Source organism: Triturus cristatus, chromosome 3_2 (genome assembly GCF_964204655.1).
Source record: "Triturus cristatus chromosome 3_2, aTriCri1.1, whole genome shotgun sequence".
NCBI lineage: Eukaryota > Metazoa > Chordata > Amphibia > Caudata > Salamandridae > Triturus > Triturus cristatus.
In genome coordinates, this window is record NC_140584.1 from 115,021,058 (window position 1) to 115,093,146 (window position 72,089).

Consider the following 72,089-nt stretch of genomic DNA (forward strand, 5'->3'; position numbering starts at 1 on the left):
AGCATTGGACAAGCCGCATCTATGGCGGTCGTGCCGGTACCCCACAGAGGCAGCAGGGAGGCCGGGATGTGCGCAGCGCACAAGATTGACGCGGTACCTTGCCTCCCCTGCTAATTGGCAGATCGGTGAGTGACCCGGAAGTTTGTATCGCTTCAGGGTCGTCCATCGCATCTACTCCGGAAAAGTCGATTAGAACCGGCTCACTGCCAGAAAGAGAATAAAAGACTGAGGAGCGGCAGGGATGTCCTCTTTCCTCGCCGCCCCCCACAGCTTGAGTCAGGACCTCGCACGGACGTCATATCGGATTCACCCACCCACCATCCCCTAAAGCAGTAGTTGTTGAGCATTGTTTTGTTGTCTTGTTTTTCTTTTCTCAGATAATAATTTTAATTTGCAGGTTCTTCATTGTATTCATTGTGTATGTTAAATTTGTCGTATTTATAGATGCGGATCCTTGGTCAGCGGTAAGGTCATGATTGGTGAGCTTAAATTTAAGGTCTGTAGTGGGCGGCGCCATTGTAAAATGGGGACGCCCGAGGGGGAGGGTCAGATGTTTTCTCACGGAACTCCTGGGGCAGTTACAGCCGGTATGCTGGAAGGGTGCGGGGGGAGGGGAGTTACGCTTTCCGGTAGGTTGGTTTGCCACACCGCACGTACACAAGGGCGCAAGTAAGCTGCACATAACTGCATGGGCCCCTTTATGGAGCTAATCTTCTGGGCGTACGGGGTGCTGGGGTGGAGGTGTCCTCCCGGTGAAGCCCCCCCTACGTAAGGGCACTCTGGTAGGAGTTTTTGGCATAGCTTGATCAGGATGGGGGCCAGTCATTGACCTTGCTGTAGGCTCAAACAGGGATACCTAAAAGTAATCTTATTGTTGTTGAATGTTTAGTCTAGGATAGGAATGTCTATGGGGCACAGAAAGCCCACTAGAAACCATGGATTTTTTGGTTTGTTAGTGTAGGGGTAGGGGCTGTCCAAAATGGGCATGACAATACCCCCACCCCACCCCAGAGAAATTCCAGTCTTTCTGCTCCCTGGGAGGGAAGATGGTGGCAGTGGCCCCTGATCTGCCCCCTGGGGGGGGGGGGTAGAAAGCCCACTAGGCACCAGCGAGTACGCAGGCTTTTTGTATGCGTGGGGGCTGCCCAAAATGGTCATACCAATGCCCCCACCCCCACAAAAAATAGCCACAGTCTTTACGCCCCCCTTGGGGGCCTATTGGGACAAACCCCCCTCCCCCGATAACCCCCAGGGCGGCAAAAAGCCCACTAGGCTCCAACTTTTTTTTAGCAATGTGCCTACCTGTGGATTTTGGGCCCTAGCGCAGCTGGCACGTAGGGAAACCTAGCAAACCTGTGCATTTTTTAAAACTAGATACCCAGGGGAATCCAGGATAGGGTGACCTGACTGGCTCTCACCAGGTTCTGTTACCCCTTGCAAACCTAAAATTTTGTAAAAAAAAAACATTTTCCTCACATTTCTGTGGTGGAAAGTTCTGGAATCTGCGTGGATCCACAAAGTTCCACAAACCCCGCATTCTCCAAAGTCTTCCAAGAAAAACGATACCTCACTTGCATGGTTAGGCCTAGTGCCCGCGACAGAAAACGGCCCAAAATGCAATGTGGACACACCACATTTTCACAGTGAAAACTGACCCTTTTTTTGCAACGTGCCTAGCTATAGACCCTAGCTCTACCGGCACCTAGGGAAACCTAGCAAACCTATACATGTTTGAGAACTAGACACCCAGGGGAATCCAGGATAGGGTGACTTGACTGGCTCTCACCAGGCTCTGTTACCCAGAATCCCTTGCATACCTAAAAATGTGTCCAAAAAAACACATTTTCCTCACATTTCTGTGATGGAAAGTTCTGGAATCGGCGTGGGTCCACAAAATTCCAGCCACCCCACGTTCCCCAAAGTCTTCAGAGAAAAATGGTACCTCACTTGCGTGGGTAGGCCTAGTGCCCGCGACAGGCAAGGGCCCAAAACCTATTTAGGAGACCTCAAAATTACCTATCACAAAACAACCTGGTTTTGCAAGGGGGGTCCCATGACTTTTTGGCCCCGGGCTTGGCGACCATCTAGGGAAACCTGCCAAACCCACACATTTCTGAAAACTAGACACCCGGGGGCTTCCAGGGAGGTATGGCTTGCGTGGATCCCCCAACGTTTCCTTACCCAGAATCCCCTGCAAACCTCAATGTTAGCTGAAAAAAATCACTTTTTTCACACATTTTTGTGTGGGAAAGTTGTGGCATCACGGGGCTGCCACAAAATTCCTAGCACCCAGCATTCCCCCAGGTCTCCTGATGAAAACTGTGCCTCACTCGTGTGAGAGGTCCAAGTACCCGCGACAGGCAAGGGCCCAAAATGTTTTAAGGTGACATCATTTTGATGTATAGGTTTGCTAGGTTTCCCTAGCAACCGGCAGAGCCATGGTTCATAAACTACAGCTAGGCACTTTGCCAAAAAAGGGTCATTTTTCACTGCGAAACTGAGGTGTGTCCACGTTGCGTTTTGCGCCATTTCCTGTCACGGGAACTAGGCCGACCCACACGTGAAGTACCATTTTTCTCGGAAGACTTTGGGAAACGCGGGCTGGGTGGAAATTTGTGGATCCACGCAGATTCCAGAACTTTCCACCACAGAAATGTGGGGCAAATGTGTTTTTTTTTTTTTACAATGTTTTTCATTTGCAAGGGATTCTGGGTAACAGAATCTGGTGGGAGGAAGTCAAGTCACCCCATCCTGGATTTCCCTGGGTGTCTAGTTTTAAAAAATGTATAGGTTTGCTAGGTTTCCCTAGGTGCCAGCAGAGCTATGGTTAAAAAACTACAGCTAGGCACTTTGCCAAAAAAGTGTCATTTTCCACTGTGGAATTGAGGTGTGACCACACTGGATCATGCCTCATGTTGAATAATCACTTTTTAAAGCCTCACAGTCACCAAAATTGACATTTTTACAGACTTTTTCCTCCTACTCAGAAGCTTCTATTTTGACCAATTTCGGGCAGGAAAACGATTCAAAACACTTATTTTAGGTAAAAAGTGATAATTCACATCCAACGAGATAAAAGAGTAAACATTCAAAAATCGGGGGCGTGGCCAGCCGGTACGCAAGATGGGTGCACTTGTCCTCCCTCTATCTGCCCCCTAGGCTCAATTCCACATCCTTGGTCGATCTCGGCTCATGCTTAATGAATATGCCTGAAGGTGACCTACTACTGGGTGGGGACTGTAACGCAGCCCTGGATGGTGACCTGGATCAACGACCGCCTAGAAAGGGGGAGACATCCGGGAAATTGCTTACCAACTTCCTTGAAGCCCTTGGTTTGATTGATGTCCGAAGGATGTGCAACCCAGGGACTAGGCAATACACTTTCCTCTCCGGGGTCCATGGTAGTATGTCCCGCATTGACTATATCTTTTCCAGGGCCACCCAGCTCCCCCAGTTCGGTGCGATCTCCTTTCTTCCCAGGGGCCTCTCAGACCATTCTCCATTACTGGTATACTATGGAGACACCCCTCCCCTCCACATGACGTAAAATGGTATTCAACCCCTGGTCTCAAGGTGCCAGCTATTAGAGTCAAACTGATAGAGACTACAAACCACTATTTTACTGAGAATGATGGGTCAGTTACCTCTGACGTGGTGCTCTGGGAAGCATACAAGATGGTGGTGTGGGGTAGTGGGGTGGCAGCAGTTGTGGGTCATAAGAAAGAGCAGCGGAGGCGACTTGAGGAGGGAGAGATTGCCCTTCTTGAACGCAGCCTCACGATATCAGATACTCCTGTTGACGCACATAAATTGCGCATCAAGCAAACCGAGTATAGGAACATCGCTGAGGACGCAGCTAAAGTACACTACCGGGCCACGCAACATCTGATTTACAATATTGGCGACAAGGCTAGTAAGCTGCTGGCCTGGTTAGATAAACGCGACATAGCAAACAGGTGGGTGGTGGAGATCGTCTGTCCAGATGGCCCGAAACGACAGGACAGGTTGGGGATTGCCGACGCATTCGCGGGCCACTTTGGGCGGGTGTATACCTCCTCCACGTCCTCCTCCCACACTGACCCAGCAGAATTATTGTCCACTCTGGGACTACCCACCCTGGAACCACAGAATGTACAGGACCTAGATGCTGGCCTGACAACTGAAGAGGTATCCAAGGCAATTAGTACCTTGCAATCCGGTAAGGCCCTAGAAACCTCCCAATCGAACTCTATAAATCGAATGCCTCTACTATGGCCCCTTATTTTATACGGATGTACAAGGAAAGTGCAATTCAGGGTGGTGCTGCCTGAAACGCAGGGAGTTGCCAATATAGTCGTGATATATAAAAAGGGCAAATCTCCTGAGCGGTGCAGCAATTGCAGGGCAATCTCCCTTTCAGAACCTGAAGTGAAAATACTATCAAAATCCTCGCCCAACGTCTCACACCTTTCCTTCATAAATTGATCCACTCGGACCAATTCTAAAATATGCCTGCTAGAAACACCGCCCTCAACCTTCGGCGCCTCTATGGGGTACTAGGTCGGGCGTCCACAATTCAGGAAGACACAGTGATTATGTCACTAGATGCCAAAATGGCTTTCGACATGATTGAATTGCCCTTTTTATTTTCAACACATGAAAAGTACGTATTTGGTCCTAAGTTTTTATCTTGGGTGAGACTCCTTTACTCGGCACCGCAGGCACGCATTATAGTAAATGGGGGACGCTCCGAAGTATTTGTATTACAGAAGGGGACGAAACAGGGGTGCCCCCTTTCTCCCTTGCTTTTTGCCCTGGCCTTGGAGCCTCTGGCCATTTGGATCAGGGGAGAACCCCCCATTAGAGGCCTTAACTGGACGGCGGATTGGAATGACAAAATTTTCCTCTAAGCTGATGATATTTTGCTCTATTTAGCTAGGCCTGGATTTTCCATTCTTCGCGTTTTGCATATATTTGCCCATTCCAGAAATACTCGGGTTATATTATTAACTGGGATAAATCCCTTGTTTATGTTCAGTGGAGGGTGCCCAGTCCTACCGACTGGTTGTGAGGCCAGAATAGTTACCAAGGGTTTTCTATACTTGGGTATATATGTTACAATCAATCCTACGATATTCCATGACCGTAATCTCGCACCTCCTCTGCGTCGCTTTCGTGCTGACGGGCAACATTGGAAAACACTGCCCCTAACTCAGCTGGGCAGGGCCGCTCTCTACAAAATGATGGCCCTCACCCGCTTTTTGTATGTGTTACAAAACATGCCTTACCTGGTTCCTCCACATTACTTTAACGCCATCGAGTCGGAGGCACGCGGCTTGCTGTGGAATAACGGTACCCCCGTATAGCTTTGGCTAATCTCACAAAAAGCTGGTACGAGGGAGGTATTGCCTTGCCCGCAATTAAACTATTACTGGGCCTCACAGCTAGTGGTCCTCAACCACTGGGTCCATTGCCCTGGCACGGACCCCGCATATCGAATGGATAGGCACAACATGCTCCCCGGTAGCTATAATAGGGCCCTTTATGGAGGGAAGAAACATACACCATCACACACTCCAACCTCTACCACAATTGCTACATGGCACACCGCAACGTCCGCCCTGGGATGGAAAAATAAGATAACACAAGCTACCCTATTGCTTGATGTACACCAGCTGGGCCGGGATTTGCTCAATAGGAATTAATAGGCTTCTCAAAGGTGGGCGATCTGTAGGCATGAGGAAGGGTGTCCCCGTTTAGCGACCTCCAGCCCGATTATCAATTGCACAGCGGGGAAACGCTTTGTTACCTTCAGGCCCGAAGTGTATTACAAAAAGCAATACCCCAAGGGAACCGACCTGCCAGTCTCTTCCCCGTTGGAAGACAGACTCCTAGACGACTACCTCCAAGACAAAGCCATTTCACTGACATACCGCAAAATACTTAACAATAGGCCTAATCCTCTAGAAAAGCTTCGTACCAAATGGGTGGATGATGTGGGAGATATCGATGATGAAGAATGGCAGGAGGCCCTGGCCTCTCTTCGCGAGGTGGCTATACCATCCTGCTTTAAACTCATCCAACATAAACTACTACACAGAGCCTACTATACTAGCTCAGTTCTGGTTAAATGGGGGTACAAAGCTCCCTCTTTTGTCCCAGAGGTTGTATTCTAAATGGCACTCACATCCACCTGTGGTGGGAATGCCCAGTTCTTCAGACGTACTGGGGGGAGGTCATGTCAGCGCTGTCTTTAATTTGTCATAAGTCTATCGAAGTCTCACCCCACCGCACAAGTTACTTATTTGTGTAACAATATATCTGTAAGAGACATTAGTTAGTGATAAATTCCTTACCTTAAAATATCCCCAGGCGTCAGCAGTACCCCTGTGCGTCCGTAGGCGTTGTCGGGCGGCTCCGTGTACGTCGTTGGCGTTGTAGTCACTGAGATGATGTCATCTGAGCTACTTAGACATGCCCACGCGTGCTGACGTCAGTTCTGTACACGACTTTCCGCGCCAGAAACGCAGAGCCATGCCAGAGACCGACTACTGGTGCATTAAAAGTAGGGCCCTGAAAGAGATGACCTGAACCCTAGAGACCAGTTCGCAGAATGGGGAGGGCGGGCGGTAAGGAATCTATCACTAACTAATGTCTCTTACAGATATATCGTTACACGAATAAGTAACTTGTGCATCTGAAAGAGACACGTTAGTGATAGATTCCTTACCTTACAATACATACCCAAGCAATACCCACCCCGGTGGTGGGTCTGCGAAGTGAGATTACACCAGAAAGTCACGGAGAACCGAACGGCCAAAGAAGCCGTCTCTCCGGACTTGACTGTCAAAGCAATAGAGCTTAGTGAAAGTGTGCAGTGAGGCCCACGTGGTCGCCTGACAGATGTCACGCAGTGGGACACCGCGTCCCAATGCTGTAGTAGCCACCGTCGCCCTGGTCGAATGGGCGCGCAACCCTACTGGAGGCTCCTTTGTAACCAAATAGTAACAGGTTTGAATACACAAGACAACCCAGCGGGAGATAGTGCTCTTGTGCACAGCCCGGCCTTTCTTGGTGCCCACGTAGCCAACAAGAGCTGGTCATCCACCCGGAATGGTTGTGTGCGGTCGAGGTAGAATGAAAGCGCACGTTTGGTCCAGACGGTGGAGCCTCACTTCCTCTCTGGAAGGGCGTGGAGGCGGTAGGAAAGTGGGCAGAGAGACAGTTTGCCCCAGAGGAAAGGCAGTGACTACTTTTGGTAGAAAGGAGGGACGTGGCTGAAGCACAACCTTGTCCAGATGGACCGTCAGGAAAGGAGGTTAACACGAAAGTGCCTGGAGCTCACTCACACGCCTAGCGGAGGTAATAGCCACCAGGAATACAGTATTCAAAGTTAAGAACCGTAAAGAACAGTTATGAAGAGGCTCAAAGGGAGCACACAGTAAGTATGTGAGAACCAGGTTTAAGTCCCACTGAGGCATCACAAAAGGAATAGGAGGGAAAAGGTGAGTAATGCCTTTGAGAAATCTATTGAAAACAGGGGACTTGAAAAGAGAGGGCTGAACAGGCAGCCTGAGAAAGGCTGAAAGAGCAGAAAGATAGCTCTTGATAGTGCCCAGAGCAGAGCTCTGCTGGGCCAAAGAGAGAAAGAACAATAGGACCTCAGAAAGAGGGACAAAAAGGGGATCTACAGCTTTCGCTGTGCACCATGCCACAAACTTGTTCCACTGACAGGCGTATACAGTTTTATTTGAGGGACGCCTGGCTGCTAGAATCACATTACAGACTTCAGGAGGTAAGTCAAATGGAATCAACTGTCACCGCTTAATCTCCACGCAAGGAGGTGGAGGCTGGACAGGTTCGGGTGGAGGACCGTCCCCTGGTGCTGCGACAGGAGATCCTCCCGAAGAGGCAGTCGGATTGTGGGATCCACGCTCATAAGGAGTAGCTTGGGATACCAACCCCTTAAAGCCCAGTCCGGTGCCACTAGAATGGCTTGGGCCTTCTCACGCCTGAACCTCTTCAGCACTTTGGGTAGAAGTGGTATAGGCGGAAAGGCGCAACTCCACTTGCGACCAAAAGCGTCACCGAGCAAGGGCCGCCTTGGAAACTCCAACGTGCAGAACTGCGGACATTGCGCTGTCTCCTCGGCGGCGAATAGATCTAACCAAGGTTCTCCCCACAGGTGAAGAGACCTTGCGCCACCTCCGAGTGAAGACGCCATTCATGATCCATTATGCACAGACGGCTGAGTGCGTCCGCCCTGGCGTTCAAAGGACCTGCCAGGTGGTGAACCACCATGAAAATGCCCTGATGTTCCAGCCATGTCCAGAGACGCAGAGCCTCTTGACATAGGGTCCATGACCCCACCCCGCCTTCCTTGTTGTAGTACCACATGGCGGTGGTTTTGTCTGTGAACACCTGCACTACTCTCCCCTTGACAGAGGGAAGGAATGCTTTCAGTGCAAGTAGGATCGCCCTGAGCTCCAAAAGATTGATATGGAGCTTGAACTCCGCCGGAGACCAGAGACCCCTGATCTCTGCCTCCCCCATGTGGCTGCTCCAGCCCAGGAGGGAAGCGTCCGTCACCACTGTGTGCTCCAGTTGGGGAAGGGAGAGGGACCTGCCGCTGACCCAACGCTGGTCAGGAAACCACTACTGCGAGTTTCGTGCAGTGCCCTCCAAGATCTGGACGTTGCCGGACAGGCGTACCTGATGCTGTGCCCACTGGAACTTCAGGTTCCACTGCAGAGCCCGCATATGCCATCTGGCACGATTGGTCAGCAGAATGTAGGAGGCCATGAGGCCCAGCAGCCTCAGAGTCTTCCTGACTGAAACCCAGGACAAGGGCTGAAAGATCGGAATCATAGCCTGAGCGTCCCGGACACGCTGTTCGGGAGGACAACCCGAAAGTGTGCCGAGTCCAGAACTGCTCCGATGAAGAGGAGCTTCCGAGAGGGAATCAGATGCGACTTCGGCACGTAGATGGAGAACTCCAGCAAATGCAGGAGGTCGGCCGTAGGCTGGAGGTGGGAGCCGACCGCCTGCGGCGAGCCCCCCTTCAACAACCAGTCGTCGAGATAGGGAAGGACTGAAACACCTGATCTGCGCAGACGAGCTGCAACCACCACCATCACTTTTGTGAACACCCGAGGGGCGCTGGTAAGGCCCAAAGGGGAGCCTGGTGAACTGAAAGTGCTCGTGGCAAGCCATTCTTGCGGATCTAGTAAATGATTGACGTTCCGAAGGTCTAAAACACACTCGATGGCCCTCTATGCCAAGGGTGTCGCAACTTCCTTTTTTGCAAAGTGTCAAGTGATCCCCCTGACATGTGGTGGCACTGACGTGGCAGAACAGGTGGAGTGGTCTCGAAGGGGAGGAGTAGCCCACTCAGACCGTTTACAGAACCCCCCTGTGTAAAGTGATGGTGCGCCAGTGGGGGAGGTGATGGCGAATCCAGCTGCCCCCTGGCGGGCAGTGGGCCTGAAACAGTGGACTGAAACAGCAGACTAGGAAAGTTTTGAGGCAGCGGTGGTAGGGGTGGTGGTTGACTGATCTGCCAGCTAGCCCTGGGACCCACCCTGCTGTTATATAAATTGCTCTGCCCATGGAGGATGTGGGGTCAAGAGCATAATGGTTGGTGAATCCCGCCACATCTTTGCCCCCAGCAATTGCATGAGAGAGCACCTTCCAAGCCTCCGCTAGACACTGTGGGAGCACCTGCACCACCGTGTCCCACACAGAGTCGGAATAGAGGGCCAAAAGGCCCTTGTGGAAGCAGAGCCCTGGACCACTAGATACTCTGGCGGTAGGTGCTGTGCGATAAAACTGGGGTTGCCTTGCATGCAAAGGCTCCCCTGTGTGACTTTTAAAGTGTGTTATTGAAGGGTTGTAGCAGCTCCGTAGAGGAGGCCGCTGCTGAAGCACTGCAGTGAGGAGATTTGCCCTGATAGGCACTGTAGGGAATCTCAGGTTAGGAGCCTCCCTTAGGCCATATCACAGAATGAACCCACTACAGAGGAGGGGGACAGTGTGTCAGTGTGTGGAGACAATTCCAGCTTGATGGGATCCTCCATATCGTCAATCTAGTGTAGATCATCCTCACAGCGAGCTGCGAGAAGGTCCTCAGACCGCTCTGAATATCCCCCTTTGGTCAGGAATAGTAATCGGAGGCAGGACAAGGCAGGCTCGATATAATCCATCCCTGGAGGCAACGACGCCGTGACCGGTGCCGATGCTGGATCCGAAGGTGGCGCCGAGTCCGAAGCCGATGCCGGAGCCAACAGCGGCGCCGAGGCCGGAGCCAACAGCTGCGCCAAGGCTGGAGCCGACAGCTGTGCTGAGGCTGGAGCCGACAGCTGCGCCGAGGCCGGAACCGACGGCAGCGCCGAGGCCGGAGACAATGGCTGTGCAGAGGCTGGAACTAACGGCGGTGCTGAGGCCGGAGCCAACGGCGGTGCCGAGGCCGGAGCTAACAGCAGCTCCGAGGCCGTAGCCAACGGCAGCTCCGAGGCCGGAGCCAACGGCGATAGCGACGAGGCCAGAGCCAACGGCGGTAGCGACTAGGCCGGAGCCAATCAGCCACAGGGTATCTTGCCGGCGTAGCTGGGGCTAAAGCCGGCGGCACGGGGCAGAACTACCCAAGGGGTCCGCGGGGCCCAAAGGTGCTCCGGAGGGACCCGATGGGACAATGAAACGCCCATGGCCGACAGAAGTACCTGTACTTCTTCCGGAGGCACGTATGGTCCCCAACAATGTGGGGAAGTCGCAGGCAACAACAGAGGCCCCAAAGGAGCCGCGGTGGAGTGACCACCCGCCCCCTCCACCGAGTCCCACGACCGGTGAGAGGTAGGCGAAGAGTTCCTTCGACCTTTAATGGCCCTTGTGACTTACCTGTCCCCGATTCCGATGAACGATTGTGTTGGCTGCGCCTGCGATCCCTCGACCTCCCACGGGAGTGGGACCTTGAGTGGCATGGTACAGAGTGCCGGGCCTCCAACAACGACCAGGATCGCTACCGCAAGTCGTCTGCGCCATGGCCCGACAATCAGGGCACGTCTCGGGGAGATGGCGTGCCCCAAGCAGAAGAGACACACGTTGAACGGGTCCATCACGACATGGTCCGACGGCAGTCCCAACAGGTCTTAAACCTTGGCATCCCCACTCCACCAAAAGTCGAATTGTCGACACAAACAAGATACAAGTCTCCTAAACAAGTCAATTTTATTGACTAGGAGTACCACTCTCTCTCGGATCTGCGATTGCTGGCGCAGAAAAAGAAAGAACTGACGTCAGCGCGCATGGGCACGTCTAAGTAGCTCCGATGACGTCATCTCGGCGACTACGACGCCAACGACGTACACGGAGCCGCAGGACGACGCCCACCGACACGCAGGGGTACTGCTGACAAAAACGTTCCAGATTCAGTCTGACGCCTGGGGATATTCTAAGGTAAGGAATCTATCACTAACGTGTCTCTTTCAGATTCTGTTTGCTTAACATCTGGGAGGCTACCGATTTGTCCAGAACTGAGAGGGTGTGGGTATCCCTTGGATGTATGGTCGCTAGATTATGGAAAGGATTGACAAAACTAAAGTTATCTGATTCGAAATGTAAACTGGATCATGCTTCATGTCGAATAACGTTTTAAAGCTTCACATCGACCAAAATTGCCATTTTTGCAGGTGTTTTCTCCTACTCTGAAGCTTTGATTTTGACCGATTTTGGGCAGGAGAATTACTCTATACATACTTATTTTAGTTCCAAAATTGATAATTTACATGCAATAGTCATTTATAGTCAAAAGATTAACCATTAAAAAATCACCATTACTAACCATCTGGAGAAAGTTCGACAGGTCCATGGTCATCGTTTTTCATCAGAAACTTTTTTGGACTATACAAAAAATGATTCAAAATATCAATTGGATCATGCATCATGTTGAATAACCCCGGGTGGAGAAATTCACTCCGCTCACAGAGTTTGCGGAATTCGGGAACTCCGCATTTTTGTCTGCAACAGGGAGTTTCCGATAAAACTCCACTTCCTCTGCGGAGCGGAGTTTCAGATAAGCTGCTGATGGTGGGTTTAGCACACTGTTGAGGCCTCTGGGTAAATTATAAGCCACAGTTTCGCATCACGGTGGAAGGAGGATTCAGAAATTTTGCTCTCAGCTGAACTCCCTTTGATTCTGGACAAATCACCTAATCTTTGCGTGCCTATGAAAAGTGAAAAGCGTGGTTCTCTAAGGGCCTGATTCTCATGTAAAGTGCTATAGTACCAATGGGCCAAGCCTGCGCTATTCAAAACTGCTGTAAAGAGGCTCGGCCGTTTATCCTTTTAAAGTCGATCAATAGCTACTGTAATTTATATCAATAAAACCACACAGCACATAGTTGGCACTTTACAAATTATCTTACTTTGGCCTTCCTACAGGGAAACCTCCAGGGCTCAGTTAGAACTTCATTAGTCAAAATATCGCTGTAGTCCCTCGATTCCTGCGGGGGCTGCTTCCCACTCACGTGGCATCACCTTTCATATTATCTGCATTCCCTTCCTGGCCCCTCCGAGGTGAGGCACCTGGCATCACAGCCTCAGCCCCCACACACCCTTCACATGACATCTATGTCTGCTTTGCTCTACAAATGCACCTTTGTGCTCAGGTCCCCACGACTCAAATATGCCAAGCTACATATGCCTGCCATACAACCCTGAGGAACACCCAACCCAAAGATTTACCATGAAAATATTTTTAGCTCACGGTAGGATCTTGTTGGCCCTTCACGGATCGGATGTGTTATTGACGGCCATAGTTACAGCAGATGGAATGAAGAGCCAAGAACGGCCACAACAGCTGTTCCGCAGCTCTAGCTGTGCCTGCAAAAATTCTTCCGCTTCTGGGTGAGGGCGGAGCACAAAGTGCAGCACTGCTGCATACGAGAACATTTTAGTACCTGGAGGGAAAATAAGTATGACTGTTAACAATTATAAGCATAGATAAAAATCGACGCAAGCAGACATTCTTTAATATTGGCATTCCCTAGTCAGAAACAAACCCCTTTCATTTTGAACTACAGAAACAAGGGTGAGACCCACAATAAAACGGTTTTTAGCATGGATGGCACACACTGCCACAGTTCTAGTTATTAGGTGCAACAGATTAAATTACTTAAGTTAGTTTTTACCAAATGTAATTGTATCATAATCGTCAACATTGAAAGGCTAAACAGCAAAGTAGACCCCGTCGGATTCGAACCTCTTAGTTTTCAAAAGTAGTCATCTTAATCGTGATTTGTATATTTCCATTGAGTACCATCTGTCCGATAATAAATCTGTACTACCTTTCTGTTCTTTGAGCTGCAGGGCCTAGAATATGGTGTCATTGTAACTTGGCACATTTTGACAAACAGAAATAAAACGACTTTCACCCCTCTTGCTGTGGCCACCCGGGGACCAGGGCAATTCGAGGTTGACCCATGACAGACAAGGAGGTTTGGAATGCAGTAAACAGAGTCTAAAAACAGGCTATGTGCTGTAGCAACACATCAGTCACACAGAAGGGTGTGTGTGTTTTACCCTGATTACACACGCGCTTTAGGGTAGGAAGGGATTCGTAGCACAGGTTACCATCAAACATGTATGCTTTTGCTTTGTTAATATAGGGATATTAATCATTTTGTCTGTTCTTTACAAGGCCTCTGGACATGTTAGACAAAGTTTGCCAGCTTAGGGATTGTTCTATACTAGTTCTGTAATTAAAACTATTGCCTCCTACTCAGAAGCTTCTATTTTGACCAATTTCAGGCAGGAAAATGACTCTAAACATACTTGTTTTAGATCCAAAATTGATAATTTACATGCAATAGTCATTTACAGTCAAAAAAAATAAACATTCAAAATCACCATCATTGACACTCTGGAGGAAGTTAGACACGTTCGGGGTCATCGTTTTTCATCAGAAAATTGATTTTTTGGACTGTACAAAACATGTTTCAAAATGTCAATTGGATCATTGCTATTTTTACAGACTTTTCCTCTTACTCAGAAGCTCTTTTTTGATGAATTTCGAGCAGGAAATGACTCAAAACAAACTTATTTTAGTTCCAAAAGTAATCATTCACATGCAACGTTCATTTGGAGACAAAGGATAAAACATGAAAAAACTCACCAGTACTGACCATCTGGAGAAAGTTCAACCAGTCTGCGGTCTTCGTTTATCATCAAAAATTGATTTTTTGGACTGTACAAAAAATGATTCAAAATATCAACTGGATCACACCTCATCTTCTAATTCAGCATATCCAATGCACTACCCTATTTCTCACTCTGTACCTCTCTCAATATATCTTCTACCACAACTCGGACTCATCTCAAACCTCTTTCTACTACTCTTTCCAATGCACTACCCTATTTCACACCCTATAGCTCTATCAATATATCCTTTACATCCACTCTCTCATTCATCTCAAACCCCATGCCACTACTATAGCCCTTTCTAGACTCTTCCGTACTCTACCCCTCCTTGCACCATCTGAAACCTCTTTTTACTATACTGATCCCCCAAAACAAGCCTTCCTAAACTCTTCCCTCTGACTCTTCTCCTCCACATACCTTTTTACTCCTCCCAAACCTCCCACTATGACGTTCCAAAAAAACAAAAACAAAAATCTATATCCTTCACTGTTCTATCCCTCTACTATCCTTTTCAATCAAAATAACAGTCTAACATGTCTACTTATCAAATTTCATATGTCTCTATACTAATTCACCACTAATCCTTTATGGGTTCTGGATTCGCCTGCTACTCGCAGAAAAAGCTCTGTCCCTCTTCTATCCCTCTGCTACCCTTCTCAATAACCAACTTACCAATCATCCATTACTCAAATAACTTTCATATGTCACTATACCAATTCACCACTAATTCTTTATGGGTTCCGGAGTACCGTGCTCCCCGCCAAAAAAAGCGCTTCAACAACCCATCAGGGGTAACAAGCGCTAAATAAATGCAACCTTTTCTATCCCTCCGCTATCCTTCTGTATCCAAATAACTGACTAACCTATCCACCACTCAACTTACTTTTATATTTCACTATACAAATTCAACACTAATCCTTCTTGGGTTCCAGGGTAGCGTGCTACTCGCCAAAAAAGCAGTTCAACACCTCGTCAGGGGTAGTAAGCGCTATATAAATGCAATTACAATACAATGCAATATTGAATAACCACTTTTTAAGGTCTCCTAGTGACCAAAATTACAATTTTTAAACACTTTTCCTCCTAGTCAGAAGCTTGTATTTTGCTTGGTTTGGGGCATGAATATGACTCTAAACACACTAATTTTAGTTCCAAAAGTGATAATTCACATCCAACTGTCATTTACAGTCCAAAGAATAAAAATTAAAAACGCATCCTTACTGACCATGCGGAGAAAGCTCCTCAGATCCGGGGTCATCATTTTTCATCAGAAAATTAATCTTTTGGACAGTACAAAAAATGATTCAAAATGTCAATTGTATCACCCCTCTTGTTGAATAGCCACTTTTTGAGGCCTCCCTGTGAACAAAATTGCCATTTTTATATACTTTTCCTCCTACTCAGAAGCTTGTATTTTCCCTTATTTCAAGCATGAAAATGGCTATATGCACACTTATTTGAGTTCCAAAAGTGATGATTCACATCCGACTGTCAGCCTGTAGATACCTCAGAGCTGATTTGATGCTCAAATCTGGTCCACCTCTTGATCGTTTCACTTCTGATTTTAAATAACACAGAATGATGATCGGATCAAGCGAGGGAAGGACGGGAAGGGAACAGCTGTGAAGGATACCTAAACAGAAAATGTTGACATTATCTTCAATGTAAACATCACATAAGAGCTGACATAGAATATGTTAGCCTGCCCTCAATACCTGAAAAAGTACCTATCAACAACTTAGTTAAGCCCAGCTTCACAGGGGTAGAGAAGAATACCTCTGGGTCCTGACCCCCTGTTAATAGGCAAAAATGAGAACAACAGAGAATTACTTAACTAAACATGTCTTTAGTGTATCCTTAAAGTTCTGAATCACTCCAGAACATCAAGCAAGAGTTTAACTTTGTAATTGCATCTTTTAACAAACACCTCCAACATCAGTTGCTCAGAAAATGGAAGGTTAAACTTCAACCTCGTTCATTCCTTATCTCAAATGATAGTATTGTCAATTCCAATTAGACAGTTAATCACCACACCCTGAGAGAAGCCAATTCAGACACAACTTCTTTGTCTGCTTACGAGGCAAACTCCAACTTGCCGTCAACAATCAAACAAGTAAAACGCTGCCGCCACGTTCGGACGTCAAAATCAAGTTCACAGGCAAAGGATTGATTCATAAGCTCTATTGAATGCGCAACCACGAACTCCCACGAGATTGTACTCCAGCACATACCACGTCTCTCTGCTCAACCAAACTACAAGTTGCACTGCCGCTCCGCTTCCACTCACCGCTAAGAAATAATCTGCAGCGGCCGGACGCGCGGCCATTCCCCTTCTGGTCCCAGCCAATCCTTCCACCAATGAGAATCAAAGGAATCGAAAGTACCTACGGCATCATGGGAAATGTAGTTCTAGAAACCCATTTCCAGGTTTCCAGTCTTCCGCATTACACTGCGCGACCCTCAGGACAGCGTGATACACAGGAGGTACTTTTTATGACACCGACAGTCATTTACAGTCGAAATAATAAATAATAAAAAAATAACCTTTACTGACCATTCAGAGAAAGTTCCTCAGGTCCAGGATCATTGTTTTTCATCAGAAAATAGATTTTATTGACTGTACAAAAAATGATTCAAAATGTCAACTGTATTGTGCCTCATATTGAATAACCACTTTCTATGGCCTCCCAGTGACCAAAATTGACATTTTATAGACTTCTTCTGGTACTCAGAAGCATGTATTTTGCCCGATTTTGATCATGAAACGACTATAAACATACTTATTTTATTTCCAAAAGTGAAGATTCACATCCAACAGTCATTTACAGTCAAAAATTTAAATAATCACCATTTGTGGAAATGTATTAAGGTCTGGGGTGGTCATCGTTTTTCATCAGAAAATGGATTTTTGGGACAGTACAAGAAATGATTCAAAATGTCAACTGTATCACGCCTTATGTTGAATAACTACTATTTAAGGCTTCCCAGAGACCAAAAGTGCCAGTTTTATCGACTTTTCCTCCTACTCACAAGCTTGTAATTTACCCCGGTTTCGAGCATGAAAATAACTAAACACACTTATTTTAGTTCCAAAACTGGTGATTCACATCCGACAGCCATTTACAGTCGAAAGAATACAAATTAATCATTACCGACCATTCAGAGAAAGTTTCTCAGGTCCGAGGTCGCCGTTTTTCATTCGAAAATGGATTTTTTGGGATTGTGCAAAATATCATTCAAAATGTCATTTGTACCGTTCCTCACATTGAATAACCACTTTTTTAGGCCTAAAATGAAATGAACTAATTTGGCATTTTATAGACATTTGCTCGTACTCTGAAGCACATATTTATCCAGATTTAGAGCATGAAAACTTAAAGGATCTTCTAAGCACTCTAAAACATAAGTAAGGCCCCCAGTTTTCCATTGTTACTTACAGTAAGATAGAGAGAAAAAAATGCTTATTTGTATTTTTAGAAGCAGAAAAATTCAGAAAAAGGTTTCCTTTTGTGAGAGACTCTCCTCACTGTCATTTATGGATTCCAGGCTCACTGCTGAGAAGAGATATAGCATGGGTAGTTAAAACGCAGTATGGCATTTTTCTTAACTAAAGGCATTTAATATACACTTGTATATAATGTTAATATTTATCTGTGGGTGTAGTGTTTTGTTATATTTGCTTCTCAGTTTTCTAAAATGTGATTGGCATCATTGTCATTGTTTGAGTACATCTTTATCTGTTAAATAGATATGGATTTATACCTGCTTATGAATCCTTTAATCCTCAAAACACTAAATAAATATGGATAACTACAAATCAGAGGGTCAAAAAATAAATATGGATAAATACCGACAATTGTGAAAAACAAAATACCCTAAAACAGGGAGCTCGCTTGCTGACGAGACAAGCGAGCTCAGAAACATCAGCATGAGTCTGTCCACTTCAAGTAAATGCTAGATGCAAGTTCCAAGAGAGGAAGGGGTACAGATCCAACTCACCAGTATTTTACCAGGACCATCCTCTTTGAAACACTGTAGAAGAGAGCAAAGTGAGAAGTAAATTACACAAAGTCGGAAGTATGCTAAATTGTAAAATGGAAACACCACTGTATCATGTACTGAGAAGTCAAATGCACAGAGCAGGTCAGAAGTATGCAAGATTGCCTCATAAAGACACCTGTGCATCATACTTGCAGTAACAACCCTCTATAAAAAAGGTGTGTATTGCTAGTTCTCACTCCTCAATGAAGCACAGCAACATACTCTGTTACCACCCCTCCTGAAGCACAACAGCATACTCTTACTGTAAGAAAGTAGTATCTGCTTCTTATGGTTACCCACACTTTTTGCTGATGTCACATTGTTTTTGGCCTAGTCTGACTGGGATCCTGCTATCCAGGACCCCAGTCTATCTGCTTTCTCCTGTAAATTGTTATGCATGTACTTTAGGTACACTCTAGATTGGATTCTAGGGTACCCCTATCAGTCCCTACTATATGGTACACCATGTACCCAGGGCATACGTACCCCAGAGGCCTCCCATGGGCTGAAGCATGTATTATGCCACCCCTGAGAGGCCATCCAAATTGACATGACCAGCCTGCTACAGCAGACTGTGTAAGCTGGTGCTTGCACCACTTACTTAAGATATGGGTTCACTATATCTATCTAAATCACTACACTCAAAAACCTATCAGTCAACCCTATGGCAGGCCTTAACAATCCTGAAGGTAGGGTGCTGGGTTTTACGTGAGAGGGTGCCCCTGCCAGAGCAGAGCCCCTCTGCAGCCTTTGGAGACCATTCTCCGGGGTTGTATGTGATGCAGCCAGACATATAGGTTTAAGTGCATTCTAACCTTGCGGTAAATGCTAACTTTAAAACGTCTGCTTAGAAACATATCGTGTTTAGTGTGAAACAATCATACCTCCCCACCAGTAACTGGAGGGGGAGGTATGATTCCACCCTTCTGAAGGGACATATGTGGGTCACCGGTATACCCGGTACCAGCTTTCTCGACCTGGGCAGCACAAAATAGATGCTGCCAGCCACAGACACGATTCTGCACTCCTGCTGCTGAGCCAAGCTTGTGCAGAGGAAGGCATGACAATAGGCATCCTGTCACAGGGAGGTGTAACCACCTCCCAGACAGGATTTAGTGTAGTGGGGCTGGGTGGGTGCACTAAGAGTGCCAGAAGGTCTGCACTGGGGGCACATTTGGTGTCCCCGAGCATAGTCCAGCTCAAACTAGTTCCAGGAGCCATTTGCTCCTGCTCTGGCGTGAAACTGGACAAAGGACATGGGTGTAGCCACCCCTCTGTCCTGCCCCTCCCCTAGGAGGGTGCACAGAATCTTTCCAACCCCTTCCCATAGGTATAAAGTGGGTTACCTGATCACAGAACTTTAGATTTTACCTGGACAAGATTCTGCCAAGAAGAAACCAAGTACTTTGATTGCCTGCACGAAGCTGGATGACTGAAGAATCTCCCTTGGAGTAAAGGAGTTACTCCCCTGCAAAAGCAGGCACCTAAACGCATCTCACCGGTTTGCTTCTCCCGAGCTCCTGAGTACTCCAAAGATTTCAGTAACACAGGAGGTGGGTTCCCGAAGGTCCTCGAGGTCGATCTGCCCTCTCAGCGATTCTGAGACCAGTATCCCTCGTGAGGACCATGCAACCCGAACCCCTGTGAACCGCGTACATTTGCAGTTGCATATGCTTAGGGACGATTCCTGAGCCTGTGCTTTGGACTCCGTGTAGTCCTGACCCCGAACAGTATTTGCACCAAAGATTTCCAGTGTCCACTCCACGAGTGTCCTGTGGGCTGGTGCTTTGCAGACTTACTTGAAGTCTCCTCGCGATCCATGGTCCGTTGGCCTGTGAGTCCTGGCGAGGGTCACCTTGTTAATTCTTGGGCTTACCTGGTTGCTCCAGACGTGCCTTGACTCTCCATTACTTGGAGAGTCCCCTGGACCTTGCTGGTCCACACCGTAACCCGTTTCCTCTGACCACGTGGGTTGCAGTTGCCAAGGCTTGCTGGTGCTCCAGCCGGACATCGACCCCTCAGCTCTCGACATCCTTCGTGGGACAGCTCACCTTCGGACTTTGGTCGTCCTTGACTTCTCCTGGTCCCTGTGGCTGCAGAGACAAGCGACCCTTCTTCATTCCTGAAGCACTCAACATCGCATTCGACTCCCGAGCCCCTGGTCACCTGAAGTGAGCCTGTCTCTGTCCCCTCTGCTTTCAGGTTCTTCTCACCTCGAATCAAGGCTTGGATTCCACCGGAAATTCTTCGCCCTCCTGGCAGCAGGACATCTTTGCAGCTCTCCATTGAAAATGACGAAGGTTTCTGACACCACTTGACCCTTATGCACCTGGCTCCTCTGGGATAGGTAACACGGGTACTTCAGTACTCACTGGTGGGTTGGCCTTAGAACCTCCGAAGTTCCAAAGGGTTCGCTCGAAGTCCTCTTAGAAGTGTCCTTAACTTGTAGATTAACAACAGAGACCTTCCCATAGAGTTGTACGGAGCATGCATCTGTGTTTGCTCACTGCACCCGTCCTCCGTGGGCTCCCTGCGTCACTCCTCTGGGTGGTTCCTTGTGGTCCCAGCTATTCTACGTGCTCTAGGCAATGTGTCTATTGAAGTTGTTGCTATACCCTTTTTTTTAGTATATGGTTTGGTCCTCCTGGAGCCCGCTGTGTATTTCGCGATTTACGAATGTTCTATTGATCGAGTATTGTGTGCTTTGTGCCTTAGTCTTGTGTACATATTGTTATATAAACACTGTGTGGTTCTCCTTTCATTTAATCATTTAGGAAGTGATATTCTGGTAAAACAAGCTGCTTTACATTCCTTCAAGATTAAGCCTGAAGGCTGCTCTCCATAGCTACCACTAGGATAGCTTTCAATAAGGTTATCTTTGACCTCAGCAAAAACAACAGGTGATGGACAGAATGCAGAACAATGTCATACATTCACCCCTTTGGTTTTGCTTTGTTCGCCCTAAGTTGGCAGGGTATGCCCAGACGTGGGTCCCTTGCTCACTTTGCCACTGGATTCAAGCTAGCCTGGCTGATGACGGCTGATTAGCCAGAAACCGGTCCCAGGATGCTTGCTTACGGTCCAGGGAAGACATGGCTTGGCAGTTTGGGCTGGACTGTTCCCATGAGGCACAAGGTCAGACTGATTTGCATATGGCCATGTCTGAACTGGGGTGGCGTAGTGAGCTAAAGAATGATGATGGATTAAACCCAGATCAGTTGACTGGGGGTGAGTGCTTACAGTGTTCAACACTCCGTCCATCATCCCCTTTGGTTTTGCTTTATCTTTGACCTCAGACATCGTAAGGGTCGTGTGGCCTGGTACAAGGTGCCCACTTTAACTAGTGGACAGGATATACCAACCCACCTTCTCACACTTACCACCCCTCCATGAAGCACAACAACGTACTCAGTTACAACCCCTCAGTTAAGGACAGAAGGTACTCTGTTAAGAGCGCTCAATAAAACAGCACAGCAGCAGTCCATAACCACCCCTCATATACTCAGTAACCACTGCTCAGTGAAGCACAGCAGTTTAGCGCATGACTATGCCTCATGCTCCCAGTTCCCACCCCTAATTAAACCAGAGCAGCATACTCTTCCCACCCCTCAGTAAAGTGCAGTAGCGTAGTCCCACTAACCACCACTCAGTGAAAAACAGCAGCTCAATCCCAGTGACCATCCCTCAGTGAAGCACAGCAGCGTGCTGTTACTATCCATCAATGGAAAGCGCAGCAGCTTATCACCCATCATACTCCCAGTAACCACTCCTCAATGAAGAAGAGTGACGCACTCCCAGTAACCACCCCTCAATGAAGCACAGCAGCATAGTCCTAGTCAGCATCCTTAAGTGAAGAAGTTAGCATCCCTCAGTTAAGTACAGGAACGCACTCCCAGTTACCACCTCTCAATGAAGCACAGCAGCGTACTCCTAGTTGCCACCCCTCAATAAAGCACAGTAACATACATCCAGTTACCATCCATCATACTCCATTACCACCCATCAATGAAGTACAACAGCGTACTCCCAGTATCTGGCATTAGGAACCAGGTTTTAGATGTGACGGAAATCAAATAGACATTCCTCAGCAGTTCAATAGCTCACAACATCCATATACCCGCAATTCTATATTAAACATCATGTGTGAGATAAAATGCAGAAAATATAGAGACAAATGATAAAAAAACTCTGATCATAGCGTCTGTTAGCTTCACCCCTCCTATTTTTGAAGAATTCATTTTTGTTGACCGTAGGACTCTGTGCACTTTCCCACTGCTAACATGGGCTTGTGCTCTCTTCCTAAAACATGGCAAAGTTGGTCTAAACCTAATTGTCACATAACATTTATTTTCATGTCCCTAATATATAATACTACATTTACCAGGGAATGTAAATTAAATGCTACTAGTAGGCCTACAGCACTCCTTCTCCGACTCACTAAAGTACTCATTTGATACATACCTCAGGCCTGCCACTACAGTGAGTAGTGCAGATTTAACCTGCCAATTTGACTTGGCAAGATAACCTGGTTGCCAGCCCTAATGCTTCCTTTTTATTACATATAAGTCACACCTAAAGTACGCACTAAATAGCACATAGGTCAGGGTTCATTGTAATGAAAAAGTGGGCATGTGTTTTTAAGTTATACATGTCCTTAGTAATGAAAGTTCCTATACTTGTTTTTCACTACTGAAATCCCTATCCCACCCATAAGATAACATTGGGTACTTAATTAAAGTTCTAACTTTTGATTGGAAGCAGATAGAAAAGCCAAGTTTGGACCCAAATGAATTGCAATTTAAAAACCTCTTTAATCTTAAAGTTGGATTTTAAGTCACAATTGTGAAAACCACATTTTTGGAAAATTGCCATTTTCTTGTCTATACCATTTGCTCCCTGCTGCCAGTGTTCTGGGTCACATGATCATGCTGTTAGGCTTTGTATTTTCCTCTCAAACAGTGAGACAATAGGGCCTAGATGTGGGCAGAATGGGGCATCCTGACAAGATGGTGGGGGCAGAGCTGTGCCCTGTGGCACTTCCATTTCAAAGTGGCTTGCCTCCAGCACACACAAAGAGCCTAACACCAGTGTTATGTGACCCTAGACTTCTTGGAGCCTTGTTTCTCCAGAACCAGATGTGGGGGTAGTACACGGAAGCCCCCCACTTCAAAGGCTGGAACCAGGTATAAATATTGGACCCCCTGAGACACTCATCAGAATGCTCCTAGACCTATGGGCACTACAGAAGTAGGATTTCCCTTCAGCCAGAGTTCTGCCCTGCTGCTTGAGGACTGCCTTGCTATATGAGAAGGTAAACTGGACCTGCTCCCTTCATCCAAGGCTTACAGAATGACTCCATGGGTCAGTTGGCTGACCTCTTCTTCTGAGCTACAGGGACACAAGCTCCAGAGGCATCCCTGCAGCTGCCCAGCTCACCTGCAATTTGTGCTCCGCTGTCTTAGGCAGCTGTTTTCTACGTGTTTTCTTGAGGCTTTGATACTTATCTGAAAAGCAGTGGCATAACAAAAGCCCCAGCAGACCCCACGGTGCTGGGTGCCCCTGAGCTCTACGGGCCCCCTCCGACACTGGCAGGTCCCTAAGCATGAGAGCTCCGGACAGGGTGTACTTTGTAGGGGAGGGCCCTCAAGTTTCATTATGCCACTGCTAAACAAAAGAGGGAAGGTACAGTGCTGTGTCAATGCATGGGCACACTAGGAAGTTGCCCGGGGGTGCAATGAGCATAGGGGTTCCATGCTAATCTATGTACAGACCAGAATTTAATATAAATTAATTTTATCGATAATTAGGATTTTTATTCCTGTGAGTAGTTGTGTAGGCAGGGCTCAGTACACTGCTTTGCCCGGGGGCCTATAATGCTGTTAAGTTGGCCCTGGGAAGGTGGATGTAAGACTGAAAGGAAGGCAGAGCAGGACCTTACTTTGGATTGAGGGAGCAGTAACCAAGTGCGAATGGCCTCTTGAGAAAGGGCATACGTGCCTAATTTTAAAACAGGAAAGTGGGAGAAAACAATCGGGAATGTATTTCCCCAGTTGAATTCCATTGATACAGAGAACATTCTGGCAGGAGGAAGCTAAAATAAAGCCATTGCAGCTTAATAAATTGGGAGTCTCCGGGCTGAATTGGATCCGACTTGGAAGACAACTCTCTGTATGCTGCAAGGGTGATGCTTCAGACAGGATGGATCTTTAATATCATGGCATTGCCGGGTGCTGTGCTGAGGAGCAAGGAAGAAGGTGTAGCTCATGAACAGAGTGCCCAGGGAACAGGAGCGGGAATGGTGTTCTTGGGCAATTTATGCAAACTGCTAGGAAGCACCGCGATTAGGAAAATATACATTTATTATAATACATGCTAAAACTGTAAATGAATGGATGGAAGAGACAAACAAATCAGGCATTCCCAGTGGTCGAAGTGGATCAAAAAAAATTAGCGGAACTGTGGGTGGAGAGGCAGGGGCGGGAATAACCCGGGGATTGGGTCACTGGGCAGAGTCAGAGGTGTGGCTAGAAAGAGCAAAACATCCAAGCTATTGGTATTTGTTTGGCATTTCACTGACTAGTTACAGCTTATTACGGTATTTAATTTAACCAATGGATATACATGTTTAAGGTTTATTATGAGCTATTGGCATTAAAATACATTCACAAAGAAGGATAGGTTTCCAATCACAGAATGTCTCGAATGCGCTTATAAGTGGAATCATATGTCATTTGTCTCCAAGCCATGCAGTTTCTGTCATCAGCAGTTCTCCCTTTTTCCACAAGAGCAGTTTAAACATGAAAAATATCCTAGTTTGCAAATGTCTCCCACATAACTATGACTCTGCCATATTTGCCACATAATACACCATCTGCTGCATAATCTGATGATTTTAACAAAAGAAATTGTTTCTAGCACAAAGGGTTCAAAAGTTACTAAAAAATGTGACTTGAGTCGCTGCGAAGTGGAGGGCCCCTTGCAAAGGTTGACTGATCACCTTTCTCACTGCTGCATTTGTTTGTTATACTGCTGCTAATGCGGTGAAAGCTTTGCAGTGTCTGTTAGTATGTGTAAAAATGTCAAAATAATAAAGTGTCAGAAAATGTACCACATTACGCCACAGCCTTTTTTTTGCATAATTTATTCAACACTGCAACATAATTTTATCCTCCGGGTCACTTTTGCTCTAGGGTGTGCTGCTTCGTAGGCCTGCTCGCAAGACTGGACATGGACTTCCCTTTGGATTGTGGTGGAATGACTTTCATGGTCAACCCACACTGGTCACGGCTAGGGTCAACCTGCTGGTGCTAAGAGACCAGGCGTTCTAAGATCTAGCTGGGCCTTCTAAGGTCTAGCAGGGGAAGGTGGTCCCTCAGGAGAGGGGTTTGGTGGACTGGTCATGAAGGCTAAACCTGGTTCTCCTGTTTCAAATTCGGCAACTTTGGCCATAGTGCCACATTCTCCCCCCACCCGAACACTTTTCTGGCCCACAGATAAAAACTGTCCCTGCCTTCAGCTACAACTCAATTTTGCCATGTTATAAACATCTGGATGCCACTGAATTCAAATTATGAACTAGAGAAGAGTAATATGCTGCCTCAAAAAAGGTAACATTCTGGAAAAAGCAAACACTCATAGGGAGTGCAAGATTAAATCAAGCATGAGAAATGTAAGCAGGAACGACATGGTTACCTTAACGCCCTTACACTCATTATTCTGAAATCATGAGTGTTTTTGCCTGAAAGGTTAAAAACATGAATACATGAAAGAATATGTTTCAATGTACATTGCTTATAGCCTTACACAAGTTAAGCAGTATGGTTTAAAAAGACCACGTCCCTGAAACAGACAGAGCGGTGGTACATTTTGCATAAACTAAAAGAAGGAAGAGTCACATTAAACGTTTTCACAGTTATTTTTTTTAAAGCGCTCAGGTTTCGTCTGTTTCCCAACTAACTTGAAGTTTGTTTTTATAGAGCGCCGAGTTCAGTTCCTGGGAGTACAAGCTTTTCATGCAGGCCCCAGTGCTGAGAAATGAGCAGAACTGTAAAAAAGAGGCTGGGGACCTCTGGGCAGGCCCGAAGAATGATTTTGAGGAGAGGCTAGTGGGTCTGTGAAGGCATTGGGTACAGAGGCCAGTGGAGGCCCTTTTCTACTGCAGCCTCCTTTCCCTATTTTGCAAGTCTTACAGTGGGGAGAGCAGAAGGGCAGAGGCGGACAGAAATTTCACACTGAAGCCCTCTTCTTCTTTTTCTGGTGGCATCGTCAGACCGGGTGAGCCCGAAAATAAAGGGCAAATGAAGCCAATGCATCCTGATATGATTGTTGTATTGGTCACAGTAGGGCCAGGCAGGTAGTGTCACAAGATGAGATGTAAATTACTGTAGGGCCATCATAGGTAGCCGTTTTTGTGTGCTTACCTAAGATTGATGGTCCCTTCAGTGTTGCTGTGCAGGTCCCTGCCCCAGATACAGAGGAAGAGAGGGTGGAGGCTGTGGCGAGTGCTGAGGCAATCCTTAATGTGCACCACACAGGGCTTAATTAATATGTAATCACTTTCAAGCTTGCCTGCCATACCAGGGTGCATTTTTAATATTAAAAAGTAGGGCAACAGATTGTATAAAATTAAAAGAGTAGAGGCAATCTGTGCCCTGCTGATCCCACCCACTTCGACGACTGGGCGTTCCATATTCAAAGCAGTCAGCTTAATGACTGGAGTAGTCGATTGTAGCAATGTGCATGAACCCTGGGCAGCACGTGTACTTTCACTTCCGCTAGAATGACTTCAGACACATTCTATAACTTAACGCTTGCATGTGCAAGGCCTTTTGTGTGTGCTTCGGTACAGAATTGCAAAGACCTGTCCCAGCCTCGAGGACCATGCCATCCTTTTAAGAATGACGACTGTCCCCAGTGGTTTTCATAATGCACTCTATGGGATTACTCAATGCCTGCTGTGGTCAGTTTAGGCTTGAGGCCAGTAGTCACAAAGGCAGTGCCAGGGGTTGGAAGGGGCAAGCCAGGGGTCACAGCTGCGATCCCTGGGGACCCCTAAATTATGTCACTAAGAGAGAGTCTCAAAGTTAGCTCCAGATCCACATCTGTTGGTGCAAAAATAAATTGAAATCATGTCAGTGTGCACGGGTGGCGCCTATATAGGCCCCCGCATGCCACAACTGGCGTGGAACGACATCGACATGGAGCTATTGGCGTAGCTTCAGCGGGTTGTTTGGGGTGTTACACCCCTCTAAAAATTTATTTTGTAGTAAATAGTTGGGCACAAGTGCTTTCTGTCGGGTATGGTGAGGTGCCTATTGTATTTCACCATCATTTTTATATATGCACAGTCAAAAACACACACACACTCGCTGTCTGATCTCGGTATCAAGGATCTTTAAAAATGTTGGTTAGTTTGAAAAATATTGTGTGCTAATGATACACCCTGCCTCTTAAAGATCTCTTATGCCTCTCATATAATGCATTTTAACAAGATATACCAGTGTGATTTCTGGGAAATTTGAGAGTCAAACAGCCCCACCCCCACCCCCACACCCAACAACAACCCCCCTCCCCTTCCCGCAATCTTACAGAGTAAGCTATGTCCCTGGCTGTGGCACTGTTGAAAATTTTCCAGATCCAGTCTGGCAGTGGAGGAAGTAATCAAAATTTGAAGGATCTGCAATTAGAAATCTCTATCAGAATGATGGACTGGGCATTTATCAAGAACAGTGCACCCACCGCAGGTTGATTCCCCAAGCAACCCTTACAGCTGATAGGAGGGTCTATGGATTACTCAGAGTGATGCTTCACTATTCACAGGCCTGGAATTATTTACGTGTTTTTTTTTTCTAACGTGATTTTCAGCTATAGCTGCCAAGATTCCTATGTCCATGTAATGTGCTGAGCCAGTCCAGGTTTTTCTATCAGAATTCTGGGACAAGTAGTCCTGTTTATTAATGTAATACAGAAGACCACAAGTCCCAGAAATCAAAGAAAAAAACATGAACAGGAGCAGCACATCACATCTGGACCTGGGAAACTTAGCAGGACTACTTTGAAGTTTATCATGCCAGCTTGGTCACTTCTCAAAGTAAGTTGCAGTCCTGCCAAGTATCACACAGGCGTTAGACTAACGCAGTGTGGTGGTCCCCATCACTGCAATGAAATACATTGAAATTTCAAGAATAAACTATAAACACATCTCTTTGTTTAGTATCAGACGTTTGCCCCTCATTGGTTCACGAAGGGCCACTCTTGAGTATCTGTGCGTGCTACAAATCAAAATAACATAAGTCACGGATGTTAGCGGATCCTCAGCTGTCAAAGCGGGAGCTAGTGTACCTTTATTGACTGGATTTAGGCAGTGGGCGCGCTGGTCCCAGCAGGCTTGGGGGGCTGGCTCAGTTCTCGCACCGTAGCTGCTGCGACTAGGATGTAACACTATTCAATGTTTAAATCAACAGGCCCGTGCGCCGCCGCACGTGAGGTCATCAGGAGTCAGTGCCCGGCCAATGAATGGTTACTAAAGAGAGGGTGCGTTTCAGCAATCAGAGCGTGCGCGCTGCGGCAGCTGAAGTTCTAATACGTTTTGGCGGCGGCAGTCTGAATTACAGAAGCGTAAGTTGCAGTTGGAGCCCAGAGCTGAGGAGAAATGACCCGCCGGTGGTTCTAGACCGAGCTGTAATTTTGAGGGAAGTCACGTCGGCTTCGGGCATCACCAAATTGCTCCGCTCGTCTCGCTGCTAAGAAGTAAGTGCCTCGCCCCCAGTACAACCTCAGACGTCATTGTTGTGGCCCTTATTGCCCTTTGACTGATATTCCTGGTGATTCATCGCGGTATTGTGTATGACTGAATGCGCCGGTGTACACAAATGTGGCCCAAGACTGTACCACCTATAAGTGATTTTGGATCTTTTTAATGTCGGGAAGATGTGTGAGGAAAATGTATATCCTAAACATACCATCCTGTTTTGTTTTGAAATGAATAAACATATTTACAAAACAAAAGAAAAAGTAAGTGCCTCGCGAGTGTCGACATTTAGTATCAGTTTCTGAATGTTAATAATCAATGCATTAATTTGAGCCCGTCACTAAAGTTAAGCAGAGCTGCTCTGAGAGCGAATGGCTGCTGGCGGCACTGTGCCTGCAGCTGAGCTTGTGTGATTTGGTGCAGTTACGGCCGGGACTCTGACTGCCTCAGCCGTGAGCTGTAAAACAGTAAACCACTTCGGAGTTTTTGAAATACAGCCAGCCTGAGGTCGCCTGGCTGTGGCCTATAATGTGACTTAGTGATGGTGTGGATCAGTCTGTTTTAGCCTCGTCGACACAGACTCTCTGATGCTTAATGTCCCGGTGCCGTATGCAGCGCTGGGCGGCTCGAGTAAGTCAGCTGACTTCGTCTGACTCTAATTAGACAGCAGCTGATGATGAGAGCAGACCGTGTTCATAGCTGCCAAGGTTTCAGATTGCTGTGTGACATTTTTAATATTTCAATGTAGTTGGGGCCTTTAACATCGTCTTGGAGACTCGATTGTCAGAGAGCGGCCTGGAGTTCAACGTGCTGTAATGATTTTATCATGCCATTATTATTGATTGCCAATGGCAGGGTAGGAGCCAGGGGGCCAGTTGGGGCATGCTTGCTAAATGGAAGGATGGTATGATGCACCGTCATGAATGATCAGAATAATAAGATCATATTCAGACCAGCTGCAGTGTCAGCCTGCCCTCATTAACTTATAACGGCAGTCTGTCTCCAGGCAGTGCCCTACCATTTCTGGTGCTTTTTAGCGGTTTTAAGTTCGTCTTAGAGTTTCTAGTTGCTCAAATTTTATGTTACCCGTGTCTACATTGCTTGATTTTGCTTGCGAGAAAGTGTCACTCATAGTCGTTGAAATGTCTCTCATAATTACACTGAAATTATTAAAATTTCACTCACCGCAATCTGAAACCAGGCAGCTATGTGGTTGGTACTGATTTTGGAGCTCGAAGGTTGTGTGACTTTACTACAAGTAAAGTCATCTAATATGTTAATTTAGTCCTCAGTCATAAGATTTTTAAAAACTTGAGAAATCTGCTTCATGCTTGGTGATCCCAGCGCACCAGAAGTTTGCTGTGTTTACTAGTCCCTGCAGAGGGTGTGACTTAACGGCTAGGGCGGATGACCTTCGATTACTGTCACCCCGCCCCCTGTCTGTGATTGGCCCTTGCCTGCCTTTGTGGGGCGTGCTCTGCAGAAACCAAGTTATCTTTTGTGGCTCCCGCTATGAACAATGGTTTGCTGCTACTTGGCGCATGCCCCGCTGGAAGCGAGGCCAACGCGGGTCATAGAGAGCGGCCTATGCAAAGGGTGTGTGAGGGACAAGAGTGCGACAAACACCCCATGCACCTGGCAGGAAGGTTTAGTCCCTGTTCCTAGTGATATTCCCCTCCAGTGTGTCTGGCCGGGGTGTGGTGAGCATGGCTTGATCACAGTGCTGTGCAAGAAGCTTGCAGAAGTGCCATAATCGGGCCCATGGGTGTAGGGACTGGGGGGGTCTTGCCCCCCTCCCCATATTTTGTAGATGGGGGGGACACAGGGTAAAAGGGTGGGGCGGGGGGACGAAGCAGCTGAAGTTTAAAAAGACAGCGAATTCTTTGGAAATATGAGTCTAACTTCAGGTGTTCTCCTTGAAACGGCCTCACCATAAATTGTAACTGTAGAACTACGTTTAGTCCGGTTAGTCATCACAATGTCTGGTGGGAAGTATACATGTGACAAATGTTGTCCATGAAGTAGCTGTAAAAGTCACGCATAAACAGAAGTCGTTTGGCCACCAGGGACGCAATGTCAGAGGGATATTGCGCGCGGATTCTTGTCTGATGCACCGTGTGCAGAATCCTCGTTCTTCCTCTGGAGTGGGCGCATTCAGATTTACATTTGGACAAATGACAGTGTTTGGTGGGTGCTCTGTTGATTGAGACGGCAGGATCAAACAAGTGATACGAAGACAGCTAAACCGAGGATGCAAATCAGCTCTTATATGGAGTGGCGCCCACCATTTCACAGCATAATCCTGGGGCAGGTAGGCCCTGATGGTTGGAATGAGCTGTGTGGCATTTGTTGTTTATTATAATAAAAGTTCTTAGATGAGCTATGCAGAGACCTGTGAAATCCTTGATAAGTTGCAAATTCTAGAAATCTTTCTTTAATGCACCAACAGAACTGATTTACGTATATAGAATGTTGGATGGGGATTTTAAGACGAGTTAATTCTTATAAAGCAGGAACATGCCAAAGGATCTTTTTAAGCGGATGCAATAATTGTTCCTACTCAAGGGGCAGTGCAGGACTCTGTGCGCAGGCCACACTATGTCTGTAGCATTCATGATCTGTTGAAATGGACAAGTTTGGATCAATAATCTTAATGCTTCAGTAGAAGCGAGTGGGGCATATGTGTACAAATGAGATAGTGAGATGTCCCCCATTCGGCATGGACACTGACGAGTTATGGGTGTGCTGGTAATACTACCACTCTGACAGTGGTAGTATTCCTTATGAAATGTGGCGTGGGACTTGCTATTTTTTTTAGAGTGTGTCATAGGCAGGGTAGAATTTATATTCACATGTCAGTGTACCATTTTATGATAGCTAAGTAAGTGGCTCTTGCGGAATCTATTGGTAAACTCATTAATCTATTTCCTTATATGAGCCTAGTTTCTCCTCAAGGAGAGAGGAATGTCACTAACTTTAGGTCAGTTATGCAGCAACCTCTGTACACCATGCCCATGTTGTTCTTGACACTGGTAAGGACCCTGTCCTTGACATACGAGTCAAGCTTATCTTTGAAGCCAGAGGTGCCACAGGTTCAAGAACGTTTTGTGTTTGACTGTATCCTCGCAACATATTCCCTTTTGATGCCCATCCTCAAAATGTCCTCAGACCCACTTCTTGACGTTCATTATTACATATGTCTCGGATACACTCCTGAAAACTGCATTTAGTTGCTACCATTTTCTTCACCACATGAACTGTCTAAATGTATTGTCTGTTCCACAATAGTTGATGAGTTACAAGTAGGGGATGGTCTGAGGCACTGACAGGAACCATGAATGGCATAGACCCCATGCAGTAGGAGTGGTGCATATTCATAAAGGGTTACAGCTTAGACTTTACTTTCAGTATTCAAGGCTAACCAAACTCAGTCTATGGGTAAAGGTTAGCCAAACCAAATGGTTCAAGTTTACTAGTTTTCAAAGTATAAGCCACTGATGCCTCAACGTGACATGATTGCATCTCTTGACCTCCTGCAGACAAACCCACCTGAAGTCTATTCAATTGGTATTTAGATACAACAGTTTAGAGTCAGCTGTCTGCTTCTGATTCGGTACATATCTGTGTCTCTCGGCTCTCCAGTTCACTTTGACCGGACATGGTCTAATTGGGCTCTTTGCTACCAGTGAGATGGATGCAATGCCTGCTATGTCATCGGATCCAAAACTGGAGAATGACCAAGGAGAAGTAAGGTAGTCTGACTGGAAAGCATGCAGGTGCCCATCACAAGTAAGCTTTCGAAAAATCGAAGTCATATATATTATAGAAATGGGTATACAGGTGTATGTGTTTCTATGTCTGTATGTGCTTATGGGTGTATGCTTGCACATGTTTGTGTAAATGTAGTCTTGTGCTCTGTGCCCCCCCCCCGGATATTATGCTGGCCCTGGATCAATACTGTTAGTTCTTTCCATGTTGCAGGCATGCTTGACATGATGGTGTCCACCCTGGCAAATGGTATCCCTTAAATAATAATGGTGATTCTTAGCATTTTGTGGATATTGATTGCAAAATGGTACCCATCCTTGAAAACATGCTGGTCCTGATTTAATTATGGTAACTCTGTGCATATATTGTGTGAATCCGTTGCATGCTTTATCCCCCCTTTTATCCCACGTCTGTCTGCAGCACTGACTTTCTCACGTGGCCCCTGAACAGAGCAATTGCCATGTGTATGGGACCTTTTGAATACATTGACATACATCATATGCCTGTCATTTGTCAGCGCTCACATTAGTTTTTCGTAAGAATAAGTATTGACGGGAAGCCTTAATATAAAAAATTACAACAATTTAGCTCAGAAGCCAGAGGTTGGCGCTATTAAATGTGGGTGCCCCTATAACCAAGGCTGCGTAGTCCTGATCCACTTCTGGTCTCTGTCAGGTGGTGCAGATCAGAGCTTCCGAATCCCCTCTACCTCCACGGACGGAATGGTTTCACAGTCACACACGCATACACACATCATACGCTGGTGGGGCCCATTACACCAACATTCACCCTAATTCACACTATCCGTGCCCTGTAAAGGAGAAACACCTTTCACATATGCTCTATCTAATCTGCCTATACTTTGAGGTAAATGCGACCAGCTGATTGCTGTGGATCTAGCAAAATACATTTCAAAGAATACACAATAAAATCAATAAACATGACCAGAAATAATCAACCGAGACAGGAATTCAAACAGATTGTTCATTTATCTAATATTTCAAGAAAAGCCAATTAAATGCAAATTCATTTCTCTCATATTTACCTATTCTGTCTAAATGTCAGATCCTAAGTCAGAACCGGTCCTCTGAAGAAAAATTAGTCTTCTGTCGTCATGTAGAGTCATCGTCCTCTCCGTCAGCATAGGGACCTCGCATCATCGGCTCGGGAAGAAGTGGCGCTAGACCTCTCTAGTCTACTTACATTTATACTGAAATTTACATTCTAAAAAGTATCATTTCTTTATTCAGAACGGATGAATGGCGGAAATAATGTCATCTCTGTACTTTTTCGATATTTTACGGAAGGTTCTCACATAGATTGTCCCAACTAATGAATAGCAAAATTGAATGTTCATGACTAATTCGCAACATTCACGGATGTCTCTATTAGGTGAATTTGTTGCAAAAATGGGTTCATTCTTAGTTCGTATCAACTTTTCCGTCTTTCAGGGGCTTTTGGCTGACGTCCCAGACTTGTCATCATGCTTATGGCTTTTCAGTTCACCGGAGGTGCAAGGTCACAGGCAGAGCGAAGCCTTTCTGTAAATTTCCAGTAACAACAATGCAGGCTCCAGGTGGCGGCCATTTTGTGGCAGGCCACAATGGACAACTTAAAGTAAAATAAACATAAAACAGAATTACTGCATAGAAATGATTGAACAGTGTTATTCCCCTTCTAATACCCTTACGTGTGTGCATTTATCTAGCCATTTGCGACATCAGAAGCCATTAATGCATATTCATTATAAGCGCAAAACACCATAACATCACATAAGCAACATCGTTTTCTGTCAGTTTGCTCACCAACTTAGTTCACTTATTATTTAGCCATGCAATAGCATTCCCACGTGTAATTCTCTTGTTAATAAGGTTGATTAGTCAATATTCGACAAACTTTTAATACTTTAATAATTAATCAGTAGTACTTTTAGTTATAACATGCGAAAATGAAACATATATTCGGTTTTAGAGTAAAAACCCTGCTCCATCAATCCCCCCTTTGGTGATATACAATCACCACAAAAATCAAAAACCCCAAAAATCAATTTAGTTTCCCCTTTTAGAAGAATTTGAAATGTCTTCTTGTTCTTGTTTTTAGACCCTAGTTTCCATCTCATCTTCCTTTCTATAAACATGCTTTCCCTTAGTTCTTCTAGTTCTATTTCTTGTGGATCTCTTTCTGATTTCTTTTGTCTCTTTTTAACATTTTCTTTTATGATTTTCTTTTTATTTCTTCTATATCTACAACACATACATCCTAATCTAAGGATCAATAATGCAACTATTACACAAGTTAATGGAAATAATATCTTACCAAATATGGTACTACCTATTTTAGCTACAAAATTCTTAATAGCAATCATCTTGTTAGCCATTTTAGTCCAGATACTTTCAGCTTCCAGTGGTACTAATTCTTCATGCAAATCAGTAATATTTTTGATGTAAACATTTAGATCTTTACTTTCGTCAGGAATGTAAGTGCAACAATGTTGAACTTTCAGCATTCCACAGACTCCACCCTCTTTTGCCAAAAGAATGTCAAGGGCAAGTCGATTTTACATCGACATAGCATGCAAAGCAACCATTTCTGTATTAACCAAAAGAAAGCCTCCAGCGGTGCTTGTTGACAAGCGATCTACCACTGTTGACAGTTTCCGAATGCCAAATGCATTTAAAGAAATTCCCACTGCTGGAATTAAAGCTCCAAAAATATCTCCTACAATTTCTGTCCATGTTTCTCTTTTATAGCGTGTTAATGTGTTAGAATGTTCAGCATCATCTACTCTATCCATGTGAAAAATCTTTGGAAAGACCAGGCCAACATAACATGTACCAAACCAATGGTCAGGCAAACGGTAATAAGCCTTGTTCCCACAAATATAATACACTCCCGGAAAAACTGGATCTTCTCCTCCTCTAAATCCCCATCTGGTTGCAATAAAGTATGTATCATGGCACTCACTAGTCCCTATGAAATAATAATCATATTGGGATCTTTTCCTGGTAATGCACAGTTTCCCTTTCTGTGGGGCATCTATAGCTATGGTTGGAATGGCTCCATTTTTCAACTCCTTTTTTTTTCTCAATATCCCACATTGTGTCACTCATTTTATGCCCTTCTGCTTTCTTGTGCATATTCAACCTTCTTCTCTCAACCATGTCTAGAAAGTTCTTCTCTTCTCCTTTCAATCTGCAAGTTAAATTGTTTCTAAAAACATAGTCTAAGGTTAATTCTTTGGTTTCTAGAAAAATTTCACCTAAAGTGTTAGCATCCTTTGCAGGATTCAGTGCTTTATTCATAGGCAACTGCCCAAGAATATTATCTACATTAGACATATTGTAATCTAATATCCCTAACTGATAAAATATACTAATCAACACACTACAGGAAATTCCATACGTAGCCGAAAGATAAGTCACTCCTTCCGAAACAGAGGTAGGTAATTGCATGCAAACGTAGCAATCCCTTACTTCCATTGTCTTTACGTACTCGTACAACAATTTAGAAAAAACATTGCTAGAAAAATCGTTAATTGACCTATCTTTATGACTATGTACATTACTAGTTCTAGTCGGAACTTCTTTTAATGGACTCTTCCCTATATTAGTCTTGTTCTCAGTATGACATTTAAAGTGTCTATAGTGACTCTAAATGAAATCAATAGAGCAAGCACGCTCCAAAGCAGCATTAATAGACCTGTACAGCAGCAGCACATTTTGCACCATCTTTTCAGAAAGGCACATCTACTTTTATTCTCAGTGTTAGCCATTTTGTTGATTTGACCGTGTCTTTTGACTTAGCCTCTTCTACTCCTTTACTGAACTTTTAAGGGCAACAAGTACCCACCAGATAATTAAACTCTACTAATTTTAGTACTACTTCTTCTTCTCTTCTCCAAGTGATTTTCCTTGGATTCACTCAATTTGGATTTTCATCACTTTTCACTGTCTCTTCATCATCATCAAACTGTATCAGGTCCTGAACATCCGTCTCTTCTCCAATGTCGGACAAGATAACTCTCAGGATTCCCACAGCTTCTTCTTCAGCAACCTCCTTCAGTAAAGCCTCCTTTGGACTTCCTTGGCTGTCCGCCTCTTCTCCTTCTTCAGGCAGTGCCACATACGTCCATTCCGGTGACTTGTACCTCTGGTTTGGTTTTCTTATTCTTTTTGCTCTTTCAGGTATCTTTGTTTCTTCTTCCTTGGTAGGATTCTGACTTGACACTTCGTTCACTTGCTCAGCACGCGAAGAGCTAACTCGTGTCAGTCTGTACCTGAGTCTCTTTATCTTATTTGGCCAGAGATCACCTTTTGCATTTCTTTTTTGCTTTCCTTCTTTATTGTTTCTTTCTCCAAGCCAAGTTCTCTTTCTCAGAACTCGTCCTCCATGTATCTCATTGTCACTTTCATCAGACTCTGTTTCAGTTGCTACTGGTTCATTAACAGGTTTCTTTTCTTTAACAACTTCTTTTTCTCCAACAGTCTCTTTTTCCACCACTTGAGATTTCCCTACTTCTGTCCCTCCTCGGGTCTCTGACACGCAGTCTTCTTGCTGTCTACTTGTCCCTTCACCTAGCTTGTTGTGGATGTTCCCTACACCTCCTCGGGGTTTTTCCGCAATCTGTCCCTCTCTGTCTTTGTCTGTCCCTTTTTCTTCAATATTTATCTCAGGTGGAACTTGTCCAATTCCTTCATGTGACTCAGGTGTCTCTTCTGTTGGAATGTTCTTTTCTTTTCTTTCTTTCTTTTTGTGTTGGTCACTGTCAATTGGAACCTCAGGCAATTCTTCTGAGTCTGAGCTTGCTTCTGCAGTTTGCACTGTTCTCTTCAGAACCTCTTCTGGTGGGATGAAAGCTTCTCTTGACTCACTTTCCCCACTTTCAGGATTCTTTTTCCTTCTTACTGCCTCACTGTCTGCATCATCACTGGAGTCTGATTCTTCAAAGTATTCTTTTCCAGTACCATCTCTTGGATTTGGAACTCTCAGTGTGTGGCTTGCATGTATCCAATTCTTCACACCAGCGCACTTCACAGCAGTCGTTGTGGTCAAGATGACTTGTCTTGGCCTTCCCCACCTTGGAACCAGGCAATTCCTTCTTCTGTGGACTTTTATCCTTACCCAGTCCCCTGGGCTCAGATCATGGGCTGGTTTCTTTTCAAGTGTGGTGGCGTCTTCTCCAACCTGGTGAAACACAGAATGAACTGCGTCAGCCAGGCCTTTGCAGTAATCCAAAATCATGTCATCAGTTATAGTCATCAGCTTGTTCACTGGTACATATGCATGCCTCATAGCACGTCTCATGATAATTTCATGTGGACTCAAACCTGTTGTTCTGTCTGGAGTAGACCTAATGGTCATCAGGACTAGAGGCAAGACATCGGGCCATTTCATTCCTGTGGCTAAGCACATTTTGCCAGTTCTGTTTTTGATAGTGCCATTCATCTGCTCAACAACCCCAGAAGCCTCTGGTCTGTAAGCACAATGCAACTTCTGCTGTACACTTAATGCTTCACAAATTAGACTCAAGATTTCATTATAAAATTGTCCTCCTCTGTCTGATTCAATGGTTACTGGGAACCCGTACCTTGGGATGAACTCTCTTAACAGTAATTTGGCCACTGTTATCCCATCATTTCTTCTTGTCGGGTACGCCTCCACCCATCTTGAGAACAAACAGACCACCACCAGGACATACCTCAACCTGTTGACTGAGGGCATTTCAATGAAATCTATCTGCATTCTTGTGAAGGGTCCTCCCTCTCTGCCTATTGTTCCTAGGCTCACCACTGTTTTCTTTCCAGGATTGAATTGCTGACATATCAGACATCTCTGACAGAGACTTTCTGCTTTCAGTCTGAACTTTGGACTGTACCAGGTTTGCTTAAAGGCTCTTATCATAGCATCCCTCCCCAAGTGTCCTTGGCCATGATACATCCTTGCCATTGTTGACAGCATGCTGTTTGGCATGACTGGTCTTCCATCCCTGTAGACCCACACAATTTGGCTGGAGATACCTTTAATCCTCCATCTGCCAAGTGATTCAGCAATGCAATGGTATCTACTTCACAAGCTTCGCGTGTTTTTGATGCCACAAGTAGGTCATGAATATATTGGACCAAGACTGAATTTTCGGGCATTGTCAGACTTTCCAGAGATTTCTTTAGCAATTGATTAAATATTGAGGGGCTCTCTGTATAACCCTGTGGGATTCGGCACCATGCCAAAATCCGCTCTTCAAATCTAAATGAAAATATCGGCTGGCTGTCATAATGCAATGGGATTGAAAAGAAAGCATGACACAAATCAAATACCATGTACCATTCTGCATCATGTGGAATCTGATACAAAATCACTGATGGATTTGGCACAATCGGACAACATGGCACAACAATCTTGTTAATCTTTCTCAAATCTTGTACTATTCTGAACTTTCCATTAGGTTTCTTCAGTCCCATTATCGGTGAATTACATGGGCTGCTCAATATTTCTCTTAACACCCCTTGCTGGATCATCTTCTCAATTAAGGGTGTTATCCCTTCAATTATTTCAGGTGTCAATCTGTATTGTGGTATATTTGGGTAAACCACTCCCTCTTTTACAGTAATCTTTACTGGATCTACATTTCTCATCAGGCCCACATCGTCTCCAGTAAAATCCCAAACTGCTGCTTTCACTGTCTGTTTCAACTCTGGGGGTAATGCATCAGGATTAAATATTGCATATGTCCCCAAAGCCTCACATTCTCTGTTATCCATGGTCATTCTGTATAGCACATCCTCATCAGGTGTCTCAAAGGTTATTCCATCTGGAGTACAGAAAATAGTGCAATTCATTTTGCACAGCAGATCCCTGCCTAACACGTTCACTGGACTGGTGTCACACACCACGAATCGGTGCATGTCTGACAATTTCCCTATTCTAACCTTTGCTGGTTCAGTAAGTAATGTTTTGGTCTGTGTGTTGGACACACCAACTACTTGGATCGCTTCGTCCAAGAGAGGAAGATTCTTTATATCAGCTGACCTGACAGTTGATCTCGTAGCCCCAGTATCAACTAGGAAGGTGATGCTTTCACCATTAATTTTCCCGTCTACAAAAGGTCCTGCCTGGTCTATTTCCAGAGTAGCGCCAAGTACGCACTCCTCCTCCTCTCTTCGGCACCGTCAGAAGTCTCCCTCAGAGTCACTTCCTTCATTTTTCAGCCAGTACTGAGATACAGCGCTTGCGCGTTTTGGTTTGATTACCTGTTCTTCATCGTAGAACCCCAATTCTTGGCTGTACTTCTGGGATCCTTTTCTCTGTGGCAAGGGTGGTTTTGGCACCTGATTCTGCTGCTTATCAGCCTTCTGCTGTTGCCGATGCTGACCACAACCCTCACTCTGCACCTGCGAATTCAATGATGAATTATCATCGTTAGTGGACGGTGGATTCTTACACTCGGATTTCCAGTGCCCCAATTTTCCACAGTTGTGGCAGGGGAACTTTTTCTTTGCTTCTTCAATATTCCCTTTTCCTTTTCCTGAACCAAACCTAGGTTTATTTCCTGGGTTATTTGCCTGTTCAACCAGCTGAGCTTCCTGTCTTTCTGCAACTTTCACCTGTGCCCATATTGCCTTATCTTTCAGCTTTCTCTGCTTTGCCTCAATCTCATCACTGAAGTATTTTGCATGTCTCAAAATCTCATCAATCTTCTTACTCTGCCAGTCCACGGTATGCTGCCGTATCATTTCACTGATTTCAGGCCGCAAACCATACACAAATCTGTACACAAAATGACTCAGATCCTTGTCACCTAGGTGTTCATCTCCACTGAACTGCTTAAAAGCTAGTATCAGTCTTTCATAGTAAGCATGGACTGATTCTTTCAATTGCTGATGTGTTCGGTCTATTTTAACCCAATCTGTCTCCTTGGGGGGTACTTTATTTTTCAAGAAGGCCATAACCTGCTCATACTTTTTCATTACCTCCGGGTCTGGAGCTCCTGTCTTTTGATCTCTCGTGTATTCTTTAGCGGGCCAGTCTATGACTATTTTACATTCTGCCCACAGGTCTGCTGGTACAATTATATCAAACAGACTATTTAGGTCAATCCATAGTACTTTTGACAGCTTTACAAATCTGTCGACTTGTCTGTACCACTCCACTGGCTTTTCCCTTAATCGAGGGAAATCATTCGTAAATGATAAAATATCCTGTCTGGTCCATGGGACATGTACGTACCCTCCTCCTGGAATCTCTCTCATGGGGTAAGCTGTCACTGCCTTCTCTTTTTCTGTCAGGGGAAATGCTGAGTAGGTTCTATCCACTCCATCCTCTCGCTTTCGATACCATCTGTCTTTCCATCTTTCTACATCTCCCCATTTCCTTAACAAGGTAATCATTTCCTTAATCTGTCCTGTCCGGCCTGCATGGTTCAGATTCTCAATATCTTTGTCTGAAAAATCCACTTGGTATGTTTTCTGTAAAGCTTTCACCTTATCCATGTCAATTCCCACTTCACTGGCTATTCCTTTCAACCTGTCGTGTATGTTCTTTGCTCTCCATGTGATGCTCTTACATAAAAAGAGAATCTCCCCTTCCTGATGATTCTTCAGTGTTTCTGTAGGTATAGTTCCTACTATCAATTCTTCCATTTCCATACGTAGCCTAGCTACATCCATTCTGTGTGACTCTTTCTCCTTTTTCTGTAATGTTTTCAGCCAGTCATTCAAATCTTCAGCAGTTATCACAGATTTTCCCGCACCCCCTGGTTCTGCCACCCTCTGCGGTTCCAGAATTGATCCTCTGTTCCCTTCCATACATCCAGAATTCAAACTTGAGTTAGTCTGCACACTCATTTCCCCTCCACACACAGTATGTCTCCACTGATTTTCTCCTGTTCTCCACTGTGTTTCTCCCGCTCTCACTTCTGCCTGTTCCGGAGGTACAATCAACCTATTGCCCACATATGGCACCATCAAACCATTTTCACCCGTCCTCTGCTTGTCAAAAATCGGCATAACCGGGCCTATTGTCACAGGCACTGTAACAGCCTCAAGATTCTTAGTCAGCTCCCTGATTTTCTCTGTTAGTTCAGATGTAGTTCTTGCTAGTTCTCTGGTCTTTTCATTTTCTCTCTCTCTCTGTCTCTGTCTCTGTCTCTGTCTTTTCCTATCTTTGTCTCTCTCTCTCTCTCTCTCTCTCTCTCTCTCTCTCTCTCTCTCTCTCTCTCTCTCTCTCTCTCTCTCTCTCTCTCTCTCTCTCTCTCTCTCTCTCTCTCTCTCTCTCTCTCTCTCTCTCTCTCTCTCTCTCTCTCTCTCTCTCTCTCTCTCTCTCTCTCTCTCTCTCTCTCTCTTTTCTATCTTTCTCTCTCTCTCTCTCTCTCTCTCTCTTTTCCTATCTTTCTCTCTCTCTCTCTCTCTCTCTCTTTTTCCTATCTTTCTCTCTCTCTCTCTCTCTCTCTCTCTCTCTCTCTCTCTCTCTCTCTCTCTCTCTCTCTCTCTCTCTCTCTCTCTCTCTCTCTCTCTCTCTCTCTCTCTCTCTCTCTCTCTCTCTCTCTTTTCCTATCTTTCTCTCTCTCTCTCTCTCTCTCTCTCTCTCTCTCTCTCTTTTCCTATCTTTCTCTCTCTCTCTCTCTCTCTCTCTCTTTCCTATCTTTCTCTCTCTCTCTCTCTCTCTCTCTTTTCCTATCTTTCTCTCTCTCTCTCTTTTCCTATCTTTCTCTCTCTCTCTCTTTTCCTATCTTTCTCTCTCTCTCTCTCTCTCTCTCTCTCTCTCTCTCTCTCTCTCTTTTCCTATCTTTCTCTCTCTCTCTCTCTCTCTCTCTCTATCTCTGTCTGCCAGAGAACAACCGCTTTTCAGCTCCGGGGCTGCAGCCTCCATTTTTATAATCCGCAGGGTGTTTCTCATTGGGGTAACTGCTGTTCCTACCTCTGGTTCTCTTCTATACGGGGGTGGTCTTTTGTAAAGCATGTCCTCTAAGATATCATCATCAGACTCATTTGCCCCATATCTTCTGGTCTCTACATTATGTACTTTTTCTGTACATTTTCTCCCTCCTGATTCCTCTGCTGTTCTTACAGGATATAACCCCTCGGTCATACTGGCATCTCGCCACCTTCTCATTCTGTCATGATGGGTTTCGCGATCATATTTTCTACCGAACATATATCGGTAGTTACCTCCACTCCTCTGTTTTTCTCGCTCATGTACTTCATCTTCCCATTCCACCAATGCCTCGAATTGCGTCGGCCTAGGCCGAGGCTCTAAATTCATCATTTTCTCTCGTAAATTTCTTAACACGGCCAAATTAAATAAGCCATGTTCTGGGAAAGCCAAAACCCCATCCTCTCTAGTATACTTCGCCCAGTTGTCTAACCAAATGCAGGTATGATACCCATATTTTGCAACCATAAAGGATGCAGGGGTTCTGGTCGGAGGAAGTAACTCTCCTTCCCTAGTTATTATATCCTTATCAAACCAGGTCTTAACTTTACTGAACAAGGATTTCTTTTTCTTCTCCTCAGCATGGTAATACATTTTCTTATTTTCCCCAAGCTGTTTACTCTTCCTACAACTGTACGATCTTTTGTCCAATTGCAGCGCGACTCACACCAAAGCACCAATCCTGGAGCGTCTACGTCACCCTGTATGTCTCCCAATCCTAGCACGGCGTACACTAGCACACCAATCTCTGCGCTTCCTCCGTTCTAACCCACTTTCCAATCACAGCGCGATCTTTCTGACGTCAGCAGCCGCTGCAGTCGCTTCTGCTCCTGTCTCTTCCTCTTCTGTCTGCCCCTCCTTTACAAGACTACTTGGTAGACTTTGTTTCAACTTCTACGAGTCTGTTAGTTACAACATACAAACATCTCCATTGTCTGCTTCGCTAGCCACAGAACAGCAAAAGACCTTTCCCACGAGAATTCTGCCTTTCCCAAGAACAGCGCTTACCTCTGCCCTACTACAGAATCGTTACTTCCATTGATAAAGTAGCACATCCCTCTACTTTACCGTTCTAACAAGCATCAATTAACTGTTTCCCTTCGGAATGCTCCTAAGAGTTTCACAATGAACCAGAATGCCTTCTCATTCACGCACTTACACACCAGAAAATGTAGTACATTCACACAGAATTCTGTCTTTCCCGAGAACAACGAACAGTCTGTCCTACTACAGAATTATATCATACGTTAACAAAGCAGCGCTTACCTCTGCCCTGTCCTTCTTACGAGCTCCGAGAATTCCTATTACTTCTCCAGCGGTAAGCTTTAACGGAAAACCTTACGGATCCCTGGGACTTAAGACCAGAGTTTCACAGATAACCTTTGCTATCATATACACTTCTTTCACACAGAAAATAAGTTTCTAATGGTAACACACGGCGATGCTACCGAATCGAACCCAGACAATGCGACGCGCAACTTCAATTGTCACACGTTTTCCCCTGCCTGCATACAGGGTCAACAATCCTGCTTTCTCCGAGAGCAACACTCCCTCTGCTCTACTACGGAACTGTCACCGACTCCCTACGTCCCAGAAGCCGTTCACAATACACAAAACTCAACACGACTTCAACATATAGTGTTAGTACAAATATCAATCAATAATCAACAAGCCTATATACACGCAATTCCGCTAGATCAATACAATAGCTAACCATCATTCTGCTACCAAGAAACTGGTGCAGATCAGAGCTTCCGAATCCCCTCTACTTCCACGGACGGAATGGTTTCACAGTCACACACGCATACACACATCATACGCTGGTGGGGCCCATTACACCAACATTCACCCTAAATCACACTATCCGTGCCCTGTAAAGGAGAAACACCTTTCACATATGCTCTATCTAATCTGCCTATACTTTGAGGTCAATGCGACCAGCTGATTGCTGTGGATCTAGCAAAATACATTTCAAAGAATACACAATAAAATCAATAAACATGACCAGAAATAATCACCCGAGACAGGAATTCAAACAGATTGTTCATTTATCTAATATTTCAAGAAAAGCCAATTAAATGCAAATTCATTTCTCTCATATTTACCTATTCTGTCTAAATGTCAGATCCTAAGTCAGAACCGGTCCTCTGAAGAAAAATTAGAGTCTTCTGTCGTCATGTAGAGTCATCGTCCTCTCCGTCAGCATAGGGACCTCGCATCATCAGCTCGGGAAGAAGTGGCGCTAGACCTCTCGAGTCTACTTGCATTTATACTGAAATTTACATTCTAAAAAGTATCATTTCTTTATTCAGAACGGATGAATGGCGGAAATAATGTCATCTCGGTACTTTTTCGATAATTTACGGAAGGTTCTCACATCGATTGTCCCAACTAATGAATAGCAAAATTGAATGTTCATGACTAATTCGCTACATTCACGGATGTCTCTATTAGGTGAATTTGTTGCAAAAATGGGTTCATTCTTAGTTCGTATCAACTTTTCCGTCTTTCAGGGGCTTTTGACTTGTCATCATACTTATGGCTTTTCAGTTCACCAGAGGTGCAAGATCACAGGCAGAGCGAAGCCTTTCTGTACATTTCCAGCAACTCCAATGCAGGCTCCAGGTGGCGGCCATTTTGTGACAGGCCACAATGGACAACTTAAAGTAAAATAAACATAAAACAGAATTACTGCATAGAAATGATTGAACAGTGTTATTCCCCTGCTAATACCCTTATGTGTGTGTATTTATCTAGCCATTTGTGACATCAGAAGCCAGTAATGCATATTAATTATAAGCGCAAAACACCATAACATCACATAAGCAACATCGTTTTCTGTCAGTTTGCTCACCAACTTAGTTCACTTATTATTTAGCCATGCAATAGCATTCCCACGTGTAATTCTCTTGTTAATAAGGTTGATTAGTTAATATTCGACTAACTTTTAATACTTTAATAATTAATCAGTAGTACTTTTAGTTATAACATGCGAAAATGAAACATATATTCGGTTTTAGAGTAAAAACCCTGCTCCATCAATCCCCCCTTAAATTAAATGTGGGTGTCCCTATAACCAAGGCTGCGTAGTCCTGATCCACTTCTGGTCTCTGTCAGGCACTCCCTTCCCGTTGCTCTAAGAGGATACTGCATTCTCCATTTTTTGCATGTATTCTGTTTTTCTTTTCCTCCTCCACTTGCAACTGCCTCAGTATCACTCTGCATCACCTCCGCACCACCTCAGGATCACTCAGCACCACCAACTACATTCTACTATATACCACAGCACTCTACACCACCACACACTGCTTTACACTATCTGTCACTACACTTTAACAAGCTGCACTACATACTACTATATTCTACTCTGCACCACAGAACTCTACCTCACTCCTTTCTGCACCACTATACTTGGCCACAGTGCAACACGGCACTATACAAACATACACTCCAACGCTCTATTCTGCATAACTACTCTGTATGCCAGTACATACCTTCACTCGACAGCTCTCAACTCTACTGCACTTTACGCCCCTACACTCTACACCACTACATTGTAACCAACTCTACCCTGCACCACTCCCCTCTATAAAACTATAATTCACTATACCACACTCTACACCATTGCACTATAAACAGCTACAATATACTTTGCTTTACTCAAAGCAAATGCTCACTGTAGTCTATGCCGGTATACTCTGCACCACTGTACTTTAAGCCACTTAACTGTAAGCCAAATTACTACATTATATAACTCTACACTCTACAATACTAAACTCTTTAATACTAGACTATTTTAAACTATACTGCAAAAACACTCTATTCCACCATATACAACTCCACTGTACAGCACTATACTCCACTATCTCCTATTCAACAACGCTGCTCCACTATAATCCACTATACAACAGTCTATGCAACTCCATCTATACACTACAAATAACTTTACTTCACTATATTATAAAACTCGGTACTCCTACATTATATATAAAATTCCAGCCACTCTACTCACTGTACTCTACAACACTCTGCACCTCACCCTCTCCATACTATAGTCTGCTCTGCAACACCATACGCCCTCTACAACACAGTTCACAACACCTTAAGCTAATTCATAACACTACTCTTCACTCCTATCCACTCCTCTAAAGTCCCTTATACGGAGAGACCCATTGGCATTGTCAATGCTTGTTAGCTTTATCACATCGGCAGCCATTGCTCGATCCGTTGAGGATCCGTGTGAGGATTACGGATCGTACATGTGAAATGTTAATGGGACACCATGTCTGGAAACTATCACTTAGCACAAGAAGCCGGAGGAGCCTTATAGCCCCTGCACCCCACCCCCACTCCAGATATAGGTGCTCAAGGAATGCTCTGAATCAAAGACTACCCTGGATGGAAGCCCCGCAGCATCCAAGGTTGTATTACCCCTTAATACCAGAGCTGCAACCCTGGTACCGCTGAGAAAACGGACATCTTGTCAACTTTACATTAAAAGCAGTACAGGGAGTCGGAGGTAAAACATTTGATTTATTCAAGCTTGAACAGATGCAAGACCCACAAGGAAAAAGTTATCCCGTGTAGGTAATGAATCACCTCACAGAATTCTCCTTTCATATTCATAGTATAGTTTCCACAAGTCTGCCTACACCCCTTCACTTCCCTCCCCTTAATCCAATGGAAAATTCCTTCCAGTTATACATTAAAAAAAAGAATAGCTAACCACACTACATTTTCAAGATAAGGGATCCCAAGCCATTGCTTAATTGCAAATTGAATGGAAAAAGACCAGCGTGACTTTCCATCTCAGAGAAACACAAATGATTAACAAAGTGTAATTATTCTAACAGCCACTCTGTACTTTTCCGAGGACACAGAGAAAAAAATAAAAGAACATACAATGTCAGAAGTGCATGGAAAAATACTCCAACGATCGTTGTACAAAGTCAGGTTGATTTAAAAAATATGTCTGGACTCATGTTCATATTATATAAACTTTTCTTCACCGCTAATACTGGCTTCAGCTCCACTCTTAACAGAAAGAATTACAGGGGCATACCCCTTGTCAAGGAGTCACTGAAGCCAAAATTGATTATTTGTAGAAATGCACTCCACCTTTGTCCTCAAGCCTTCTTCAACGGGCCTTCACGCTCCATAGGACTCCAATATAGAAATTCTGTAGCTCGTGTAATAACTGCGCCAGGGACTTAAAACTGTACACAATACCCCTTTCTGGGGGTGTACATGGACTGATCCACCATCATGGGCATTGCAGGCATTAGGCCACCTCTCTGGGGGCTGTGTAACCCCAGTTTTGATAGTAGGCTGTTGGTGTCTAGCCTTGCTTGTGGTTGCACCGCCTGGTGTTAGGCCGTCATCTTTGCTGAATCAGCAGGTGGAGGGGTGTGACAGAGCTCCAGAGAGAATAAGAGGTCAGACATACATAGAGGTGATGGCCGCTGCACAGATGCTTTTGAATAGCTCCTCTTCATTAGGGCTCTGCAGCCCTCCGGAAGGTGCAGTTGGTTGAAGGGACCAAGGCATCAGTGCTCTGTACTGTTGGCATGGGTATGGTCACACCTTGGATTTTTCTTTAGTACACTCCTGAAATACCGTGTTATCATGAAGGTGGCAGAAGTGCCATCAAGTGGGCCCATGGGACTAGGAACTGCGGACGGACATGAGGCATTTATCCTCCCATGTTTTGGAAGGGGGATACTGGACAAGGGTGGGTGGGGGAGGGGTGGAATGTAGACCCTGTTTGAACTTTATTGGTTTCATGGGGACTGAAAAAGGATTTTTTTTTAAATGGGCTGCTGACTCTTTTCCTGTGTCCAAGCCTGCAACGCCTATGACACAGGATTCTTATGTGATCTGTGTTCTAGACTGTAGTATTTCACAGTTCATTCAAAGACCTTTTAAAAGTTGGAAGCTTTTTTTTTTTTATTGCTGCTTTTGCCCCCTGCAGTATGCGCTCTCTTCATCCCACTTGCAAGGTGTCAATTAAAGACTTAGTAGTGATCCAACGGGTTACTAACCTCAGGTACTCGATTACCATATACTCACCTGGGCCCTTTAAACACATTCACATAGGCTAGTAGATACCGCTGGGGTCAATTTATTGTACTAATACCTGTAAGATACATTTATCGGATCATTTCTTATCAAACCTTTCTGACCAAATGTACTTTCCTCTGGTCAATGGACCTTTTAGTTAACCTTGTGGGTAAATATTTACGTTAGAATAAAACCTTTTATAACCACAGACTCAGGAGAGTTTTAAATGTTTATCTAGTTAAATTCATGTGAGCCTATAACCAAAATACAGTTAGAACACCATTTCTCCAAGGAAAGGAAGGGAATAAAATGTAAGCATAATAACCGTTAAACAACGTTATTACGTTGACAGAACCTGAATAGGTAGAAAACAGAGAGAGCAGTACAATGACATACTACACAGAATTATAGTTACCTAGAATGGTGTGAAAACCAACCCCTTGGCCAAGGAGCTGGGATGGGTCCCCTGGGACAGATCAGTTGACAAAGGGTCAGGACAGGATTCAGGGACTGGATGGATGACCTCTTCTAGATACGACTCCTGCGTCGCACCTCTCTCTGACACACTATCTTCCTCCTCGATTCTTCTATTTTGTGCCTCCTCAGCTCTTCCGTGATGTTCTTCTAATTAATTGGCTCAGAGTTCTAAGTCTGGAAATGAATCTTCATTATTCTTTTAATTCTCTGACAGCATCTTGGTCTCTCAGCATTCTGGTCTTGCTGAGGTCTGTGATCTGTGTTCTCTCTAACTAAACCACCTCAATTATACCTTTCTAATGGCATGTACCACCCCTAAATGTTTCAAATTTATGAACTCCTAACTGATTGGATAGAAAAAGGGGAGATGATCATCACACCATGCTAAGTTTAATTTTTTCTTTTAAGCTCATTGTTCTGTGTTCCTTCCCCTTAATATACTTTCCCATGCTTTATTTCCCACCCGAGTTCACATTTATATCGATCAAAATTATACATTTTAATAATTTCTTTATTCATCAGTCAGGAAGACAATTCTGTTCCCAGGACATGTAGAGGTTGTGGCCTTAGATTCGTTTTAAATTCATTCGTCATGGTCCCAGGCGGTTTGCAAGTGTGCATGTTTGGGGGCCACGTGCGGTATGGACATCGGTCATCCTTTGAGGCCCAAAATACGAACTAATAAAGAAGTCAGAAAGAGACATATTAAATTCAAAATAAAATGATTTCACTGTATAACACGTATCTCTACTCTAACCCCTTTAACTTATATAAATCTTTTCGCATTAGTATTTTATTAAATTTGCATGGTGTAGTTTCAGCAAAAGCATGCGCATTAACATGTAAGTTCAAAGCGGCAATCTTGAAAGCGATTGCGCAGCTGCAAAGATTTCCTTCCAAAGCATAGTTACGTCATTACTACGTAGATGTAGTTTGACGCATGCGCAGTGAAGATTCCGGTATTAGCAGCCATTTTAGTCACTCTTGGGTTACTTGTTAGTAGTACACATAGGCAAGCTTCCCATAAGCTTAAATGTACGAATTTGTGATGCATTATTAGTATTTACAAACACAATTATTACGGTATTACGAGTTATCTGAGAAGATTGCATCCAAGCAAGTCTCTTTTATACTAGTCCTTGCTCCATCAGTAGGGACAGGTAAACAGATGAATGGCGCCATCACCATATCTTTCCCCAACGAGAAATACACTGCAGTAGTACCATGTCGCACTCTTTACTACAAAGGAGAGGTTATGCAAGATTCCATTAAAATGTAAATGAGCAAGACAGTTACAATGTTTTAATATATCGATATTTCTATAGCGCTTTCCTTACCCTTGTGAGTCCTAAATGTTAATGTGTTTTTAGGTCTCGCCTAGCAGCGCTTGTGCCGTCTCTTCGAGACTTGCTGTATTCCGGTATGGACTTTAAGCTCCTCTCGTTTTCCGTTCATCTTTACAATTTGCTTCTCTTCCTGTCCTTTGTAAATGATGGCTTTTGCTTTGTGAATAGGCTTAGTAGTTCCACCTTAGTACCTCCCACTCTTTTGTTACCTCCCATAAAGACAGCCCCTCTTACTTGTGTCCTTACAGTCTAGCTTTCATTAGCAGTTAGGGAGCCCTATTGATTTAATTTATGTAGAATTTTATTTCACCAGGTTTGCATCTTAAAGAAACAGTGACACAAATTCTGGACAAAGTGTTGTGCTGGAATTTACTTTCTAACACACATCCTGATTTGCTTTGGATAGTTACCTAACTTAATGCAAAGTAGAAGTAATTGCTACTTTGTGGCAAGAGCATGTTCCTTGGATTGTACATTGGCATGATTCTCACCGGGATGTCTATTTGGAATCTGCACCAACCAAAGAGTTGGGCTCCACAAGACTTACCAAGTGGTTCGATAGTGGATTCCACTTCTCTTATTAGAAAGACGGTGCATCAAGAATAATATGGGTCACCGGTTTCCTGGCTGCTTTGATTGCGTGATGGCCAGTATTTATATCTTTTCTTATTTTCCTCACTATCACAAGTCTACACCACTTTTAAGGTTCTGACGAATTTCTCTCAACCCGTTTAGGGGACCATATATGGGCAGAAACATGTAGGGGTATATTTGCTTAGTCCCTAGTCCTCTTTTTAAACTCTGTTCCAGAGGCCTACTGAATAAAGTCTACTCGGACCCCTGGAGATAGTTTTATTTATTACCTTTGCAATTCTTTGCACCTCACTGACCCCTTTCAATTGCTCATCTTTGAAAACACCTGGGCTCCTTTCCACAGGGGAGTCGTAGCCCACACCATGGCTGTTTCGGTGTGAGGAGGGAACCCAAGGTGTGTGAGGGTCTTGTCCTAAAAGGATTTCTTCCCTGGCAGCTCCATCACATACATATACCACTGAGTATACACGACACAACTTAGAACGTGACAGACAGATTACATGTATCTATCAGACAACCAGACATACATATTGTGATTTAATTTTGTTTTTTATTAGTGATTAGTATGCGCCTGGTTTAATCGATCTCTGTAGATCCTCAGTGTGGAGACAGTTGTACATCGGCATTCCCATTAGAGGTGGGCTAATCAACAAATTAACAGGGGGAGCCGAGCCAGAGCAGAGCGAAGGGTCTGGCTCGCATCTTAGAGTCCGTGCATGAGCAGAGCCCTGACAATATTTGGTATGTAAATCATGCAACAAACATCACGTAAAATACTTTTAAAAATTCAAAAATGTGTATTTCTTTAAAATGTGGAAGGTACGACATAAGCAGGGTGCATTATAGCACTCCATTAATAAGTAATTTGTTTAAAGTGATAGTTTTCTACCACTGGCAGTCTGAACTCTCATTTTTGAGCTTTGATTGGTAATAATCAAGGGAAAAGTTTTGGTGAAATCAAATATTTGCCTAAGATCACACAATTTAAGCGGGAATGCTGTGGTTTATTCAGGTTTTCTGGCTTCGCTTTGTACAAGTAAGCCAACAAATTGGTATCTATTTGCCTTTCCTTATGTTGAGGCTTTATTTTTACCTCTTAGTGCATTTTTCCACAGTCTTTGACCTAAAGCGCAAACTCCACCCAAAGGTATTGGTGCGCTTTATATGAGCACCGGTTACATTACACAGGATCTCATGCATTGTTTACTGGCGTGATGAGATTAAGTGAATGTCCCATGATCACATGATGGTAATCTGATGCTGAGACTCAAACCTGGTTCTCCAGTTCAGACTTAGGCTCTGATCGTAACGCCACATCCTGCGTTGAGGGAGGGTGGCAGGCGGAAGCCAATACTTAGCTCATTAGGGGCTTGAGGTTCCAAGAGGACCTTGAGCTGAGCCAGGGCCAGGCTTGAGTCTCAAGCCTGGCTCAAGGTTTTAGCATCTGATATATTGTGTTTAGCAGGACTCAGCTAGGTATGACATTGGAGCATTGCATAAATGTAAAGATTCTAGAGTTTGAATAGGGGATGTTTGATGTAAGCTGTGCCAGGCTGGATGCACTTGTGTGCCTCTTATCTCTGACAAAATAAACTCCATAGAGCATTGAAGTACTAAATTTGCTCTTCGTTTTATTTCTATATTTTTGGCGACGATTTGCTGTGCCAGGCGCAGGAATTCTCAGTGAAGGAGATTCACCCAGAGCAACCCATGCAGCAGCAGGATTCAAGTGTATAGTCCAGTCACGCGGACAAATGAAGGAGGGTATCAACCCTGGCATCAACAGCCCTCCCACTATTGCCACATGGATACATGGTGTGTACAAGGAGGGAGCGATAGTTGGGTCTTGGTCATGGTGACCTTTTCTTGTTGAGGCTGCATGTGACTTCGTGGGGTCCAGGAGAGGTCAGCCACGGATGGAGTTGAGGTCTGGATCGCTGGTGAGACTTCACTGGGCAGGTGAGCCACTCCGACTCGGGCCATGGGCGTCTGGTGCAGAGTGTGCAGAGGTCACAGATCCACCTGGATCCAGAGTCCTTGAAGTTGGAGTTTGCTGGACAGGGCGACTGTCCACTTTAGATCTTGTTTTTGTTGGGGAGTGGTAGTCCTCCTGGGGTTCTTGGAAATCACCGGCCACAGGACAGGGGTCTTCTCCGCAGGCTCTAAAAGCTGGTGACAGGCCAGTAGGGATGGAGCGAAGTCAGTTGTCGTCTTCAAGCCTTGCTGCACGGACAAGTCTTCGTCCTTCTTCATAGGTTGCAGGAATCTGAGGATCAAGGTTCAGGGATGCTTAATAATACTCAATTTATGGGCGTTACAGGTACTGGTAGATGGTAGCCAATGGGTTACTTGCATTTTAACCATTTCAGTGTCTCCTCCCTTTGTGAAGTTGACATCCCCTAGCCTGATTGGGCAGAATCCTTCCTTTCAAGATGGAGGATTTCCTAAGGAGGGGGGTGACATCGGTCCAAGGTCCTGGCAGAGAGGGGAACCACCTCTCCTGACTATTAATTTTCCTGCCAACCTTGTCGCCCAAAGAGGGGCTTGGTCAAGAGGGCAGGCATCGCCACAAGCTGGAGAGACACTGGCTAGCATAACAAAGGGCAGGAAGCCTTTAAAGCTAACCGCTCTGAGTGCTGTTCCTGTTTGGAGTAGGTGAGAAGCACCTCCGCCCGAAGAAGACTTTGTTCCTTACCCACGAGAGCGCAAGGACTCCCATGTCAGGGGGTCGGAAACCGATCTGTGTGTGGGAGGCTGGTGAAGACCAGTCAGTTAGACACAAAGGAGTTGGTCGTTTTTTACAGGGGGCATTTCCTTGATGCCATCTAAGTGCACTTTACAATACATCCATCACTGGCATCAGTGTGAGTTTATTGTGCTGAAAAGTTTGATAGAAAACTTCAGTGTGCAGTGAAGCCACTTTGAAACTTTCTGGTGGACTGGCAAGGCATTTGGGTTATACGTTTGCAGCTTTGTTTATGCCTTAATCTGACACAGCTTGTTTTTGCAGCAACTACATCATTGGTAGATTTCTGAAAAAGCACCACGGCAGTATCGTGTGCTGGATGTTCCAGACAAAGAAGAGCTGTCTTCAAAATTGTAAAGAGCAGCAAATGTAAATCCTTCCCTAGTAAAGTGATTCGAGAGTGGTGTGCTGCCGTGTTTACAAGATTTTACAGCATGAGCTGCTAACCAGTTCCTGCTCCACACTGTCATTATAACTTGCTGATACACCAATCCTCTTTATTGAGGTGACTAGCTCGCTACTTTTGCACTGGTCATAGATTGTGTGGTCAGTCATCATATGAAGTGGAGTTTTCTTTTTGCTGTGTTGTAATTCATAAAACATGATTTGGTAAAGACAGTACATTTGCACAGCATAAGCCCGTCTGTTCATGGAATTGTCTTCCACTTCTTTGCTAATATCTTCAAAGCCATCATCAATGTTGTCTTTGGTGTTTCGAACTCAGTTTAGTTCGTAGCAGTTTTGCTTTGCTGATATTAAACAATGATGTACAAATTAAGACAACATCAGGCATTCCTGTTGACTCCCATGATTTGGGGAGCTCTCGGGCGGTAACTAAGTGCGCTGCTGTGCCTTATCGAGGGGTGGTAACGGAGTACACTGCTATGCTTCATGGATGGTTGGTAACAGAGTATGCTGCTGTGCTTCATTGGGGGTGGTAACTCGGAGTGTAGTGCTGTGCTTTATTGAGGGCTGGTAACGTAGTATGATGGTCGGTATGTGGAAGTAAGCTGCTGTGTCTCACTGAGGGCTTGTAGCTGGGAGTACGCTGCTGTGGTTCACTGTGGGGGGCTAACTAGGAGTACTCTACTGTGCCAAATCACAAAAGGAGGACCAGAGGAGGTTTAAAGACCAGTAGGGGTTAGCTCCACAATATCGTATTATTAAACACACAGGCACCTGTGTATATACGAGGAATAAAATTGAATTGCTCCGAATAAACGGAGTATTCCTTTTAAATAACTATTTCCCTCTCCCACCATAGGTGGCATACTTATTCATCTGAAACCTCCTCGCACCGTGATGCCTAGTCATGAAGTGGGCTACAACTCCCTCACCATGAGGGAGGAGCACATCAATGTTTTTTAGAGTTTTAGTAAATACCCTTCAACGAGCTAAGGGTAGTGAGGAAAGCAGTGTGGAAAAAACAAATGTGATAATTAAAACTGGCTCCAGCGTACCTTAATGGCATCATTTGAGAGTCACTGGCTCAGAATTAAAATCAACAGGACAATGCAGGAACGATTAAACCTGCTGTGATGTGTCAACAGGGTAGGCCAGCATGTTTTTGCCTGTAACCATTGGATGAGGCATTGCAGCGTTCATCAGGACCTGTACTTGCTCTGGTAGTGCTCAAATGCTGAATGTTAGTGTGTAATATGATACAAAACGGTCTAGTGGTCATTTAGGAACCCAAGGGAGGGATCCACTGTGGCACTTGCAAGAAAATATATGTAATTAAATATGTCCAAATGAGCAGCTAGGGAATAATTACAAAACAATCTTGGTGTAGATAGAACCACCAAATCACCACAACCATTGGAGAGTTGTGTTTCTCATTTTTGACACCCTTAAAGCAAAGCCCATTATCACAGTTGAGTGCAATACAACAGTAAATCAGTAAGTGCTAAGACAGGCTCATAAATGATGCAAAATAGTGCAGCTTACCTGCAGTCGTGGGGGTGGTATGTCAACTCGAGCCATGGCGTGGAGCTCAGGGTGCTCTGTCCTATATATTATTGCAGCAGAGAGTAAAAGAAGCAAAAAAAGGGAAAGTTAAAACAAGTTTTTTCAAACCCGAAAAAGGAGACTAGAATAACAGATGCCACAACAATAATTATTGCCGCGTCTAGTCATGCCGAGGATGTGAGGTCCCGCAGTGAGTTATGATGCAATGTGAGTGAAATAAAAACGATTAGATGTAACTGTAGGTAGATGTTATTGGCAGCATCCATTCATGTCAAATGGTGAAGTTAATACACCAAGAGCGTGTTGCTCTATGGAGAGTACAATGTTTACCAATTATAATCATAATCCCCAGTTGTGCTATAGCCCAGAGAGGCTACCCACAGATGGCTGCAATAGCTGCAGACTCAAGGAGGTAGCACTGTGTTCTCTCATGCAGCAAAGATCGTAATGCCTTCCCCAAATATCAAAGTATTAGATGCCCAGTCCTGTGGAAAATCCTAGGAATGTTACCGCTGTGTAGTCTATTAAAGCCAAGTATAAGTGAAGATATGCCTAACATGGTGATGTAAAATAAATCAATGGCAGTCAAAGAATAAAATGTTAGCTGCCAAACATGCATGAGAGAATCTAGACTTGGACAGACGTCTCAGTGTGGATAACATTTTTGAAAGATAGGAAAATGTCTGCAAAAACAACGTGGCCAGCGTTCAGAATCCCGGTCAACAGTGGCCGCATGTGCGGGTAATAAAATCGTGGGCCATGTGCCTTAACATCTCTTGTGAATAGGGAATCTAAGGCTCACCTCTAAGTATGTGCTTCATTGAGGGGTAGTAACTGGATGTATGCTGATGTACACATAGAGGGGTGGCAACATAGTACTCTTTGAGGGTAGGTAACTGGGAGTATGCCACTGTGCTCCTTTGGGGGGGTCGTAACTGGGAATATGTTGCTGTGCTTCATTGAGGAGTGGTAGCTAGGAGTGTGATACACTGGTCTCTTCATGAGGCGATCTTGCATACCTCTGACTTGCTCTGCATAATTGACTTCTTAGTGGGCGCCTTAAAGGGGAAACGCAGGTGCATCGGTGGGGGACATGTTGCCCCAACCCCTGCAGAAGTAGCCACTATTGACAAAATGCTGCAAATGGCTTTGAGTATTATAGCCACTGAAAGAGAACACAAGGATAAGACCCTCACTTGGGGGTGGTGAAAAATCCTCTTCATGTACAGCATGGTAATACCTTTGACCCCAACCCCTCTGGAGGATCACCCAGAAATTGTAGCTGCTACTCAACTGAATATTGCTTGTAATCGTAATACAATGCCAACTAGGCTCCCATAGTTTCCAGCATGGATGAGGGGGTAAGAATCTACAGGATCCATTTCAACTTGGGTCTAAATCTAAACGGGTTGCCTCTAATAAGCACCACACTAATAGTGTTGCATTGACGCATGCACTGTCTGTTAAACCTAAGGCTAGAACCCATAGATTTGCCCAAATAAAAGGAGGGGGGGGGGGGGGAGACCAGTCGCACCCAAACCGGACTGGTTAGGTGACTTTGTGGGTGCTGTTATGAATCAACTCAAAGGATTGATGTTTAGAACTTGCCCCACTCCTGGAGAAAATAACTGCCCTTGAATCTCTAATAATCTCTATCACCGAAGCTAGTCCACATTTAAACCCCCCTCAGCCAGAAGCCACAACCTCTCACATAGAACCACCCCAAGAGTTTGTATGCCTGGAACCTTGAAGTCTTTGACTTATGAAAGTAATTCAGGCACACCTGGGTTCCGGAGAATGTATGAGGCGCTGATGTGAAGTGTAACAACTGTACGATTGACACCATCCAACGAGCTCCTCAAGGCACAGCTGCAAGAAGTAGAGTGGTTGACATACTTTGTCATGAAACTAAGGACCCTGTGGCAATTGATCTGCTTCTGGAAGCGTGCTCCTATGTGGTCGTGATGGCTGGGTTCCGGGCTTAAGGGATGGGCAGAGGGAAACGCACACGGAGTGAAACATTAGTGCCTCAATTGGTTGGAAAAAATTATGAACTTTCCAACCTCAATGACCAATGATATTCTGTTCACTCTGCATGTGGGATGGCTTGGGAAAGGTGTAAAGGATTGCCCCGGACACTGTTTGGTGATTAGCTTTTTATATCCTGCAGTTTTTAAATTGTTATGCACTGGTGGCCTTGGATATACAGGAAGTTCTGAGGTGAGCCTACTTCCTTTGGGTTATGTTTATAAGTCTCCCCCCCCCCCCCCCCTCCTCCGGAACCCCAACTGGGTATCCCTCAAGCCAAGAATCCTGCTGCTTTGTGCCCCTTGCAAAGCAGTGTTAATCAGTCCTAGCTTGGAGATTTGTATGATGTTTCAGTGTACAACAGGTTCAGCACCTTGGACCTTGTTGATTGACTTGAAGGCAGTAGAAATACTGTTGGTATGCCTGTTAAGGAATTTAACGGGGTAACACACAGGAAGGAGATGCTTGCTTGTTCTAGTGGTTTCATTTTGTTGGAAACAAAAGCTTGGGGCCTTCAGTGTCCTCACAGTACAAAGAGACTCTGAACATGTTTAGCGCACCTAAAGATACAGCTACTGAGGAGGGGACTTTTCCCCATTCATACTCCTTGGGGGGCAGAACAGTCTAGTGTTCTGCAGATTTTTATTGGGTAAACACCTTAATAGATTGTAAGACAATAGATCTAGTGGGAGGGAGTCATAAGATTAATCTTGAGGGAACGGAGTACAGTAGGGTTTCCATGGGAAATAGTAGAAAACTAAGGATACTTTCATGGAACCTTGCTGGCCTGGGCTCTATGTTGTGGAACCCTGAAGGGGGAACCTATATCAATATTTTTGATATGTGTCTCTTCCAGGAAACGTGGCAAAGTTGCGAAATTAGCTGTCCCAACTTTGCCACATATTGTGTTAATGCCAGGTCCTTTGGAGGCCTAATGATCTGGATTGGGGTACACATGGAGTGTGTGGTGTTGAGGACAGAAACGGTAACAGAAGATATTCTTTGTGTAACCATTAAACTCCCCAATGGATGCCTAGCTAATATTTATCACATCTATTTAAGACCCTCTGTTAAGCACCAGGAATCTACCACCAATAACGTGCTAGCTACACACATAGCAGGACTCCACCAAGATATGTTAAAAATATTGGTGGGTGAAATTTAATTGTCAGTTTGAACCCTTAGATTTGGTTAATCACCATTCTCTGTTTGAGGAGGATAGGATTTGGTTAATCACGGCTCTCACTGTTCCCCTAATTAGGAAGTGGTCTCTCCTGGTAGTACAACTAAATGCTCTATCTCTGAATTGCATGATTCGAGCATGCAATGGATGAACCAACTCCGATAGAAAGGGTGCCCACACCTTTAGTAGAATAGTAAGCACTAGAACCCCTGATTATAACTTTTAGATGTTACACTCTGGCCTTTCTTAGCCTATATGGCTGAGGTGCATAGGCACGATAGTGATCACAATGCGCTAGAGATGGGTTTGGAATTTCCAGTTGCCCAAACCTAGCTAGCTCCCCTTCTGGCACTGGCTGGGAGGTGTGAGCTTACCAATAACAAATGTAAAATGTATTGGTCTGCAGTGGTTAGGTCAGAGATGGCTTTGAGATCCATATATGTTAAGATGGTACCTATTTTGTAGTCTCTAGTACATATTTCCCTCTTTAATAGCTTGAAGGTGGACTTTTCTTTAGAGAAGCTAGCAGCCTAGCATTAACATCTCTGGAGATTTATTCTGATCAGAAATAGAAACCTTATTTCACTGTGGTATTTAATGATATTTAAATGGAGCAAGTATCCCCAAAACATGGACCTAGGCTGAGATTCTTCTAATTTACAAAAAGGGTTGCCCATTGCCCCTGCCAACTCAGGCCCTCAGTTTATTAGCTACCACACAAACCCTTTTTAGTAGGGTTATACTAAGCAGGCTCTAGTATTTGCTTGATGAGAAGGATCTAATTTGCCCCCTCCAAGCAGGCTTTTGAACCAGTACTTCCACCATTGACCAGGTCTTTCGACTGCAGATGATTTACTGGAAGATCGTTAGTTTTGAGAAGCTTTATGCAGGGTTTGTTGATCTTTGAGCAGCGCTCGACCTGTCTCCTTCAACCCTGTAGTGGAAATGTTTAGTTGAAATGGGCATTCCAGCCTATCTGTGAAGTATAATTGAGAGACTGCATAACAAATGTGCACAAATTAGATGGTGCAAGCTGGGTGATGCTACCAAACCCATTCCTGTTAAGCGAGTCGTAAGGCAGTAATGTGTATTTGCCCCCACTTTATTCATTGTTTTTAAATGCTGTAGTCATTTTTTTTTTTTTAAATAGTTGTAATAACAATGCTTCTCGATGAGCAGGCATGAGGGTTCTGGGCCTCATGTTTGGTGATGATACTCTTTTGCTGTCTATCACCAGTGGGGCTTCAGAAACTACTTGACTGTTTTACTAGGTTCTGTGGGGTGAGGGAGCTGGAAATTAACATTAGCAAAATTAAATTTATGATTTTTAACCCCTGTCCTATTTGGTCAAGCCCCACCATAACTGGTGTCCCCTTAGAGCAAGTACACCTCATTGAATACCTGGGAATTACTCTAGATGAGAAGCTCGATTGGTGACATTGTGCTGTTAAAATGAGATTAAAATTAGAGCAGCAAAGTGCATGGTTGTTAAAGCAGCATAAAGGGTCCCATTGTAAATTTGTATCGCCAGTTGTCCAACTGTACACATACCAGGCTCTTGTGGTTGCCCTTTATGGTGCAGAGATATGGGGGCACAAATTGAAAACCTTTGGCAATGGTAGAAAACAGGTTCATGAGGCAGCTTTTGTGTTTAGTGGTCAGCACCCCTTTAGTACCGTTGAGGTTTGATTTGGGCCTCCGGCCAATGGTTGATGCGATTGAACTCCGCCCGCTAATTTTGTTGGAGACTCATTTGTGCTACTCCCGAACTTTTATTTCGAGTGGGCTGGAGGAAATTCTCAGACACCCGAATGCAACTAAACTCCCCTGGATTAAATTTTCGAAGACTCTCTAATAGTGGTTGGCTTGGCTTATCTCTGGCATGATCCAGTGGGTTGCCTCACTCTAGCTACTGTGAAGGACTTAAAACCATTTAATAATTGTAAACTCAACTTCTTGTAATGCACGCACCAGACACTTTATCCATTTATTTTTTAGTAGTAAAAGATAATTACCTGTTTGAAAATTACCATGACCTAGAACCAAATCTAGCAAAAAACTATGGGGCTGATTGCAATGATGGTGGGTGGCGGTCTCACCGCCATATTGTGCATGTTTACCGCCCGCCATATTTTGATGGCGGTGGATGGTTGGGGGCTGAAAGACCCTCTGACAGTAATCCGACAGGCTGAAGGAGCCCGTTGAACGGTCTGTAATACCTACGATGGTGGCGGTGCCTACCAGGCAACGCTGTAGTCATTACGATGTTCTTTTCCACCGCCCCTTTCAAGGCGGTGAACCCGCCATGAAAAGGCTGACTCAAAGGGACGTTGGGGGCCTCCTAGGCCCCCCCCTTACCCCCTGTCTCCCAGACACTGGACCTTCGGGGCACCTATACTGCCCCCTACATATCTCTGCACCATATGGCAGGCACCGCATGGCGCCTGCCACGTAGTGCAAGCGTATGTCAAAAGTCCCTTTTTTGCATTGTGGTGGGTGCTGCAGCCAGCAGAACCCGCCACAATGCAAAATATAGGCATTGCGACGGCTGTTGTGGGGGTCTCAGCCTAATTGCTACTGGGAGACCGCCGATAACCTATCGGGTGGTCCCAATCCCCGACAGGGTGGTGGGCAGACATCAGTCCGCCCGCCATCGTAATCGGGTCCTATATGTCCAGTTTAGACATTGAAATTTGCCCCTTCATGGTTGTATGTCAAAATGATTAGGATGATAGAACAGGCCTGTCCAATGTGTGATTATAAGAAGGAGGATATACCCCATTTGGTGATTTATTTTTATTTTTTTGTGTGTGTGTTTTTTTTGTCCAGCATATAAAGGAGCACGTGCCAAATGGTTGCTGCCTATTTGCAGAAAGCTTGGCACAACAAGAAATGAGGAAGCCTATAGTATTCTTGAAACTGACACAACCTCATATCTGTTATTTGCTTTATCTAGATATTTTTCATGTTTTTTTTATAAGCAACATAGATTGTTGAAACTAACAAACAGCCCTTTTTATTGGATTTTATTAATCATGTATCAATGTCTTATTTTATATTTTCTCAGTCTATAATTTTTATTGTATTTATGTACATGTAAGGACCTTTTCCTGTCTGTAGAATGTGCATTTATATTTGTATTCTAATGACTTGGTGCTCCTTTATATTCTTTTAACCTGATGCGGATTTGACCTTTGGCAATCGTGTTTTCTACTGTGCACCTCTTGTATGGTATATTACTGAAATCGAGTATTATGATAATGATATGGAAGCTCTGTTGATCATCCTTCAGTCTATTCTTGTTGTGGCCTTGCACACTAAATTGTAGCCAATCTGCCAGTGTTTGTCTGTAATTGAGAAGGAGCAGGTGGTATAGTTGGTGGGTGCAGTTGACAGTGTGGATCAAAGCGTTGGCAGAGTGGCGAGGAAGGAGCAGGCAGACTAGACGGTGGAGATCAGTGGTTGGCTCTTGGGCTCTTTCTGTATGTAACTTGTTGATGAGTTCTTTCCATATTCTGGATATAGTCGATAAAGAATAACCTACGACGAAGCTGGACAAATCTGTAATATCTTTGCCACATTGCCGATGATGATGGAATGGTGGCACCAAGCTGACTTATTGTTATAAGACCTGGCAGAGAACCACCTGTCATTCTTGAGGAATCTTGTGACATTGGGGGTGTAATTTCAGAGGAAACTGTTAATTGGATTTCAGAATATCCTGAAGTATGTACGGATGAAGTAGGTCAAATTAAGAATTTTAACCACAGTATCAGAGTCAAAGATGGATGTGTACCCATTAAGCATAAGTTATGTAATATGCCTCTCAGTTTGAGAGATGATTTTAACAAAAATGAAGAAAGATGGTATTATTGAACCAGTTGATGCCACCTTATGGTTATCTTCAGTCGGTTTAGCTAAGAGTAGCTCAGGTGAGCTGCAACATTGTATTGACTTAAAAAGTGTAAACCGTGCCATCTGGATAGAAAGGTTTCCATTGCCACAGATAGAGGATTTGATCACAGTGGTTGGACAGGCTAACTTGTATACTAAGTTGGATTTAATGGCGGCGTACCATCAGGTGGTATTAGAAGCTCAATCACGTCATCTTATGGCCTTTGTCACACGTGAAGGTAGTTTCCAGTTATGTAGAATGCCATTTAAACTTGCATCTGCTGCTTCTGTTTTATAGAAAATTATGACAAGGATGTTGCAAGGGATCAAAAATGTGGTGGCATTTCAAGGTGACATTTTAGTGTTATCTAAGATTTTTGAGGAACATGATAACACTCAGACTGGTGTTAAATGTGTAATGTGAAAATGAAGTTACTCTAAGGAAATGCAAATGTGTTTTGTCGGTCAAGGAGATAGAATACCTTGGCCATTTTCTTTCTTCTAAAGGGGTCAAACCAAAATAAGGATTGGTGAAGGCAATTGTGAAGGCTCCGCATTCCGAGGACAAAGATCAACTTAGATCTTTCCTAGGGATGGGTGAGTTCTATTCTAAGTTTGTGAGGCATTATTTGGATCTAACTGAAAGCTTTAGACACTTGTTGAAGAACACAGATTTCACTTGGTCAACCTTTTGTCAAAGAAATGTTGATATGATCAAAGAATGAATTAATTTAGCACCAGCGCTTCAACCATATGTAGCTGGCCGCAAATCTTTTGTCATTTTGTGTCACTTTAAACTTCGTGTAAATTTTTAAAACTCACTCACGCTTTCTGGAATCACTGTGGTCCAAAGCAGCCGATCTATTGCTGCAGCTAGACCGCCCCAGAACATTGTTTGGCGCCAGCGCGCTGAAACCGGAGGCCACGCCCCCTTCCGAGGCCACGCCCCCTCACCCCGCATCGGAAGTAGCATAAATTATGTGCATGTTCCGGACGCGCAGCGGGCGCGACGAAGGCGCGCCGAAGGCGCGCCTAAGGCGAGCCCGTCTGCGCCCGTCCGCGCACGACCGGGCTCAGGGCCAGAATCTATGCCGGACGGGCACACCGATAGGGTGAGTTACTCGCGACGTGCCTTACTAAGTCTCAGACCTACAAAAAATACATAATGTAATTATGTTCACGACTCAGGCGGACATTTCACAAACTGTGCCATCTGCCCCCCGATCAAATTACAACTGACTCAAGCACCATTCGCACACTCTGGCCTGAAACTAGCAGGACTGAATTGTAGGTCGCTCCCCATGCACGCCCTGCTTATTAACCATCTGCTCGTGGACCATGAGCTAGACATCCTGTTTCTCACAAAAACGTGGCTCACACCGCACTCGGACTCGGATGTGGTCTTGGCTCTGACCCCGGGCTTCCTTATCCAGTCCCAAGCACGCCCTTGTGGTAGAGGAGGCGGACTGGCCATTTTGCACAGAGACCACTTCTCATGCAGAATTAGCGACGCTCACATCAAGGACTCAGAGAGCTGCCATTTCACCATCCTTCTAGCCCCAACAACCTCGCTGACAGGTCTTCTGGTGTACCGCCCTCCCGGCCATTTCAGCCCCTTTGCCAGCGCCCTTCTAGATTCCATATCCGCTCTTGCCCACTCTACACCCAACTTCACTGTGCTAGGGGACCTCAATATCCACTTTGATGATCCCCTAGACACAGGGGCTGCTGACCTGATATCGGACTTAGCTGCCTATGGTCTCCAACTGGCCAATACCGGAGCCACCCATATCAAGGGCCACTTGCTAGACCCAGTCTTTACAAATGCCCGTACCCTCCAGGCTAGAACCTCTTGCCCCCTCCCCTGGACAGACCATTTTCTGGTCCCCCTTTTTTGGCCAGGAGAATTTAGGAAGCCCCCCAAGCCCACCACATACACTCGGGACAGGGCATGGTCCAGACTCTCTATCAAGGACTGGGCCAATGCTCTAGAATCAACGACCCCCGCCTCCTCCGGGGACCCTGTTACAGCTGATAGTAACTTCAGGAAGTGGATTTCCGACTCACTTGACTCCATCATACCTACAAAAACCTGCAAAGACAAGAGCGGAAAGACCGGCTCAGAACTCAGAGCCCTCCGCAAGGAATGTAAAAAAGCTGAGCGACTGTGGACGCATACCGGAGGACTGTGAGAGCATACAAATCTGCTCTGAAAATTTCTAAGGCCTCCTACTATGACGATAGGATAAAAAATGCCACTAACTCCGCAAGAGAATCCTATCTCATCGTCAAAGAACTCCTAAAGGTTCCTGAACCCCCACCACTGACCGTGGCCCTTCCAGACAGGAGCAAAGAATTAGCAAAATTCTTCGACTCTAAAATCTCCCACATCCTAGATTCACTCCAGCAGCCTAGTCAGATACCTTGCTGGGACAATGTGACGCCCGACACCTGTCCAGTAGGCGCCCCTCACCCGCTGCTTAATGCCTTTAGGGCGGTTACATCGGACGAAGTTGAAAAGACTCTGGCCAAAATGAAAAGTGGCTCCCCCCTTGACCCTGCCCCCATGAGGTTTCTTAAAACAGTCGCTCCTGCGATTGTTCCTTCAGTTATGGACTTGATCAATGCTTCTCTATCCCAAGGCACCGTTCCTCCTAGCTGGAAGGGAGCGGTAGTCAAAGCCCTTCTTAAAAAACCCCAACTGGACCCCGCCGACCTGGCCAATTATAGACCGATCTCGCTCCTTCCGGGCATCAGCAAAACTGCCGAAAAACTGGTCAACGCTCAGTTGTCCCAGTTCCTGGAATCGAATAATCTGCTGCGACGGTCCCAAACGGGGTTTCGCCCTGGCCAAGGCACGGACACCGCCCTCCTCGCTGTCATCGAGGAGGCAAGGTGCATTTTGGATTCAGGGGGATCAGTGGCAGTGATCCTCCTGGACCTTAGTGCAGCCTTTGACACGGTGAGCCACCGTGTCCTGCTCCATCAGCTGGCCAGGGCAGGACTCTGGGGCACAGCACTGGCCTAGTTAGTCATTCCTGTCGGGCCGCTCGTTTCAGGTCTGGGATGGCAGCTCCCGTTCTGACTCCCTTTCTCTGACAAGTGGGGTTCCCCAGGGTTCCTCACTGAGTCCAACCCTTTTTAATGCCTACATGGCCCCTTTGGAGGATATAGTTGTCCCCTTCGGCATTAAGATTGTGAGCTACGCGGACGACACGCAATTGGTCGTCTCGCTCTCACATCTAGACCAATGCCCAGATAATCTTCTGCACTGCCTCCAGAAAATCCACCTCTGGATGTGCGATTCCTCACTCAAACTCAACGGGTCCAAAACAGAAGTTATGCTGATGGGCAAGAAATGGTCAACAATTCCACCATGTAAATGTAAATGTCAAGGTACTTATAGAGCGCACTGTCACCAGACGGCCACCTTGCGGTGTCGCCTTTTGCGGTTTCCTGGCGCTGATACTCATACCACTGTGGAACCCCTCCTGGCTTTCCCTGTGAAGTGTCCACTCCTGGGCACCCCCAGGGTGAAGCCAGGCATCCTTAGCGCTGTTGGGGCCGATGTGGAGGCTAAGCAAGCTATTGCCCAGAGTTGCAGCGTGGGGCCCGTGATTAGAAGAGGCACCGAGGCGAGAATAGACAGGTCCGAGGAAATTGAGCCCGAGCCCCGCAGAGGCGGGAATCGAACCCTGGTCCCTGGCCAGAACTCTGCTTCAGGGTCTGCCGCTCTAACCATTGAGCCACCCGCCCCCAGAAAAGAAATTAAGAGTCTGGGGGTCTGGCTTGAACCAGACCTATCCATGAAAACCCAGGCTACCAAAACAGCCGGAACCTGTTTCGGACTTATGAGGTCAGTCCGCAAGATCCTTCCTCAGCTCCCCCCTCTTTCCAGGAAACTCCTGGTTCAAGGACTGGTTCTTGCACGACTGGATTACAGCAATGCTGTCTATTTAGGAGCCCCTGAAGCTACTCTGGGCAAGCTGCAACGAACCCAAAATGCAGCTGCTCGGATGCTGATGGGCCTTCCCTCCAGATCCTCCGCCAGACCGGCACTTAAGGCACTCCACTGGCTGCCAGTGCAAGAGAGGATCGAGTTCAAGGCTATGTGCATCGCCCACAAGCTCCTCAATGGACAAGGCCCCTCAATCCTGGGAGACATGGTTACCCCGTACAAAGCCTCGAGATCTCTGCGCTCGGACAATGAGCGACTGGCGAATATCCCCAAGTTTAGGAGGGCACGTACCGGAGGTCGTCGCTTCTCAGTAAAGGCAGCCACCCGCTGGAACTTGCTCCCCCGTAGTTTGCGTTTGGAACCCTGCCACCTGCGCTTTCGCAAGCAGCTCAAAACTCTGCTTTTCCCCAAATAAAAAGGTTTTTTTTCCCCCTCTCCCCTCTTAGCCAACCTTACAGGTTTACAGCGCGGGGATGCCTTCGGGTCACCAGGCGCTCTACAAATCTTTAAATAAATAAAATAAATAAATAAGTGCATATGGAATTGGAGCGGTACTTTCATCAGTGATGGAGCAATGAAATCTACCATAGGTTTCATATCAAGATTATCTGAGGTGGAAACCAGATACTCTGTGATCGAAAAAAATGTTGGCTTGCACATGAGGAGTTGAAAAATGTAAGCCATATTAGTGGGGGAAGATAATTTTGTCTAAAAACGGCCATTGTCCTTTGGTGGACATTCCCAATGGGCACAAAGTTAAGAAATCTACTGCCTAACTTTCCAGACTATCGGTCAAATTGCTTGAGTTCAGCTTAGATGTGGTGTATATTCCCGGAGGCAAGAATTATAAAGAAATTTGTTTGTCAAGGCTATCTGTCTTTGACCAACTTCTTTAGATTCATATTGAAGAATGTATAATAGCATTGATAGAAGATTGTGTGGTGTGTAGCAGTGTGCAAGAATGGTATGCTGCAGTTAATAAGGATATGAAATGTGAAAGATGGCCAATAGAAGAAAATGTTAATCTTCTTAACAATCATACTGGAAAGTGGTGGATGAATTATCTATTCAGAGGTGTGTTTTGGTCAGAGAAGAAAACTTGATTCTTTAAGGGATTTTTAGAAAGGATTATTGAAATGGCGTATGCTGGTCATTTGGGTATGACAGCCACCAAAAGTATTATTAGAGCAAGGTACTGGTGGCCAGAGGTTGAAAAGGTGGTTAGGGATTGTGCTCAGTGTTGGATCAGTGATAAGCATTTGGTGACCTCGGCTCCTGTACCTAGGGTGTTGGTAAGTCCGGATAAGGCCAGTAGAGGTCTTATCGGATAATGGCGTACAATTCACCTCTATATCCATGCAGATTTTTTTTCTTCTAAAAATGGCATTAAACTTATTTGCACACCATTGTATTGTCCTCAATTTAACGGTAAAGTTGAAAGATTGAACAAGGTATTAGTGGAGTGTATGCGGAGGGGACTAGGGTCTGGAGTGGATTGTGCTGATGTAGTTAGGAACACTAAGCTTATCATACTACTCTGTACTCTGTTATGGGTCCTGTGACTTTTGAGCTGTTGGGGGAATGTGTCCGCTCTTGTTTATGTCTGAATTGGATCTTGACTGTTATCAACTAGGAGTTGGATGTAGAAATGTTGTCTGGTGAAGCCAAAACAGCAGGTGATGAGGCTAGTAGGATTAAGATGAAGGATTTGGAGAGCAAGAGCAAGCGTAAAATATTGTGGAGGTGCAGGTTAGTGATTGCGTTCAGGTCAGACCCTCCACTATTAAGAAAAGGCCTGCCCAAATTTAGAGAACCCATTCAAGAAAAGAGTTTGTGAAAATTCTATACAGATTGCTAATGGACAGTGGTGGAACATGTCTTGTGTCGTGCATCGCGAGATGGGATAAATGCAGTGTGGAGATGGGTAGTGAGAACTCAGCTGGGTAGTGAGAACTCGGCTGGTAAAGGAACGAGTGGATCCAAGAATATTTCCAATATTTGCATGAATCTGGTTGTTGTACCTAGGAGGAGTTCTTGTGTCAAGGCATTACCAAGGTAGTTTATTTATTAATTCTTGTGGCTGTTTGGCATTCTATGTGTGTTTCACTTGTCGCTGTGTGTGTGTGTGCGTGTGTGTGTGTGTGTGTGTGTGTGTGTGGGTGTGTGTGTGTGTGTGTGTGTGTGTGTGTGTGTGTGTGGTGGTCCTCTGTTTTGTCTGTTGAAATGTTGAATGTTTGTTAAGGGGAAGATGTTTGGTATAGTTGGTGTGTGCAGGTGATAGTGTGGATAACAGTGTTGTTCTAGAGCCGTGGCGAGGGAGGAGCAGGTTGGTCAGATAGTGGAGATCGGGGGTCGGCTCTTAGGCTCTTTCTCTATGTAACTTGTGGATGTATTCTTTCCATATTCTGGAGATCTTCAAAGAATAACTTACGACGAAGCTGAGCGACTGTACTATCTTTGCCACAGAGTTTACTTAATACAACCATTCTATATTGCATGCGGAAACCCACACATCTATGTCTGCCTCTTTTTGTACCCTCCCTACAGCGATGCTGCGTTCCACTCAGCTTGCAGTTGAAAGGACAGATGTGTTATTGGGTGTAGTTTCTGAGAGGACTGAGTCTGAGGCCTCTGTAGGGGCTAACATCACATCCCAGATACCCTTAGGTTTTGATTCGGATAGTTTGGACCCATCTCAGACTCACAGCACAAGGTTGGATGATGTGGTATTGGATGGTGAAGATACTTTGAGAAATAGGACTATCATATCCCCTTTGCCTAAACCTGTGCTCCTTCATTTACCTCCCAAGGCAACACTCTGTGGTTATTATGGGTAATGTGTCACAACTTTTGGCTAATACAAGAGAGCTATTATCAATTGAGGAATAAAGTTGTGCATTGGCTTAGTATGAACACTCTGCTGGTAGTGGTGTAGAGGTTTACATCAACTAGGTTCTCCAGGTACACTGGTTAGAAAAGGCGAAAAAACTTTGGATGGGGATTGCGTCATATTTTTTAACAGACCACATGTGGCAGGGATAATTTCATAATGATTATGGGGTAACCCTTTCAATGGCCCAGTTTCCTCTATTCCGGCACTCCCACGGTTTTCTTTCTGTAAATCACTGGCTGGTGTCCCAATACATGACGATTAGCAAATCCCAAAATGGCCTGTAGAGGTTGATTGGTCTGTGGCCATCTCAGTTACTTATCTCTCGCCCTTTGTCCTGGCAGGAAGCAAGTGATTGACTTGCAGAGGTCAATGGGCTTAACACCCCAGTAGTCAGTGAAGTAATGGTACCTACACTGCTGCAAATAGAGCACATTCATTTGGGCATTAGATTAAACACCTTGTTGAATGAGATTAATTTAACCTTTACATTGGTTGGAACGTTGCTGACTAGAAGGGATGTTAATCCTACTTTTATAGGAAGAGGTGAATCATATTTAGTTTTTTTTGTTTTGTCTCCACTCAACTTTTGATGCTTATTTTTAAATTTTGGATACCGATGAGCCCTTTCAGCTAGGATAATGAAGTATGCGTCTCTATCTGTTGGTCTGCAGCGACTGGCCTAATGTCAGTGTCCAAGGGATTGTTAAAGTTGCAAGCCATGGGAGAAGACTTAAATGGACCCCAATTATTCCTGAGGCTTTTTACAAGTCCCTGTACTCCAGTTGCGAAAGGGAGCTAGATATTTCTATGCCCACTACAAGTTCTGCTCAAGATATTTTAAGGGCCTTTTTGGGGATCTCTAAAGTAGTGTCTGGTTTGCTGGGGGCACCTAAGTCCCACAATTGTCCTAATCTTCCCAGGTGGTTTGACTCTGGATGCTCTAAAGCACTGAGGGAGTTTGAGTGTTTTAAGTTTTGAGCCATGGGATGGAGTCAAGGTACAGAAATGTTGCTGTTTGTATAAAAAGGAACAGGCAAGCTGTAAAAAGTACATAAAGCAGGAGGCTTGGGTAGATCTAATTGAGGCAAGTACCCTGAAAAACAGCTCAAAATTCTGGGGTATTATCAATAACCTCATATTTGCTCCAGAGGAGGTGCTCCATTGGATCTACACATAACTGAAGATGAATGGGTGGCTCACTTTAAGGATGCATACAACATAGGCCAGTTGGAACACCAAGACAGGGATTCTGTGATTGGGTCTGCTGAGATTACCTTCTCCAGTGAGAAAGTTAAAAAGAGCATAATGAGTTTATCCAGTAACAAAGCACCAAGCTTGGATGGCATTCTGACTAATATCTTTGTAAGTGATGATGTCTGTGCGCCTTTTCTAACTGCACTTAAAAATGCAGCGGTGTTGGTAGGTCCACCCAAGTCATGTGCTATGTCCATAATTTTACCAATTTTTAAAAAGGGGGACAGAGAGAGCCTATCCGGTTGTAGGCCAATCTCCCTACTCATTTCTGTAGTGAAGGTTGTAGGTTGTATTTTACTGGAAAGACTGTCCGTGTTTTGGTTGAGGAAAACAATGTGTTTTTCAGAATCTCAATATGGGTTTCGTGCAGAATGGTTCACTGTAGGCAAGTGTTTGAACTTCTACTTGATTTTAGGGAAATACAGTTGCCCGTTCTGGTTTCATGCACCTAGGTTTTATGGACCTTTCATTTGCGTTTAACCAGGTAAACTGATTAAAATTGTGGCAAACTGTTTCCCTGGGGTTGGAGCTGGACGTTTTGTTTCTGAGAGACCTTTATAGGGACACAGAGGCATCTGTCCGTTTCTCCAAAGACTTGCAGTGCTCACGTATTTCTACTATAAAGGAATGGGTGCATAATGCTTGTATTTTGGCTCCTTTTTTGTTTAACCTATACATCGACAGATTAGAGAAGGTCCTGATTGATGTGAAATCGGATTGTCTGAATGTGGGCTCACATAGTCTACCAGTATTATATGCAGATGTTGCAGTCCTCATGGCTAAAAAGGCTGGAGGCTTACAATCCCTGTTGATCTATTTTTCTAAGTACATAGAAGATTTGGACTTCACGATTAATGAGAAGAAATCCTTTGTGATGGTAGTCCGTCCCCGATCCACTAAATCAACTAGCTTTATGTTAGGATCTAGTGTTCTTTCCAAGGCCAGAGTATTATCATATTTCGGATTACTATTCAATTCAGCACTAAGTTGGCTTCCTTTAATTAGCAGGAAAAGGCAGGTTTCACACTAG